Below are 71,020 nucleotides of genomic sequence, written 5' to 3'. Positions count from 1 at the left end.
TCGGATGGTGACTACAGCCATGAATTAGAAGATGCTTGCTCCTTAGAAGGAAAGCTATGACAAGCCTAGACAGTGTATTAAAAAGCAGAGACATCACTTTGCTGACAGAGGTCCATATGGTCAGAAGCTTCCCTGGTGGCTCAGACGCTAAAAAATCTGCCTGTAATGTGCGAGACCCAGGTTCAATCTCTGGGTTGGGAAGATCCCTTGGAGAAGGAAATGGCAACCCACTCCAGTACTCTTGCCTGGAGAATCCCCTGGACAGTGGAGCCTGGAGGGTTACAGTCCATGGGATCACAAAGAGCTGGACATGGCTGAGCAACTAACACACACACATGGTTTTCCAGTACTCGTGTACAGATGTGAGAGTTGGGCCACAAAGAAGGCTGAGCCCCAAAGAATTGATTCTTTCAAATTGTGCTGGAGAAGACTCTTGAGAGTCCCTTGTACTTCAAGGAGATCACACCAGTCAATCCGAAAGGAATTCAACCCGGAATATTCATTGGGAGGACTGATGCTGAAGCTGAAGCTCCCATACTTGGGCCACCTGATGCGAAGTGCTGACTCATTGGAAAAGACCCTGATGCTGGGAAAGATTGAAGGCGGGAGAAGAGGGTGGCAGAGGATGAGGTGGTTAGATAGCATCACCAACTCAATGAACATGAGTCTGATAAAACTCCAGAAGATAGTGAGGGACTGAGAAAGCTGGCATGCTGCAGTCCATGGAATTGCAAAGAATCAGACATGACTTAGGGACTGAACAACAATAACAACAGCAAATGATTAGTCAGTTGTACCTACACCCAAAGAGGTACAATTGCAAACCAGCACCCAGTCCAGCCTGATCGACCAGACATTGATCCCGAAATAGTTGTCCATCAGCAGTGAGATCTGGGGCCCCCGATGCCCACACTCCTAGCGAAAGCCGGGCAGGTTGCCACCCTGTCCAGGAGACGTTCAGGATGCCTAGCTCAGGACACTGTCTCAACGAAAGGTTCAGGACACCTGGTTTAACATCCTTCTACTCACCAGGCATGGTATCTTATCTTGGATACTATGACACACAGGGAAGTCACCCAAAGGAAGAAATCACCCTTTACTGATGGATCAAATTGACCATTTGGAATTTCCCCTGAGCCTCCTTGGCGACCCCACCTTGCCTGCTGCCAGACGCATTCACCATGAACCAAGCCCTGTTAAGACGTGGCTGGTATCACATGGCACTCTTCAGACCAGCAGGTGACCTCACCTAGGAGCCTGTAGGTCTGAGACTCACCTCCTCTCCCCTAGCTGAGTCAGAATCTCTGGGTAACAGGCTCCCCAGGTGATTCCTAAGCCGGTTTGAGCATAGACTGTGGAATTTACAGAATGTGGTAACAAAATGAGGGGTGAGGGTTCATGCCCAGATCCAGTGGTTCAGTTGACTCTAGAAACTGGATTTCTTGGTCTGGTGGACTTCTGGAAGGAAAAATGGGCACAGGTGAGGTACAGGGCCTCCCCATGAGCTCTACCTCTGCCGCCCAGTGTCCTCCTGTAGGAGCTAAGGAGTAGTAGGTTGTATAAGAGCCTTCGCCCTGGCTCTCCTCTCCTCTGCCTGTCCGCCCATCTCCCGAGGGAAGCACCGGCCTTGGGGTGCTCTCTGAACAGGAACGTCTTACTCTGAAGCTCGGCACGACTTGTGGCTTACGCTCTGACCAACAGCCGCGTGTCAGTTTGTTTCAAAATGGCACCCCACTCCAGTCCTCTTGCCTGGAAACTCCCATGGATGGAGGAGGCTGGTGGGCTACAGTCCATGGGGTCGCTAAGAGTCAGACACGACTGAGCGACTTCACTTTCACTTTTCACTTTCATGCATTGGAGAAGGAAATGGCAACCCGCTCCAGTGTTCTTGCCTGGAGAATCCCAGGGATGGGGGAGCCTGGTGGGCTGTCGTCTATGGGGTCGTACAGAGTCGGACACGACTGCAGTGATTTGGCGGCAGCAGCAGCAGCAGAGAACACTGGTGACCTTGTCCTACAGCTTGTCTTCTTAGCTGAAATGTGAGCCCAGAGCTCCTGTCCTCAGACCTGAGGGGCAACCCTAGCTCTGTAGATACTCCCACAGTGATAGATCATCCTTCCTTTTCACTGTCCAGCGCAGCTGCCACTGGCCATGTGGGACTATCGAGCAGTTGAATTTACAGAATGATTTAATATTATTTAAAGGGACGGGGGAGCCTGGTGGGCTGCCGTCTATGGGGTCGCACAGAGTCAGACACGACTGAAGCGACTTAGCAGCAGCAGCAGCAGCAACATGAGAATTAATTAAAGTGAAAATAGCCACATGAGGCCGGTGACTGTGAGTCAGTGAGTCAGCGTGACTCTGGCCCATCCATTCCCTAAACTGCCTTGAGGAAAAGGCTTTTTTCTCTCTGCTTTGAGTACCACTGACACGGAGATGAGAGAATGGCTGTGCTTTGTGGCTTGCAGGACCTTAGCTCCCCAACCAGGGGTCAAACCTGGGCCCCCTGCATTGGAAGCTTGGAGTCTTAACCATTGGACAGCCAGGGACGTCCCTGGAGATGACAGTTTGGGGAGTGTTATTATTATTTTGCTTATGCTTGTAATTACTGGAGCAAGGAATATTTCCTTTATTCAACCAATTTTTTACATTCATCATTTTTTGGACTGTCTTAAGACCAAAAGACTATCTTACTTTTTTAAGAGCTTAACTTCAATGTATGTTTGCTTTATATCACAGCTGCCTGCTTTGGTTCTCCAAAAAGTTAACTTTAGTTCAACTCTATGGAAGAAATAAGGCCTCACAGGATATGTTCCTAAAGAGAAAAGTCACTTTTTAAAAATGGAAATATAATTGCTTTACAATGTTGTGTTAGTTTCCGCCGTACGACAATGAGAATCAGCCACAAGTAGACATATGTCCCCTCCCTCCTGGCCCTCACTCTCACCAAGACCCGCATCCCACCCCTCTAGGTCATCGCAGGGCACCGAGCTGAGCTCCTTGTGCTCGGCAGCAGCTCCCCACCAGCTGTTTCACTCATGCTGGTGCGTATATGTCCATGCTGCTCTCTCCGTTCGTCCCACCCTCCCTTCCCCCACTGTGTCCGCAGGTCTGTTCTCTATGTCTGCATCTCTATTCCTGCCTTGCAGATAGTTTCATCAGCACCATTTTTCTAGATTACATATATATGTTTTAAAATATGATATTTGTTTTCCTCTTTCTGACTTACTTCACACTCTGTATGATAGGCTCTAGGTTCATCTGCCTCACTACAGCTGGCCCAATTTCATTCTCTTTATGGCTGAATAATATTTAAGTGTATAAGTAAGTGAAAGTCTCTCAGTCGTGTCCGACTCTTTGCGACCCCATGGGCTATACAGTCCATGGAATTCTTTATGCCAGAATACTGCGGTGGGTAGCCTTTCCCTTCTCCAGGGGATCTTCCCATCCCAGGGATCAAACCCAGGTCTCCCGCATTGCCGGCAGATTCTTTACCAGCTGAGCCACAAGGGAAACCCAAGAATACTGGAGGGGGTAGCCTATCCCTTCTCCAGGGTCTTCTTCCCAACCCAGGAATTGAACCAGTGTCTCCTGGATTGCAGGCGGATTCTTTACCAACTGAGCTATCAGGGAAGCCCCATTTAAGTGTATACAAAATTATTATTCCTTGGTAAGATATACCATAAAAGTAGTGCATGAAATTTGAGAGTCTAAGAAACCAGGTGACTAAGTTGTGTACTCACTTCCTCTCCTGCAGAGACTAAGAAAGCCCTGTGCATCACCTTCACCCTGGTGGCCCTGCTGGCAGGAGCAATCCTTGCTGCCGTCCTCCTCTGGAAGTACAGTAAGTGCTGGCCAGAGCTGAGTTGCATTGTGCTGGTCCTTCAGCAGCCCTGCTGCCTGGACCAGGGGGCCCACCCCTGGCCCCTCATGAAGTTTCCCATCTCTTTCCTCCTGTTTGACTACTAGATGCTTGAATAACCTTTCTTGGAAGCTGCCAGTCTCGTTGGCATACTTCCTCCTCATCTGTGGGTTGTCAAGACCCCATGTCCTTTGTGTGGTATTGACACATGCGGGAGAAGCACGTTGAGTTCACCCTGTGCTTTAGGACCCTGAGTGGGGCCTGGCACTTGTGAACACCCGCACTTCGGGGGCACACCTGTCTCCTGTGTTTCTCCTGTGTACATGGTGGTGGCTGGAGGCCTTCCCTCCCCAGGGGACTCCTGTACCCACAGCCAGGCCTCCTCCACCAGCCTGGGGCGGGGATCATGGGTCACAGGACTCACCTGTGTGGCGGGGGTGCGGGGAACTGCTGACGTCCCAGGTTAGGGACCCGCCTCTGACCGGAAGTAATAAACCTGGGGGATTCACCATTGCTTTGGCCAGCCCCGCTTCCTTTGACATAATGCTGTTGGCAAGGACCCATCTCCTCCTTTTAAAATAGAGGGGGACGGCTTGCTGTCTCTTGTCCCGAGGGCTGGGGGTTTCCTTGGTTTCTCAGCCTGATGAGCGTCTCCCTCTGTTTCCCTGCAAGTGGAGGACGAGTGTTCAGGGTTGGAGTGTGGCTCCTCCGGGACCTGTGTCAGCCCCTCTCTCTGGTGCGATGGCATCCTGCACTGCCCCAGTGGCGAGGATGAGAACCACTGCGGTAAGTGGCAGGGCTGCTTGTGAGAGGGGGCCACTTGGCTTGGGCATCAGGTGGCCCCCACAGAGGCCACAGCAAGGCAGGCACACAGTGCCAGGCTTGTATCCCACACGTCAATCACGCCATCACCGACTCCATTGCTGGAGGCTGAACCTTGCATGCAAACCCAGTTTTCAGGTGACGAAACAGGCTCAGAGGGGGCGAGCTCCCACTGGGAGTCACACAGCCAGGGAATGGGAGACCACAGCCTAGGGCCAGGCCACATTCATGCCCCAGCTGCCACAGGACATGACTAAAACAGCAAACTGTTTAAAATATCAAGTTGGGAGTGGGCTCCGTGTTTTCTAAGCAAGCTGCCTTTCGGGTGGCCTGTGTCCGTTGTCATAGGGTGGACACTGCTGCTGCTTTTATTTTCAATGAATTTTTCAGTAGCTGTGGGCTTCCCAGGTGGTGCTAGTGGTAAAGAATTCACCTCCCAGTGCAGGAGATGCAAGAGGCATGCATTCGGTCCGTGGTTCGGGAAGATCCCCTGGAGAAGGGAAAGGCAACCCACTCCAGTATTCTTGCCTGGAGAATGCCATGGACAGAGGAGCCTAGTGGATTATAGTCCATGGGGGTTGCACAGAGTCAGACACGACTGAGCAACTGAACACAAAGTAGGTGTAGCAGGGAAATGATGCCTGAGGATGAAGGTTGCGCTGATATCTGCTGAAGGCCCTACCCAAAGCCTGAAGCCTGCTGCATGCTCTGGGAGCTGTTAACTTTGAGTGCAAGTGATGCAGACAGAGGCTGTGCTCCACCCCAGAGCTGTCCATCCTTCTGTGGCCATCCTGGGGAGATGGTTCCCTTTTACACCCCAAGTCCAGATCAGGGCACCTGTGTGAGACACTGCTGTCCTGCCCGTGGATTCCTCTGCACTGGGAGTTCCTGGAGTTCTCGCTTACAGGAGAGGATTTGCACTTGGCAGACTCATTCACTCTGCAATGTCCATATAGTGCTTTGCCTTTATGGGTGATAGTATATTTGTCACCATTTTCTTAAGTAAAGTGGAGAGTTTCTGAGGTTGAGCAGACATGGTTACTCTATTGGATGGAATGGTGTCTGATGTTTTAATACCTGTGTCCACTCACGTGTCAATAACTCTAGTAAGACCAGCTCATGATGTTGCCTGGAGAGACTTTCTCTTCTTAATGTTGAAGTTGTATTTATTTAAATACTGTTAACAGTTAATGTCTTCAAATAGATCAAAATTCAGGAAGTAGCTAAGGGTATGCAGTGAAAAATCTCACCTACCACTTCACTTACACTCTCACGTGATGTACTCACACACAGTCTCATGCTCACAGATACTAATACATACACTCATACACTGTGAGATTAGAGGACAGGTGCTGGTCTCTGACCCCAGTTCCCAGCACAGGGCTCCTGACACCATGGTGATTTTCAAGTGGTGAGACCACCTGGTGCATCTTTTGTTCTGGTATTTGCTCCTTGACTCCAGCTCCCAACACTGAGCTCCTAAGGCCCTTGTCATTTCCTGGGTGATAGAAGGGTCTTTTGTTCTATGAGGTGATTCTGGGTGGCTCCTGAATGGCTCCTGGGGGCGCTGGTCACCACAAAGACTGAGCCACGGGTAGAAGCTTGGACCTGTCAACCCCTCACGCCCCTGTCTTGAAACTACTTTCTCATCAGAAAACCACTGATCCTTTTACTGTCTCCATGGTTTTGCCTTTTCCCAAGTGTCGTGAGTTGGAATCCTACAGGATGTATGCAGCCTTTTCAGACTGGCTTCTTTCATCACCGACTGACGTGCACTTAAGCTTCCTCCATGTCTCTTCACAGCCTGGTGGCTCATGTCTCTTTAGGGCTGAATCATATTCCACTGTCTGGATGCGCTTACAGTTGGTTTATCCACTCACATGGTGGATGGAATCGCTCACCATGGAAGCATCAGGAAATGAGCTGGTTGCTCCATGGCGGCCTGAGCCTGGATGTCAGGCTCTAAGCAACAACTAACCTGCTTTCCGTCTCCGTAGATTTCTTCCTCCGGATGTTTCATACAAATGGGGTCCTACGGTGTGTGGACTGTTGCCTGGCCTCTTTCAGTCAGGAGAATATCAATCACTTGTGAACGTTCACGCCTGTTGAGTCGAGTCAGTGTTTCATCCCCTTTCGTGGACAAATAACGTTCCATTGTGCGCAAGGACTTCATTCTGTGTGTTCCTCCATTGAGGAACGTTTGGATGTTACCCCCTTTAATGTGAATAATGCTCTCACGAACATGTGTGCACGATGTTCATTTTTGTCTGAATACATGTTTTCAGCTCTGTTGGGTGAAGGGCACATTTTGGGAGGAAAGGCTAGATTCTGGGCATATCCTGTGTGTAGCTGGGGAGAGGGAGCCAAGCCCTCCAGAGCCTCTGTGTCCAGGGAGGGTGGGGCTCATGTGAGGACAGGATGAAGGTCATGGTCTCGGACTCACTGGAGCCTCCCTTCCTGCAGTTCGCCTCTATGGACCGAACTTCATCCTTCAGGTGTACTCAGCACAGAGGAAGTCCTGGCACCCTGTGTGCCAGGACGACTGGAGTGAGAGCTACGGGAGGGCGGCCTGCCAGGACATGGGCTACCGGTGAGTTCCTAGCCCCTTGTCCTCCCCGGTGATGGTGACAGGCACAGAAGCATAGAATCAGTGCTTCTCTCTGCCCCTCCCCGGAAGTGCCAGCCCATGGACACCACACACCTCTGTCTTCTTCCCAAAGCTGCCCCAGGGAACCAGCAGGGAAGGGTGTGCCCCACACCCCCAGCCCCACCTGGGCCTCTGTCTGCTCCTGGTTCCTCAGGGCTGTCCAGCGGAGACTCCAGTGCAAGGTGGAAGCCTTGAGTCAGCTCGCCTCCTGGGTGGGGGTTGGAGGTGGGGGGCCAGAGGGGAGGACTGCGGGGGAGGTCGGAGGGAACAGATCTGTGAGAGCTTCACTGCAGGAGTGCAGGAGGCACTGGGGGCTATTGAACAGAGAGAGCTGATCACTGGATTTATCGGTAAGAGAATACATCCCTCACGTAGCCACTAGAGAAGGTTCCAGCCAGGGGCTCATTGGAGTGCGTCTGCCAGCCTGGCCTTTCAGGGAGAGGCTGGGCCATTTTACTGCCACTGTCTCTTCCTTGGGTGTGTCCCCATGTGACTTCTCTGCAAGTCTAGCCTGTTCACCCTATGCCAGTTTTCAAAATGAATTATCACTGCATAAAAAAGTTGCCATCTTAGCTACAGAACTACTTCCAAATGCCAATCTCCCCCCTAATAGCACTATGAATGGCTTAGGGATGTCTCATCATGGTTCAGGGTCTACATTTTACTACTGGAGCATTTCGACGTGTGGTTACATTATATGTTTGGTTACATTCTACGTCCTCACACATCTATATTCTTACTGCTTTATTATCCTGATCCAGATTAGATTTGAAACATGACTGATAGAGGACTTTCCCCTGACACTTCAGGGTTATTGGATGGTTATAACGTGGCGTCACTTAATTAGCGGAGAAGGCAATGGCACCCCACTCCAGTACTCTTGCCTGGAAAATCCCATGGACAGAGGAGCCTGGTAGGCTGCAGTCCATGGGGTCGCTAAGAGTCAGACACAACTGAGCAACTTCACTTTCACTTTTCACTTTCATGCATTGGAGAAGGAAATGGCAACCCACTCCAGTGTTCTTGCCTGGAGAATCCCAGGGACGGGGGAGCCTGGTGGGCTGCCGTCTATGGGGTCGCACAGAGTTGGACACGACTGAAGCAACTTAGCAGCAGCAGCAGCACTTAATTAGAAGTTGTGTTTTTGTTTTCCAAAATGCTCTTAACCTGCATGTAGTATAAGAGAAGTACTATGATATAGCTATAGCATAGGGTTTGCAAATGCTCGCAGCAAAACTATTATTTTAAGTAAGACTTTCTGGTTTTTTTTTTAGGAATAGTTTTTATTCTAGCCATGGAATAGCAGATGACAGCGGAGCCACAAGCTTTATGAAGCTGAACATAAGTGCCAAAGATATCGATCTCTATAAAAAACTCTACCACAGGTATTTAATTTGCTGATTTCCTTTTCTTAAAAATTTGTTTTATTGAAGTATGGGTGATTTCCAATGTTGTGTTCATCTCCACCAAACAGCAAAGTGACTTAGTTATACAAATATATGCATTCTTTTTCACATTCTTTTCCATGTGGTTTATCACAAGATATTGAACACAGTTCCCCGTGGTAGGCAGTAGGACGTTGTTGTTTATAGCCATCCTATACATAAAGGTTGCATCTGCTAATCCTAAAATTCCAGTCCATCTGCTTTTCCCTCCCTTTGGCAACCACAAGTCTGTGTCTACGTCTGTGAGTCTGTCTGTTTCCTAGGTAAATTCATTTGTTTCATATTTTAGATTCCACATACAAATGATATCATATGGCATTTGTCTTTCTCTGTCTGGCTTACCTCACCTAGGATGATCATTTCTAGGTCCATCCATGCTCCTGCAAAAGGAATTATTTCATTTTTTCTTGCGGTTGAGTAGTATTCCATTGTATGTATGTACCTCATCTTCTTTATACACTCGTCGATCAGTGGGTATTTAGGCTGCTTTCATGTCTTGACACTGTAAATAATGCTGCAGTGAACACTGTGGGGGGCATGTATCTTTTTGAATTATAGTTTCGTCTGGGTATATGCCCAGGAGCGGGATTGCAGGATAACATGGCACTTTTATTTTTAGTCTTTTGAGGAATTTCAAAATTAATCAAACTAATCACATGGACCACAGCCTTGTCTAACTCAACAAAATTATGAGGCATGCCATGTAGGGCCACCCAAGATGCATGGGTCATGGTGGAGAGGTCTGACAGAATGCGGTCCACTGGAGAAGGGAATGGCAAACCACTTCAGTATTCTTGCCTTGAGAACCCCATGAACAGTATGAAAAGGCAAAAAGATAGGATACTGAAAGAGGAACTCCCCAGGTCAGTAGGTGCCCAATATGCTACTGGAGGAGAGTGGAGAAATAACTCCAGGAAGAATGAAGAGACAGAGTCAAAGCAAAAACAACGCCCAGTTGAGGATGTGACTGGTGATGGAAGTAAAGTCTGATGCTGTAAAGAACACTATTGCATAGGAACCTGGAATGTTAGCTACATGAATCACGGTCAGTTGGGAGTGGTCAAACAGGAGATGGCGAGAGTGAACATCGACATTTTAGGCATCAGTGAACTAAAATGGACTAGAATGGGTGAATTTAACTCAGATGACCACTACTGTGGGCAAGAATCCCTTAGAAGAAATGGAGTAGCCCTCATAGTCAACAAAAGAGTCCAAAATGCAGTACCTGGATGCAGTCTCGAAAAGGACAGAATGGTCTCTGTTCGTTTCCGAGGCAAACCATTCAATATCATAGTAATCCAAGTCTATAGCTCAACCAGTAAAACTGAAGTTGAATGGTTCTATAAAGGTCTGTCTAGTCAAGGCTATGGTTTTTCCTGTGGTCATGTATGGATGTGAGAGTTGGACTGTGAAGAAGGTTGAGCACCGAAGAATTGATGCTTTTGAACTGTGGTGTTGGAGAAGACTCTTGAGAGTCCCTTGGACAAAAGGAGATCCAACCAGTCCATTCTGAAGGAGATCCGCCCTGGGATTTCTTTGGAAGGAATGATGCTAAAGCTGAAACTCCAGTACTTTGGCCACCTCGTGCGAAGAGTTGACTCATTGGAAAAAACTGATGCTGGGAGGGATTGGGGGCAGGAGGAGAAGGGGCCGACAGAGGATGAGATGGCTGGATGGCATCACTGACTCGATGGACGTGAGTCTCAGTGAACTCCGGGAGTTGGTGACGGATAGGGAGGCCTGGCGTGCTGCGATTCATGGGGTCGCAAAGAGTCGGACACGACTGAGCGACTGATCTGATCTGATCTGATGAAGACCTACAAATCTTTCTAGAACTAACACCCAAAAAAGATGTCCATTTCATTATAGGGGACTGGAATGCAAAAGCAGGAAGTCAAGAGATACCTGGAATAACTGGCAAATTTGGCCTTGGAGTATGGAATGAAGCAGGACAAAGGCTAATAGAGTTTTGCCAAGAGAACACACTGTCATAGCAAACACCCTCTTCCAACAACACAAGAGAAGACTCTACACGTGGACATCACCAGATGGTCAACACCGAAATCAGATTGATCAAATTATTTGCAGTCAAAGATGGAGAAACTCTACACAGTCAGCAAAAACAAGACTGGGAGCTGACTGTAGGTCAGATCATGAACTCCTTACTGCCAAATTCAGACTTAAATTGAAGAAAGTAGGGAAAACCACTAGACTATTCCAGTATGACCTGAATCAAATCCTTTACGATTATACAGTGGAAGTGACAAATAGATTTAAGGGATTAGATCTGATAGACAGAGTGCCTGAAGAACTATGGACAGAGGTTTATGACATTGTACAGGAGGCAGTGATTAAGACCATCCCCAAGAAAAAGAAATGCAAAAAGGAAAAATGGCTGTCTGGAGAGGCCTCACAAATAGCTTGAAAAAGAAGAGACGCTAAAGGCAAAGGAGAAAAGGAAAGATATACCCATTTGAATGCAGAGTTCCAAAAAATAGAAAGGAGAGATAAGAAAGCCTTCCTCAGTGATTAGTGCAAAGAAATAGAGGAAAACAATAGAATGGGAAAGACTAGAGATCTCTTCAAGAAAATTAGGGATACCAAGGGAATATTTCATGCAAAGGTGGGCACAATAAAGAACAGAAATGGTATGGACCGAACAGAAGCAGAGGATATTAAGAAGAGGTGGCAAGAATACACAGAAGAACTATACAGAAAAGATCTTCATGACCCAGATGACCACAATGGTGTGATCACCCAGGCAGACATCCTGGAATGTGAAGTCAAGTGGGCCTTAGGAAACATCACTACAAACAAAGCTAGTGGAGGTGATGGAATTCCAGTTGAGCTATTCCAAATCCTAAAAGATGATGCTGTGAAAGTGCTGCACTCAATATGCCAGCAAGTTTAGAAAACTCAGCAGTGGCCACAGGACTGGAAGAGGTCAGTTTTCATTCCAATCCCAAAGAAAGGCAATATCAAAGAATGTTCAAACTATCACACAATTGCACTCATCTCACAGGCTAGCAAAGTAATGCTCAAAATTCTCCAAGCCAGGTTTTAACAATACGTGAAACGTGAACTTGCAGATGTTCAAGCTGAAAAGGCAGAGGAACCAGAAATCAAATTGCCAACATCTGTTGGATCATCGAGAAAGCAAGAGAGTTCCAGAAAACCATCTACTTCTGCTTTATTGACTACACCAAAATCTTTGACTGTGTGGATCACAGCAAACTGTGGAAAATTCTTAAAGAGATGGGAATGCCAGATCACCTTACCTGCCTCCTGAGAAATCTGTATGCAGGTCAAGAAGCAACAGTTAGAACTGGACATGGAACAACAGACTAGTTCCAAATAGGGAAAGGAGTGCGTCAAGGCTGTATATTGTCACCCTGCTTATTTAACTTATATGCAGACTCCATCATGCAAAATGTCATGCTGGATGAAGCACAAGCTGGAATCAGGATTCCTAGGAGAAATATCAATAAACTCAGATATGCAGATGACACCATCCTTATGGCAGAAAGTGAAGAAGAACTAAAGAGCCTCTTGATGAAAGTGAAAGAGGAGAGTGAAAATTTGGCTTAAAACTCAATATTCAGAAAACTAAGATCATGGCATCTGGTCTTATCATTTCATGGCAAATAGATGGGGAAACAGTGAGAAACTTTATTTCTTTGGGCTCCAAAATCACTGCAGATGGTGAGTGCAGCCATGAAATTAAAAGATGCTTACTCCTTGGAAGAAAATCTATGAGCAACCTAGACAGCATATTAAAAAGCAGAGACATTACTTTACCAACAAAGGTCCGTCTAGTCAAAGCTATGGTTTTTCCAGTAGTCATGTATGGATGTGTGAGTTGGACTATAAAGAAAACTGAGCACTGAAGAATTGATGTTTTTGAACTGTGGTGTTGGAGAAGACTCTTGAGAGTCCCTTGGACTGCAAGGAGATTCAACCAGTCCATTCTAAAGGAAATCAGTCCTGAATATTCATTGGAAGGATTGATGTTGAAGCTGAAACTCCAATACTTTGGCCACCTGATGGGAAGAACTGACTCATTGGAAGAGACCCTGATACTGGGAAAGATTGAAGGTGGGAGGAGAAGGGGACAACAGAGGATGAGATGATTGGATGGCATCACCGACTTGATGGACATTAATTTGAGCAAGCTCCAGGAGTTGGTGATGGACAGGGAAGCCTGGCCTGCTGCAGGCCATGGGGTCACAAAGAGTCAAACACGACTGAGTGACTGAACTAAATTGAACTGAGGAATCACCCGACCGTTCTCCATAGTGGCTGCACCAACTTACATTCCCCCTGACAGTGTAGGAAGGTTCCCTTTTCTCCACAACCCGTCCAGCATTTGTTATTTGGAGGCTTTTTAATGATGGCCCTTCTGACCAGTGTGAGGGGATACCTCATTGTTGTTTTGATTTGCATTTCTCTAATAATTAGTGATGTTGAACATCTTTTCATGGGTGTGTTGGGCATGGTTGTTTCTTTTTTCCTTTCAAAAACTGCAAATGAGTAGGAGATGTCTGGGAGAATCACCATTAGAGTCTGATTTCTCTCTTGCTGGTGAGAGTTTGTCTGAGTTCCTCACAGGGAGGAGATTGGACTCTAAGTAGGGCCCATCACTCTGAGAAGCTCTGGGTTCATTCTAGGGAGGCGTTCGTGCTAAGTCTCTTCAGTCGTGTTTAACTCTTTGGAGCCCACAATGCTCCTCTGTCTATGGGGTTCTCTAGGCAAGAATACTGGAGTGGGTTGCCATTCCTCCCCCATGGAATCTTCTCGACCCAGGGATCAAACCCACGTCTCCTGCATTGCTGGTAGGTTCTTTACCATCAGCGCCACCTTGGGAAGCAGCTGTGGTCTGCTGGCCACCTGTGTGTGCCCTCTGCCCTCCGGGGTATTGGGTAACATCACAAAATGAAGATTCCTCTTTCCCGATTTTCTTCTCTCTGCAGACACTAGAGACGCATCTTAGCATATATCAGGGTGTGTGTCTAGGAGTCCAGAAGAATGTCTCGTGGTCCCCACTGGGGTGACCAAGTCATCCTGGTTTTCACAGGACCCTGCTGGTTTCACACTGGAAACTCTGATTCCCAGAGGTCCTCTCAGCCCAGGCAGTGGGGAAGGTTGGTCCCCCAGCCCCAGCCGTGGAGTCAGAGGATGCTGTGTGAGGGGTGGGCCTGGGAGCTAGCGGCTACTCCAGTACGCCAGTGTTTCCTGTACCTGGAGGCCAACTTGCAGTGCTGGGAAGGTCGCAGTGTGTCCAGTGGGTGGACATGAACCTGAGTTGGTCCCACGGTTGATGGTTTGACTAGTTAGGAGGGCGGGGGAGAGGGCTAGGCTTAGGCTACTCAGTTTGTGTTGCATATGTTTAAAATGTTTGCAGTCTTCCTAGAATCATTCATGCTGGTGTTATTTAGTCACTGAGTCATGTCTGACTCTTTGGCGACCACATGGACTGTAGCCCTCCAGCCTCCTCTGTCCATGGAATTTTCCAGGCAAGAATACTGGAGAGGATTTCCATGCCCTCCTCCAGAGGGATCTTCTCGACCCAAGGACCAAACCGGGGTCTCCCGCATTGCAGGCAGATTCTTTACCACCGAGCCACCAGGGAGTATAGAATACTGTTATCCAAATGGAATGTTCTTTCATGTAAAAGACACACAGCATACAGTTTCCTCAGCTCCCAGTTCCCCATCACTCATGCAAACCATGCCGTCCCCTCCCTGCTGGCCAGGTGCCAGGTGCTGTGTTTAGGGAAAGAAGGACAAGTCAAGCTTCCCCCTCCTTTTCTGTGAGTGGGAGACTGAAGCAGGTTTGTGTTACTGGTGGCCCGGGGGGCTGACTTCTGTCCGGGGCACCTGAGCCTGGCCGTCCCCCAGAATGTGACAGGCTGAGCCTAGGAGGAAGGGTTCCCATGGCCAAGTGTGGCCATCAAAACAGCGGGCCGTGGTTTGCCCCTCCTGAGAAGCTAAACACAGCTGCCTGGGCTCTTTGTGAATACGTCTCTTTGTCTTGCTGGTTACTTGGAACCAGGGCTGAGCAAGGGAGGGAAGGCTGCCACCTGTGATAACTCGTAAGATGTCTTCAGACTTTGGAGGAAAGAAGAGGCCATTGCCTGGAACAGGGTACCCTGTATGCTCGTCAGGGGGTGGGAGGACTTCTTTCCTGTTTGCTTTCAGATGTAGCACTTTGATACTTGAACCTTGGGCTCCTGGTAGGGCTCGTTGAGTGACTGCTTCGTGCCCTGATGCTGTGTTGTTCTTCAGTCACTTAGTCGTGTCTGACTCTTTGTGACCCCATGGACTGCAGCATGCCAGCCTTCCCCGTCTTTCACCATCTCTCCGAGTTTGCTCAAACTCATGTCCATTGAGTTGGTGATGCCATCCAACCATCTCCTTCTCTGTTGCCCCCTTCTCCTCCTGCCTTCAATCCTTCCCAGCATCAGGGTCTGATGGCTGCACAGTGTGCCTCCACACAGGGAGAATGACCTGATGATACTTAGAAAACACCTGCTCTTAATGGGAGCATGTCTTCTCTTGGCATCTAGTGTTACCCGGCCAGAGACCACCAAGGCACACCTTGTCTTGGAACCATGGGTGTCTCAGTGGGAGTGTGTTAGAAGGGACTTATAATTGGATGTGGGCTTGTATTGAGTCATTTGGGGAAGGTTCCAGGAAGCTAGGCTTGGCCATGGGTTGGATGCTGTCCAGAAATGAGGGTGATTCTATAGTTGGTACCTCAATGCTTTTTTGTCAGAAGGTGGGTTGGCATGAAGCCAGGCTACTGCTGGGATTGGCAAAGAAGCACAGTCACTCATGCCAGCCAGCAGAGGGGGCTGTTGGTCACTGTGCGGTTTGGACCAGGTTCATGGGATGAATTACAAGCTGGAATCAAGAATGCGGGGAGAAATATCAACAACCTCAGATATGCAGATGATATGACTCTAATGGCAGAAAGTGAAGAGGAACTAAAGGGCCTCTTGATGAGGGTGAAAGAGGAGAGTGAAAAAGCTGGCTTAAAAGTCAACATTTAAAAAACAAAGGTCGTGGCATCTGGTCCTATCACTTTATGGCAAATAGATGGGGAAAAACTTGAAACAATGATAGATTTTATTTTCTTGGGTTCCAAAATCACTATAGATGGTGACTGCAGCCTTGAAATTCAAAGACGCTTGCTCCTTTGAAGGAAAGCTATGACCAATCTAGATAGCATTTTAAAAAGCAGAGGCATCATTTTGCGGACAAAGGTCCATATAGTCAAAGTTATGGTTTTTCCAGTAGTCATGTACAGACATGAGAGCTAGACCATAAAGAAGGCTGGGTGCCAACAAATTGATGCTTTTGAATTGTGGCACTGGAGAAAACTCTTGAGAGTCCCTTGGACAGCAAGATCAAACCAGTCAATCCTAAAGGAAATCAACCCTGCGTATTCACTGGAAGGACTGATGCTGAAGCTGCAATACTTTGGCCAGCTGATGCAAAAAGCCAACTCATTGGAAAAGACTCATCAGAGAAGAGATTGAGGGCAGGTGGAGAAGGAGTGACAGAGGATGAGATGGCTGGATGGCGTCATCAACATAATGGACATGAGTCTGGGCAAACTCCAGGAGATAGTGAGGGACAGGGAAGCCTGGCGTGCTGTAGTCCATGGAGTCGCAGAGTGGGATGTGACTGAGCGACTGAACAACGACATGGGATTGTGTGACGGGTGTGCCTGTGTCCTGCTCTGTAACACTGATCTGGCCCCACATGAACTGATTATGTTCAAAAGAACCTCGCCAGCTTCAAGCACCTGGACGTCAGCACTGCTTTTCTTCTCGACGTGTCAGGAGAACATTCAGGACATAGTGTTTTTCAGGTCTACTATATCTTTCTACTTTTCTATTCATTCTATTAATTTTTGAGAGTTTGATATTGAAATTCCAACGAAAAATCTTTATCTACTTAAAAATAATTGTAGTGTATAGTGGAATGATATGTAACTGTGTTCCGTATTTTCCAAATCTGCTGTAAATGTGTTATCATACTTCCATAATTTAAAAAATAAAAAAGGAAAGAAAAAAAAAAAGGAACATTGCCAGCTTCAAATACCTGGGCATCAATGCTACTTCTCTTTTCAACATGTTGGAGAAAATTCAGTGTACGATGGAATGCACTGGTTAGTTCTTTTTCATCTGTAACCTGGAATGTTTGCCTCCCAAGGAGTAACTCTTCTTCTGTTCCCAGGCAAATAGTTGTGTAGTTTTCTGTGCAGTTCATATAAAGCAGTTACAAGAAGCTGGAAATTTACAAAAGTCTTCCTTACAAAATTAAAGGATGATTTTAAACTCCAAGAAAAAAAAATAACAGCTGATATGATGTGTGCTTTGACTTGACATGATTGAATGACTAACATATACACACACGCAATGTGTGATTATCTTCACAGCCACCTTTGGTACTATTATTAGCCCATTCTGTTGATGGGGAAATCAAGGCACAGAGAGCTTAAGTGCCTTGCCCAAGGTCACACAGCTTGGATTTTAACCCTCCAGTTTGACTTGGTGTCCACTCTTTACTACTGTCCCCTATGTATGTAGGTTTACTTTCTCTATTCATGTCTTCAATTGCAAACTCTTCTATATCTAAAGAAGCAGGGAGTGAGAACATTGGAAGAAAATATTTATTTCTAAGTATTTTGAGAATCAAGTGTCTTGATTGTTATAGTGACCAGAATTTCCCCCCTTCTTTTGCAGTGATGTCTGTTCTTCAAAAACAGTGGTTTCTTTACGCTGTATAGGTAAGTGATTCTTGGTTTTCTGTTTTGTGTTTCTAAAATGGGATACATTTTGGTATCCCATTTGATACCAAATTCAAATGGTATCAAATTTGATACCTTACTGAAATGTATCCTAGTGTGTCTTTGGGGGACTTGGAGATAGAAGGTGAAGTAACGGGTCAGGACACGCCCAGTACCCTGCCCAAGGGTTCCCGTTCTTGAATCTGGATACACTTTAGATACCTACTGCTTTGGTCCAAGAACCAGCTGTCCCCTGAGGATAGAAAAGCTCCAGAGACAGACAATGTGGCCCTCTCTGTGGTGTCCACATTGTGGGGCTGGAGACCCATGGGTGTCCCCATTCCAGCGTTTGGACTACTTATGGTTTCCAACCTTTTCGGGCTTCCCTGGTGGCTCAGACAGTAAAGAATCTGCCTGCACTGCAGAAGACCTGAGTTCAATCCCTCTGTCAGGAAGATCCCTTGGAGAAGGAAATGGCAACCCACTCCAGTATTCTTGCCTGGAAAATTCCATGGACAGAGGAACCTGATGGGCTACAATCCATGGAGTCACAAAGAGTTAGACATGACATAACACTGTCACATTTTCCAAACCTTTTATGGGTGTGGAGAATACTGTCCCTGAGCTCCCTTCTCTGGTATGGCCCCATCCTCTTCCCGTATGGGTCTCGGGCCTGAAGCTTGGATTCCCAGTTTGAACAGGGGAAGCTAGCAGTCGCTCCGGGGTGAACACCATTCCCCAGTGGTCCTGGCAGTAACTTCCCACACAGGTTGGTTCAAGCTTCTTTAGATACCAGGAGAGCATGGTGCCTGCCCTGCCCTCCTGCCCACGCCGTCCACCTTGTGATGGTTTGAGAGCAGTGCATAGGAGAAAAGCCCTCCTTAGCTTTGTTCAGGAATCTTAGGGTCTCTGAGCATTCAAGGGGGTTCCAGGGCCTTTGTTATCTGCCCTGCTACATGGGTATTTGGGAGATACTGATGGAATCACACAAGTGCCAAGCAACAGGTGGCATCCAGGCTATCAGAAGTGGTGCTTCCTGGGGGTGGCAGCGGGGGTGGGGTGGTTGCTGGAGGAGTGTCCTCTGGCCCCGCACCCCAGCCGAAAGAGACCAGGCGGCGTTTTCCAAAGTCAGAGCCCAAAGAAACAGGAACAAGAGGAGATCACGGTCACCCTGCAGCCAGGCCGGAACCTTGGGATGGGAACTGTCTGGGCACACAGTGTGGCAGGTGTCCGGGAGAAGCGGGAAGGAGGGTGGCAAAGGGTGTAGTGGAATTGGGTGGGGGCGACCCTGCTTTGCTCACTGGCCAGCTGCACTGTGCTTGTCGCTCTCAGAATGCGGGGTCTCCGTGAAGACGAGCCGCCAGAGCCGGATCGTGGGGGGATCGAATGCTTACTCGGGCGAATGGCCCTGGCAGGTTAGCCTGCATGTGCAGGGCATCCACGTCTGTGGGGGCTCCATCATCACCCCGGAGTGGATCGTGACAGCCGCGCACTGTGTAGAGGAGTAAGTCTCGAGGAGGTGGGGGGGGGGCCTGAGAAAGGGGGCGTGGCCTGAGGGAAGGGGCGGAACCAGAGGAGTAGGGGGCGGAGCCTGGGCTTCTGAGATGGCTCTGCCAGAGCCCTTGAGCAAAGTCCCTGACTCCTGCAGGCTCCGGTTTCCTTGGGGACAACTGGGGCTTCTAAGGGCGCCTCGCTGGCGTCACAGGGAGGGTCAGATGACTTGTGAAGCACGTGAAACTGTGGCCAACACATCCCATAGCGTGTGTTCATCGCTTTGAGTCAGCACAGGGATGCAGTGTAAGGCTGGGGTTATGCTATGATCAGAAGGAATTCCAGTCCACAGTCTTCTCAGCTCGGTCCTATCCTTCCTGAGGCTGCTGCCCTCTCGACAGATTTGGGCTCCCTGGGTACTCGTCCCCAGAGAGACACTCAGAGAAACTTGGAGACACTCAAACCTCAGGCTGTCCTGCCGGAAGGTTCTCTGTGATCCATTAAGCAGCCTGGGCCCCAGAGATGCCCATACAGATGGGTGTGGAGAGGTGAGGGTGGCCATCATTTATAGTGTTAGCTTTTGTAGACAATACTGTTCTTCCTCCTTTTTTCTTAAGCAAGGAATTTTTTTGGTCACATGGATATTTTGAAAAACCCTTACTCATGGGAGCTATTTGTCATGTTTAGAGTGAGGCTGGGCCTGACTTGGCTGTTCCCTGGCTGATTAGCCTGAGACAGTTCACCCCAGGTGTCTGACAGTAGTGTCTGCACCTGTAAGTCAGGTGTGCTGTTTCGAGGGTTGTTGTGAAGGTTGAAGGAAGGAGTGTGTATAACTCAGGAGTGTCCCTTCCTTCTATCCACCAGATTCCATGGGCTCTAAGACTTGGGATTTTCTTAGAAGGGAAGCACCCAAAAGAAGGTAGTGCCTGGGTGGTTATTAGACTCAGAGTCTACTCCCTGGTACACATTTATTAAGCACCTACTGTGTGCCAGGAGATGTCTAGTATATAAAGATAAGTAAGACCCAGTCATGCTGGAAATAAGGTTTCAAACCTCAGGGAGATGTTTAGATTCAAAAATAAGTTGGGCTTCCCAGGTGGCGCTAGTGGTAAAGAACCTGCCTGCTAATGCAGGAAACTTAAGAGACATGGGTTTGATCCCTGGGTCAGGAAGATCCCCTGGAGGAGGGCAGGGCAACCCACTCCAGTATGCTTGCCCGGACAATTCCATGGACAGAGGAGCATTGCAGGCTATAGTCTATAGGGTCACAAAGAGTCAGACATGACTGAAGCGACTTAGCACACACGCGTATGTGTTCTTGGAATTGCGAGGGTTTGCAGGCTGGTGCAGAAATACGGGAGGAAAATGATTCACTGATGAAGCCAAGGAGAGGGGTGTGGGAGGGTGAGGCTGCGTAAGATGGGGAGAGAGAAGAGCCTGAGACCACCTGGCCATTCTGGTGTGGCTTCTGACAAGTCATGTCACCTCGGGGGCTGATGACTTCTGAGAACTGTGGAATGCGTGTTGTGTGTTTGCCGTTCTTACATGCTGAGCGGTGTTCCTCTCTGTCTTCCAGACCTCTTAACAATCCCAAGATCTGGGTGGCCTTTGCGGGAATCTTGAAACAATCTTACATGTTCTATGGAAGTGGATACCGAGTAGCAAAAGTGATTTCCCACCCAAATTATGATTCCAAGACCAAGAACAATGACATTGCTCTAATGAAGCTGCAGACGCCTCTGACTTTCAACGGTGCGTACCTGTGTTCCAGCAGCCCAGGGTGTGTGAACAGTTTGGACCAAATCTTAAGAGGTTGACTGGAAATAAAACGTGCTGTGAAGACTGGATGGAGGAAATGTGCATTGAGCTACAGTGTGCAGGGCTGGGGGAGGGGATGACTGCTAGAAGAGGGTTTCCAGAGGCTGAGCCACCCCAAAATGTGCCTGTGGCCACTGAGCGATGCGGTCACCACCGCGTTTTTCCTCCACCACACGGTGACAACTTAGCACACATGCACATCTACAAAAGTCATTTCATAATCAGGGTCTGGTCAGTGACAGTTGACACTGTGCCTTTAATTATAATACACTGATCAGTTACCTTCATCATGATCAGTTTAGTCTGTAGTTGATACAGCCCTGCCGTGCCCAGTGTCAACTATTTGCATCACAGGACTGTTGACTGTTGACCTTCAGCTGTTGACTGTTGACCTTCAGTTTTCCCAAACCCTAACTTCCAGAGATGAACTTCTTGTCTCTTAGAAAAACGGTCGTGGCAGGGAGAGGAAGAGGATGCTGGGCACATTGGAATCTAGAAGGCTCCTTGGGCCACAGGGTGGTGGTCCCAGGCCCAGTGCATGCACACGGGAAGGTCCAGGTGGAGACCATCACCCGAGGCCTTCAGTTAGACCAGACCCGCTCATGGTGTTTTCTTTTCATGAAACAGACAAAGTGAAGCCAGTGTGTCTACCCAATCCAGGCATGATGCTGGAGCCAACTCAGTCCTGCTGGATTTCCGGGTGGGGGGCCACCTACGAGAAAGGTGAGTCTCCCCGCCCAGGGTCTGCAGGTCCCATGAATCAGAGCATGGGTTCAGAAGTGGGAGATCTAGGTTTTGATCCTGGTTCTACCACTGAATGATTGGATGATTTTTGGGTGATTCACCCAGGCTATTTGCCTCAGGTTCTCTACATGTTAGATGGGAAAATCCTACCTGCCCTACCTACCACAGTGCCCTGATTAAGGTCAAATGCAAAGACTTCCCTAGTGGTCCAATGGTTAAAACTTCATTTTCCAGTGCAAGGGGTGTGGGTTCAATCCCTCATCAGGTAGCTAAGATCCCACATGCCTCGTGGTCAAAAAACCAAACATAAAGCAGAAACAATACTGTAACAAATTCAATAAAGGCTTTTTAAAAACTGGTCCACATCAAAAAATTAATTAAACAAATCAAGTGGAACAGTGAGTGGAAACTGCGTTTTGGAGTGTAGAGGGCACCTAAACGTGAGAGGCACATGGCCCACCGTGTTCAAGTCACAGAGTCATTAACGGGCTGCCTGGAAGTCTGCCAGCCTTTGATGCTGAGGATAATGGTCTCAGTGAGGATGGGCCTGTGTGACTGGCAGTGACTGGCTGCAAGTCATCAAAGCCTAGTCCTCCTGCCCTGACCACACAGAGGGGAAGAGGCTCTAGACTCTCCTGACGCAGGCTGGCCCTGCTGCCTTCAGTTATAATTTGGTTTCATCTCTGATAACCTTTTTCAAATGAAGAGATCCAGGCTGTTTCCTTTATATGGAGCATTGGATGTGCTTCAGTTCAGTTCAGTCACTCAGTCCTGTCTGACTCTTTGCAACCCCATGGACTGCAGCACACCAGGCTTCCCTGTCCATCACCAATTGCCAGGGCTTGCTCAAACTCACGTCCCTTGAGTTGGTGATGCCATCCAACGTCTCATCCTCTGTCGTCCCCTTCTCCTCCTGCCCTCAATCTTTCCCAGCATCAGGGTCTTTTCTAAGGAGTCAGTTCTTCACATCAGGTGGCCAAAGTATTGGAGCTTCAGCTTCAGCATCAGTCCTTCCAATGAATATTCAGGACTGATTTCCTTTAGAATTAACTGGTTTGATTGACTCTCAAGAGTCTTCTCCAATACCACTGTTCAAAAGCATCAGTTCTTCCATGCTCAGCTTTCTTTATAGTCCAATTATCACATCCATACATAACTACTGGAAAAACCATATCTTTAACTAGACGGACCTTTGTTGGCAAAGTAACGTCTCTGCTTTTTAATACGCTATCTAGGGTGGTCATAGCATTTCTCCCAAAGAGCAAGTGTCTTTTAATTTCATGGCTGCATTCACCATCTGCAGTGATTTTGGAGCCCCCCAAAATAGTCTCTCACTGTTTCCATTGTTTGTCCATCTATTTGCCTTGAAGTGATGGGACTGGATGCCATGATCTTAGTTTTCTGAATGTTGAGTTTTAAGCCAACCTTTTCACTTTCCTTTTTCACTTTGATCAAGAGGCTCTTTAGTTCTTCTTCACTTTCTGCCATAAGGGTGGTGTCATCTGCATATCTGAGGTTTTTGATATTTCTCCCGGCAATCTTGATTCCAGCTTGTGCTTCTTCCAGCCCAGCGTTTCTCATGATGTACTCTGCATATAAGTTAAATAAGCAGGGTGACAGTAGACAGCCTTGATGTACTCCTTTTCCTATTTGGAACCAGTCTGTTGTTCCATGTCCAGTTCTAACTGTTTCTTCTTGACTTGCATACAGATTTCTCAGGAGGCAGATAGGGTGGTTTGGTATTCCCATCTCTTTAAGAATTTTCCACAGTTTATTGTGATCCACACAGTCAAAGTCTTTGGCGTAGTCAATAAAGCAGAATTAAATGTTTTTCTGGAACTCCGTTGCTTTTTCAATGATCCAAAGAAGGTTGGCAATTTGATCTCTGGTTCCTTTGCCTTTTCTAAATCCAACTCGAACATCTGCAAGTTCATGGTTCATGCACTGTTTAAGCTTGGCTTGGAGAATTTTGAGCATTACTTTGCTAGCATGTGCGATGAGTGCAATTGTGTGAGAGTTTGAGCATTCTTTGGCATTGCCTTTCTTTGGAATTGGAATGAAAACTGACCTTTTCCAGTCCTGTGGCCACTGCTGAGTGTGTGGATGTGCTTAGTGGTACGTTTATATTAATGTATTGTTTACATCCTTCCAGAAGTATTTAGGGAACACCTACAAGGAATTCTTTAAAGCAGGGGTCTCAAACCTCAGGCCATGGGCTGGTGCTAGTCAGTGCTCTGTTAGGAATCAGGCCACACAGGAGGAGGTGAGCAGCGGGTGAGCAAGCAAAGCTTCATCGTATTTATAGCTGCTCCCCATTGCTTTCATTACCACATTATCACAATGTTCTAATAATAGAAACAAAGTGCACAATAAATAATGCACTTGAATCATCCTGAAACCATCCCCCCCCCCCACCTCCCTGGTCCATGGAAAAACTACCTTCTACGAAACTGGCCCCTGGTGCCAGGAAGGTTGGGGACCACTGGTTTAAAGCGAGGTGAATAGTACACGGGTGGATCGACTTAGAGAAAGAAGGGAGATGGCAGCTGGGCTGAGTATCTTGGCATTCGGACGAGAGAAGCTCCTGGGTTGATCCTTCCAGTTGTGAGCAAGTTTCTTCAGCAGCCAAGACCAAAGGAAAAGTCAGCCATGATCTGTGGGGTACCTTCCAAGGGCTGGGAGAGCAACAGTGAGCAAACTAAAACAAAACCTCTGCCTGCAGGAGCTTCGCATTCTCCTATGGGCGCTGGGGTGCCGATTGTGCTCAGATAGGAAATGAGAAACTAGGTGCTTTCAAACAATGGAGGCTTGTCACGGTGAGGGGTGGTCAGGGAGGGCTTCCCGGAAGAGGGGACATTTGAGCTGAAATCAGCATGACAAGGCTGTCTTAGGAACAGAAGGGCCAGTGTGGCCAGGGCGTGATGAACCAGGGGCGAGGGGGCAGTGGAGTCAGGTTGCATAGGGTATTGTAGGCTATGACGCTAGCACTGGCCGCTAATCCAAGTGGGCCAGGGAGCTGCTAGGGAGTGACATGGTTGGACGGCTAAGTAGGGACTCACAGAAAAGGTGACAGCATGGTGAGAGGACCACTGCCACATCCTGCGAGACAAGAAGGTGGCCAGACCAGGGAGGTGGGTGTGGGGGTAGGGGCAGAGCCACCAAATCTGTTGATGGATGGAGTGTCACGGGACAGTGAGCAGTCTCAGGGGGCCTGCTTCGTGCTTGTGATCTGAGCCCCATGGTGGGGCATGGGGCCACTTCCCGAGTTGAGGTGGCTCAAGTGGCGTGGCTTAAGGTGGAGGAGGAGCACTCTAGGAGAGGCTCTGCTTCAGCCCCCAAGCCCACAGAGCCTAGAAAACCTCTGTGTAGCAGGTGGGTGATGGAGACAGCACAGACCTGCAAGTGATTGGAGGTCTGCGCATGCAGGGAGCGAGGGCAGGCAGTCAGGAGTGGAGCAGCGCGTGGGCTTGAGAAAGGTTAGGGTGCTTGAGATGGAAACACAGGAGCTCCTGGTGTCAGCCTGGGAACTGTCCAGAGGAGAGAGAGCGATGGAGGAGGAGAAGTGATCCCAGGGACCACGTGGCTGGGCCATGAGCAGGTGACTCTGGGACACAGTTGGAGCTTGGTCCTCAGCCCAGAGGCAGGTAGTCCTCCCCAAACACAATCTAGAGCCGCTTTAAACACACGCCCCAGCAGTTGAAAGGTACCTGGGTTCCCCAGGAGCCGGCTTGGGAGGAGTGGCGTGACTGTATGTCCACGTGTCCAGGAGGGAGACCAGGCTTCCTGTGAGAGCTATGCTGTCTTTTGTTGCAGGGAAGACCTCGGATGACCTGAACGCGGCCAAGGTGCACCTCATTGAGCCCCGGACGTGCAACAGCAAGTACATGTACGACAACCTCATCACACCCGCCATGATCTGCGCAGGCTACCTGCGGGGCACCGTCGACTCCTGCCAGGTGATGCCCAGCTGGGCCTTGCCCGGCTCCCACCCGGCCCATGCAGTACATCCCTCCCCTACCTGGGACCCAGGGTTGGAGGAGACCCAGAGACTCTCCCGTCACCCCGCTGAGCCCTCATCCCACCTTCTTGCCCTCTGGCCTGTGTGGCTTGTGGATTGACTTCTGTTCTATAACCTGCTGTGTCCCTCAGGGTGACAGTGGAGGTCCTCTGGTCACACTGAAGAGCAGTGTCTGGTGGCTGATCGGAGACACGAGCTGGGGGTCAGGCTGTGCCAAGGCGTACCGACCGGGAGTGTACGGGAACGTGACAGTGTTCACAGACTGGATCTATCAACAAATGAGGGTAACCTTTCCATCCTCCTGATCGGCTCCCCACGTCACTGTGTCAGAGCCCAGGGGTCTAGGAGGTGTGGTCCTGTGACAGGTGGCGCCCTTCCCCATACGCGTTTGGATGAAAACTTCTGGGGCCCAGCTTTGCAGGGTCCAGGGTTACCTGTGATGGGCTTGCTTCTGGCTCTAATAGCTCCATTCACCTACTCGGATGTCATTGCATCAGACTTCTGGGGATGGGCAGAAAGCAGAGCGAGGCTGCCAGGCGTGATTCGGGCCTATCCTTCTCTGGGCTGTCACGGGCACCCAGGGGAGCAGCTGGGGCCTCTGGTACAAAGAGAGAGCATGAGAAGGGAAAGATCCCAGGGGTTCCCGGCGCCCCTGCTGCCTCTGGCTTCTGGCCGGGTTCATGATACTCAGTGGGGCCCAGTCTTGGGTTCTGTCCAGAGATCCTGGGTGAGGACCAGATGTCTGTCCATCGCAGGGGCCTTGGGACTGGGCAGTGCTCACAGATTTTGGCTCCTTCCAGGGCCAGGTTCTAGGTGAAAGTGCTGTCTCCCTCAAGTCTCCAAAGGTGCCCAGGTGCCAGGAGATGGGGCAGAAGCCAAGGGCAGTGCCTGGTGAGGCATGGCCTGCGTCTCTCCTGAGCCAAAACCTAAGACCTAACACCTTCAAGTGACTCGGGGCCCAGCCAGTCCCCGCCCCGCAAAGGGCCGAGTTCTGGAAATTCATGACCCCCACTGTCCCACTGAGGACTTGCATGATGCAGGGAAGCTGGGAGGGGGTCCTGGGGAGACTGGCGGGGGAGGTGCGGCAGGCCATGGGGTGAGTGTCCCTCCAGGATGAGAGAGTGAAGAGGCACCGTGTGTCTAGGCAATGCTGGTGGTTCAGCAGCGGGAAGTGGGGGCGCTGGATGACAACAGAGGCGGTGGGGTAGAAAGCAGGACTAAGTAGACCCTGGATGACTTTCAGTGGCTAAGGTCATGCTTGGTTGGCCCAGAGATGCCTGTGTCCCAGCGGTGCTGAGTGATGGGAGCCCCCCAGCATCCCGGCCCCTCCTGTCCCTGGGCCTTTGCACATACCATTCTCCTCCATTGTCAGTCTAACCCAACCTTCATGCTGTAGAAAAAAATATCCCTTTGTCTTATTTTTAAAATCACTTATTTATTTAATTCTTGGCTGTGCTGGGTCTTTATCGCTGCACAGACATTCTCTCATTGTGGTGAGCGGGGGTTACTCTCTCGTGGTGTGAGCAGGCTTCTCATCGCAGTGGCTTCTCTTATAGGGGGGTTTCCCAGGCGACGCTAGTGGTTATGAACCTGCCTGCCAGTGCAGGGAGACGTAAGAGACTTGAATTCGATCCCTGAGTTGGGAAGATCCCCTGGAGGAGGGCACAGCAACCCACTCCAGTATTCTTGCCTGGAGAATCCCATGGATAGAGGAGCCTGGCGGGCTTCGGTCCATGAGGTCACAAAGAATCCGGCATAACTGAAGCAATGTAGCATGCACTCTTGTTGTGGAGCACAGGCTCTAGATCCCAGGCTCAGTGGTTGTGGTACATGGGCTTAATTGCTCCGAAGCATGGGGTATCTTCCTGGATCAGGGATAGAACCCGTGTCTCCTGTGTTGGCAGGTGGACTCTTTACACTGAGCCACCAGGGAAGTCCTCCCTGTCAATTAGGGGAAAAATAATTTTCTGCCTTTGTTTGTCTTGAGAAAATAATATCGTTTCTTTTTCCTTTTTGAACAGGCAAACAGCTAATCTGTGCGGCCTGGGTCCTTGACAACATTGCACAAGAAAAAGAAGGGGCTGATTGTTAATCCCCATGCATTATGTATTTTTTGAAGTGATTCCAGGTCCTTTTGTTTTTATGTGATCATGATCCTGTATGTCTTGGCCCTTTCCACAGTTCTGTGCAGACCCCGTGGCTCCCCTACCCCCCGGGGCCACCCTTCCAGACTTCTCGTCTGACCGGGGAGGCCGGCCGGCCGTGGACAGCAGAGCCAGCGCAGAGCAAGGGGACGGGGTCTGCCCCGCGGGGACCTCCCCTCTGAGCCCCACTCCAGGGACCCCTCTTGGATGCACAGGGGGCTGGCGACTTCTCAGCTGCTGGACGGCTTGAGAAAGGAAGGGGAAAAGCCTGGCAGAACCTGCAGGGGCCAGCCTCTGGGGCCGCTGCTGGTGGGGCCCCTTGGGGTAGCCCCAGGGCCTGTCTCTCCACGAGGGAATTTGATGAACATTCTTGAGTGCCTTCTTAGCAGCCCAGAGTGCTGGCTGGAAATAAAGGGACCAGCTCTTCATGGGTGATGACTTGATAGACACTTGAAAGGGGACCCAAACCTTTTTCTTTCAGGGGGTGTGTAGACAGAGCCCTGGGAACATATGTGATCACCCCCAGCATTGCTGGGGGGCCCCCACCTAGGGAGACCCGCCTTATTCTCCAGTCTCTCCCTGGCCTCCCTTGAAGATGGTGCAATGCCCCGGGCCCCCACTGAGGTCCTCACCCCGAGTAGGGTGCCTTCTGACCCTCTTAAAGCCTGCTAATCATTCACCTGGAAATCGAGCTCACCCAGGGAAATCAGGGATACTAATTAAAGAAACACTGTTTCCTGTAAAGCGTCTACCTGTTACTACCTCAGTGCCCATGAAACCGGGCCGTAGTCCTATTCTTAGCTTTTTGAAATTACTGCTGCCTTTGCTTGTGTGAGCAGTAGCCGACTTGAGTTGCTTTCACAAAGCGACTGCTCCCAATTTAATGTTCTGTAAATGTTGTCCTGAAGCACAGCATCTGGGCTTGTGAGAAAGGAGAGAGGGGTGTGCGTGGGCCTCCCCCTGGCCCCTTCCAACCACTCCTCAAGCTCCCCTGCAGGGGAGAGTCAGGCTTTAGTGACCAAGTGTGAAGTGTAACACGGGTGCTGTGAGGTCCTGCCTCCTCTCCAACACACTGGTTCCGCAGAACGACTTGAGTGATTCTGCACTAGGACTTGACCTTGGAGTGGAAGTCAGGACGATCCGCTAGCAGGATGCTCGGGCGGCAGCATCCCCAGGGGCCATCCTGACCTGCCTGCTCCCGAGTCAGATTTTAAAGAGCGTCATCATGGTGAGCAAGCATTCCTTCTTTAGTGCTTCTTTTAATTTATGTGACCCCTGTTTGTTCTCTGTTTTGTATCTTTTTTAAATTGTAAAATTCAATTGTGAAAAACTGTACAAATAAATTATGCATTTTTTTTTCCAAACATGGCAAGCAGAACCAGTCTGCATTTCTGCATTGGGCCTTGATGTCAGGGCAGCCGCTGAATGGTGGGTTGGCAGGGGGTGAGGTCAGGTGGGGTGGGGCAGATGTGGTCTCCTGGCTGCCCTGCTGGCCCCCACAGCTTGTCCTGTAGGACAGCAAAGTGAAAGTGTGAAAGTGTTAATTGCTCAGTCATGTCCAACTCTTTGTGACCCCATGGACTGTAGCCTGCCAAGCTCCTCTGTCCATGGGATTCTCCAGGCAAGAATATTGGGGTGGGTAGCCATTCCCTTCTCCAGGGGATCTTCCCAACCCATGGATTGAATCCAGGTCTCCTGCATTCCTGGCAGATTCTTTACCGTCTGAGCCACCAGGGAAGGCAGCAGTCCCCAACTTTTTGGCACCAAGGACCAGTTTCACAGAAGACAATTTTCTCATGAACTGGGATGGTTCAGGTGGAGCGATGGGAAGCAGCCGATGAAGTTTCCCATCGCCACTCACCTCTTGCTGTGCAGCCTGGACCAGTACTGATCCTAGGGGCTGGGGACCCCTGCTATAGGAGGTAACCAAGCTCCTTAAGGAGCATCACCTGTACCTCCCATTTCTCCCAGATCTGGACCCTGAGACCCAACTCCCTTCTAGAACTCTCTGCCCAGTGACTCCAGAGTCCTCAGATTCTTCCTTCTCAAACTTGAGTCTAGCATCTCCTTCCCTAAAATTCCTGTGAGCTCACGGCAGCAGAGCTGCTTCCTTAACATGTGTCTCAGCCCCTGGAGTTGTGACCACAGGTAGGAGAGAGAGAGAGGGTAAATGTTTTCCTCCCTGGAAGAGAAATCCACTCATGTTCTTCAAATAGCTCAAATCTGGCAGGTCCCAATGTGTAACAGGTGATTGGAGAGAATTGTCAGTTATGTCAGTTTGTGTTAAAATTACGGTAAAAGTTTAATAAAAAAGTAAAGAAAACACGTTTTGTTAGATAAGATTTTTTTTGTTTTGTTTTTGATGTGGGCCATCTTTAAAATCTTTTATGCTACAATTCCAATACTTTTGCCACGTGATGCTGAGCTGACTCATTGGAAAAGACCCTGATGCTGGGAAAGATTGAAGGTGGGAGGAAAACGGGACGACAGAGGATGAGATGGTTGGATGGCATCACCAACTCCATGGACGTGAGTCGAATCACTCTGGGAGATGGTGAAGGACAGGGAAGCCTGGTGTGCTGCAGTCCATGGGGTCGCAAAGAGTCAGACGTGACTTAGCGACGGAACAACAACAACGAAAGGGGACAAGTAGGGGCAGGTGCCTGCCAGCCACCAGTCTTTGTCACCTGATAGCCATAGAACTTTGTTTTCTGTGGGTTTGCTTAAAGACACCTTACTGGTAGATACTGTCAATTCATTAACATTGAACTCATGGCCAGCAACTCCATAAGTCACTCCTAAAGGACACTTCTCTAGCACACATGTTTTGTCTGGAGGGCACAGCCAGTCTTCCTGCACTTAGGAGATTAGACAGCACTTCCCATTCTGCTTGGGGCCATTTCAACACTGACATCACCATCTGAAAATACAAAAATGCTAAACAACAGGCGCTAAATAAACTGAAAAGGATACTTGTTTACAGTCTGAGCTGAAGCAGGAAGGCAGGGTAGCCATTTTCACACTCAATCAGCCGTTCAGTGTTTTTGCTCCTCTGCTGGAGTCCACGAAAGAGCTGCTAGTGTTCATTTGGGGTAACAGATCAACTTTAATGAGTAGGTGGATCTACCGGTAAGGAACCTGTGAATAATGAAGATGGACTGTATCCTAAAAGTGTCCACGTGGCAGGGTAGCTGACATCTTTTTCAGTTGTATTTCTCATTTTGCAGTCCTCCTCCCATGAGTGGCTTTAATTTTGAATGAAGCTGATTTCACTTAAAAGATCCAGCCAGGGAGGGGACTTTCCTGGTGGTCCAGTAGCTAAGACTCTACATTCCCAATGCAGGAGGACTGGGTTTAATCCCAGGGTGGAACAGATCCCACGTGCCACAACGAAGATCAAAGATCCTGCGTGCGGCAACTAAAACCTAGCGTAGCCAAATGAATAAATATAAACAAACAACAAAGAAAGATCCAGCCTGAATGCTGAAACTAGGGAAATGGATATTTCTGTATTAAACCTTTACAAGAGACAAACATTAATTTGCTTAATATAAATTAACCCAAAATACTAAAGTGGACACACGAGTATTAAAGCCACAAAGGATCACTTTGTGGCTTCTTGCAGCTGGGGAAGTAGGTGAGTTTCCAGGGTAGAGAATGAATTAACTTTGATTCGATTCTCACTGAGCTGTTATGGGAGAGGGCACAGTCCTGCCTTAAACGCAGGTACCTGGTCTGTTCTCAGCACCTCCCTGGTTCTCCTGGGGTTGCCCTGATTTGGCTCGAAATTCAGAGACTTTATTCTTTTGACCAAGGCTTCACCCTGGACCTGAGTTTGTGAAGAGCCACACACACACAAATATACTCCTGGTTGGAGTCCTATCCCACAGCCGCAGTCCTTTTCTGCTCTGGACGTAGAGAGGGTGATGTATGATATGGTACAGGCCAGAGCTCTTCTCCCAGTGTGCCCAGTGTTTTAAGAAAAATGTGCAATTTATGCTACTTCCAAAGTAGTTCAGTTCAGTTTGGTCGCTCAGTCATGTCTGACTCTTTGCAACCCCATGGACTGCAGCACGCCAGGCTTCCCTGTCCATCACCAACTCCTGGAGCTTGCTCAAACCCATGTCCATTGAGTCTGTGATGCCATCCAACCATCTCGTCCTCTGTCGTCCCCTTCTCCTACCTTCAATCTTTCCCAGCATCAGGGTCTTTTTCAATGAGTCAGTTCTTCACATCAGATGGCCAGAGTATTGGAGCTTCAGCTTCAGCATCAGTCCTTCCAATGAATATTCAGGACTGATTTCCTTTAGGATGGACTGGTTTGATCTCCTTGTTTTCCATGGGAATTTGAAGAATCTTCTCCAATACCACAGTTCAAAAGCATCAGTTCTTTGTTTTAAAAAGTCACTAATGTACCAGCTGTGCCTGCTTTCTCTGTCTCTGCAACCCCATGGACTGCAACCCACCAGGCTCCTCTGTCCATGGGATTCTCCAGGCAAGAATACTGGAGTGGGCTGTCATTTCCTTCTCTGGGGGATCTTCCCCGCCCAGATATCGAACCCACATCTACTCCATTGCAGGCAGATTCTTTACCACTAGGCCACCTGCGAAAGCCCATAATGTACCAGCTATTTCATTTTAAATGAATCAACCCCATAAATATTGGTGTTTGAGTCATCGTTTTGCTATGATTAATGAACCTGAACTCGTAATCCCCTGAAAATCCACTGATCACTTGGATCCACCGAACCTTGGAAAGCCAATGTCAGTGCCCCATTAGCTGCTTTTAAGGGCTTCCTGGTTGACCAGTTGGATTGGATTCCTTTCCTCCCACACAGTAACTGATGGTGGGGATTTTCCTGGTTGGCTGCTTTTGTCTTTGCTCTAAGAAGGAAACTAATAAAGGTAGGTGCTTCACAGCATCTTAGAAGATAGTCAAGCAACCAGCAAGTCATTTGGACATGTGCCTGGCATCTCCTACGCCCACTCCCTCCCACAGCATTTACTAAGCACCAGCAGACCCTGTATTCTGGAAAACCGAGGCTTCCTAGTTCTGTCACTTGAATGTTATCTAGTTCCTCTCCTAGCTCTGCTCCAAACTCAGGCCCATACTCTGGGGTCAACTGAGCCCCAGACTTGCCTGGAGAGAGGGTCCCTGAGTACGCGTGATTGCTCTTCTAGTTTAGTCTGCCCAGGTTGATGGACCTTCAAGCCGGCGCTGTGGAGCTGGCTGCAGAATCTGGAGAGGCAGGCTCTGCTCCTGGTGTTGCCCTTCACAGAGGAGATGGGGGACTGGGGTGGGGCGGTGGGGGCTGGAGGATGGGGGGCAGTTCAGCCCCTTGCCTGAGCCCCGCTGCCCTCTGAGTGATGGACTCACACAGAGTGGACTCCAGGCCTGCCTCTGCTTGACTCCTCAACAGATAGGAGGGGAGCCAGTGTACTTCTGCCCTGTCGATGGCCAGTCAGGACAGATCTGAGGGATTCCTGGACAGATCTTTCTGATGAAAGTGAGCACCTTGTGAGTCCCCAGTGGGCTTGTCCCCCAAGGAAACTTCTGTTCTCTGAAATATTATCGGCTTTCTTCCCCCATCTATCTAGGAATCTCTAGGAAAACTATAACAGCAAAGAAGAATCCTTGGCAACAGTGACACCTCTCTTTCTGGTCGAGGCAGATTCTATGGGACGCCTGATACTGGAGCAGTTACTTAGCCAGCCACGAGGGGGCAGCAGCTCCAAGTCTCAGAGCATCCCTTCTCGTACACTTGTTCAGTCGCTCAGTCCATGTCTTTGCAACCCCATGGACTGCAGCACGCCAGGCCTCCCTGTCCCCCACCGTCTCTTGGATCCTGCTCAAACTCATGTCCATTGAGTCGTGATGCCATCCAACCATCTCATCCTCTGTTGTCCCCTTCTCCTCCTGCCTTCAATCTTTCCCAGCATCAGGGTCTTTTCTACTGAGTTAGCTCTTCGAATCAGGTGGCCAAAGTATTGGCGCTTCAGCTTCAGCATCAGCCCTTCCAATGAATATCCAGGACTGATATCCTTTAGGATTGACTGGTTCAATCTCCTTGCTGTCCAAGGGACTCTTCAAGAGTCTTCCCCAACACCACAGCTCAAAAGCATCAGTTTTTCAACTCTCTGCCTTCTCTATGGTCCAGCTCTCACATCCATACATGACTACTGGAAAAACCATAGCTTTGACTATACAGGAGCAAGCATCCTTTAATTTCATGACTGCAGTCACCATCTGGAGTGATTTCGGAGCCCAAGAAAATAATACATAAATAATCTTGTACAGAAATTCTTGCATCGTCCCAACCTTTGAGGATGGTGGAATCCTGAGTGTCAGAAGGAGCCAAGGGTGGGGGTGGGGCAAGGGCTGGATGGGAGGGGACAGTGCAGCTAGTCCACCTCTTCCAACAAGCTGTTGTCCAGCTTGGCCTGGGAGTGAATGGACAGCTCATGAAGCAGCCACTCCCTTTCTGGCTGGGTGTCTGCATGTCCCCATGGCTGCCTAGTCCAAGGAGGCCAGTCGGGACCCTGCTCTGCTCCTTTTGGACAACACGTGGTTAATATTCTGCCTTCTCACCTCCCAGACCAGAACAGCATCTGCTGTAAAATCCTCCTAGGTGGGCAGTGACCTCTTTCGACTTAGGCTTTCACCTTTCAGCTCCACACTAGTTGGCCAGCAATTAAGCAGACTGGATGCTTGATCAGCATACATTATAAACCACAAATGCCGATTGCTTCACCTTCTGCCCCATTTCTTTAACTTTATTCCCCATTTCCCTTCTAGCCTCTTAGAAATAACCCACCACGTTCTTTTGTTCAACCATTCCTTCTGACCTGACCCAGTACAGAGGGCAGCCTTAGTGTCCACTGATTGCCCCACAGATTCCCACCTGCTATCATTTTCAAACGTCTCCCAAATAAAGAAGGTGTCAGAGAGGGTTTCCTGATGGCACAGTAGATAAGAATCCACCTGCCAAGGCAGGAGACACAGGTTTGATCCCTGATCTGGGAAGATCCCATATGCCTAGGAGCAATGAAGCCCATGCACCGCAACTAACTGAAGCCCACGTGCCTTAGAGCCCGTGCCCCACAAGACAAGCCACCACAATGAGAAGCCACAGCTATAAGAGGCCCGCATAGCACGACTACGGCGTAGCCCTCACTCGCCACAATCAGAGAAAGCCCGAGTGCAGCAATGAAGACCCAGTGCGAGCAAAATAACAATAAAATAAATAAACATTAGAAAAGAAAGTGTCAGAGAAATGTCTGGTAGAAAGAAGTGTATTACAAATTGAAGAAATAGGCTTCTGTATGCATTCACAAGTGTGGCACTCATGTTGCTAAAACATGGGGTGTGAAAGGCTATTACAGCAATTGGAATGACCCTTCTACAGTACTGTGTGGGGATCATTAACTGACAGAGGCGAGGAGAGAGTTCAGGGATGGGGCAGGGTGGGCATGAAGCATCGAAGGAAATCACCTGATGCTTGAAGCCAGTGTGCTTATCCACTAAGAGACAGCAGAGACTACGGCCACAGGCTGACCACTGACGCATCTGTGAAACGGGCAGCTGAGGGCGTGCGGCCGTCAGGGGAGCTGTCGGCGGTCCGCTCCCTGGAGACCCTGGGCTGCACGGAGGGCGGGTTCAGCCCGGGAACTTGGCGAGCCGCTGCCGAGCGCGGGACAGCCGCTCCAGCCGCTCCTTCAGGAACTTCCTCTTGTCTCTGGTGTCGGTGCGCTCCTTCAGTAGCCAGTCGTACTGGTCCTTGTCCTGGAGCAGCTGCAGCATGCTCTTCTTGAGCTGCTCGCCATACGTCCGGAGCACGAAGAACTGGATAATCAAGGGGATGTGGCCGGAGATGCGGGTGCTGACCTCCTGCGAGGAAGGAAGGCGCAGTTCACACGAGGGTGAGGGGCCGCGCCCTGACTTCAGCACGGCACCCCGGCAGGGACCCAGACCCCGAGGGTGCACAGTCCCCGCTTGGGTTTCAAACCCACCCGCATCCTCTGTGATCTGGGCAGCACCAGGCTAGGGACCAACCCCGACTCTGGGCTCCCGCCAGCCTCTCCTGACCACTAAATGGTTACTTCTGATGCAAGAGGGCAAAACGTGCCCTAGGAAGGTAAATGCACGGAGTACAAAAAGTACAGAGGACAGGCTTGTGGACAGTCTGTGGGTGGGAGGAATTGAGAGTAGCATTTAAACATATGCATTACCATGTGTAAAATATATAGCTAATGAAAAGTTGCTATATAACACATGGAGCTCAACTCCATACTCTGTGATGACCTAGTGGGTAGGATGGGGGTGAGGGAATGGGAGGGAGGTTCAAGAGGGAGGGGACATATGTGTATTTACAGATGATTCTTCTTGTTGTATGGCAGAAATCAACACGACATTGTAAGCAATTATCCTCCAATTAAAAATAAATTTAAACAAACCTGCATTTTAAAATTATTTACAACTCTCCCTAAAAGATTCTATAACCTCTTTTTTTTTTGTTTTAAATCAAGGCTGAAATTATTTAGCATAAAAGGGGGTGGGCTATCAAAAGCCACAGAAGGGAGCCCTCTGAGTTCTAAGCATGCTGGAAGTCACTTTCAACTTTACTTTCTCCCTCTTCCTGAGGGAGTCCTTCCTGAGACAATACCCACTTCCCACCTCACCCATGTCCTCTGCTTCCTTTTGGTCTATTAAAAAAATTATCCAAAGAATAAATTTAATCAGATTAATGAAAAAAGGCAGACACCCAAATGAACTTTTCAGCCAACCCGATATTAATTTGCTTTACTTGACTATTTTCCTTTGTTTCTGCTGGACTAGGCAAAGAAAGAGATTCTCCCTCTAGACCCTCAAGAAGGCACCCAGCCCTGCTAACATCTTGACTTTATCCAGTGAGGATCATACTTGATACGAAAAGTAGGGCGTTCTCATTAAAGTCAGGACAGGGCAAGGCTGTCTGCTGGTCTACTGTGGTTTCAAGTTGCACTGAAAGGACCAGATGGGGCAAGAAAAGTTTGAGGTATAAAAACTGGAAAGATCAGGGAGAGTGTAAAACCACCACTGTCTGCAGAGGGATGAGTGTTGGGAAAACTCAGGAGAAACAGATGTAAAACCACCACAGACAGTTTAAGAGAATCAGCATGGTTAACAAATGTAAGAGAACATACAGAAATTGACCAATGAGATGTCATGGAAGAAAAGTCTCATTGATAGGAGGTACAAAGATGAGAAAAGAAGTAGGAATAAACTCCAGACATGTGCACCACCTACACAAAGAGAACTTTAAACACTTTTGAGACTCCCCAAAAGGATATATAAGAAGGAACATCAGGGGTCTCCTGATGTTCTTGGATAGGAAATTTAAAGGCACAAAGGTGCCAATTCCGTCACTGCAGGTAGAAATTCTTCTGAGGAAGAAGGACTTTGGCCTGTGGTCTGCAGATTTGGCACCTGCCTGGCTTTCTGCATGGCTTGTCCTACCTACCTTGGACTTGATGAGCCAGCCTCCATAATTGTATAAGCCAGTTCCTTTTTTTATACTTATAGATATAAAACAAGCCCTAGCCTTTCCCTAGATATAATGGTCAGTTTCATGTGTCAGCTTGACTGGGTTGTAGACCCACTTATTCAATGGAACTCTCATCTAGGTATCTCTGTGGAGATATTTTGTAGATGTGGTTAATAGTTCCAATCAGTCAATTTTAAGTAAGAAGATCATGAGAAACGCTGGACTGGAAGAAACACAAGCTGGAATCAAGATTGCCGGGAGAAATATCAATAACCTCAGATATGGAGATGACACCACTCTCATGGCAGAAAGTGAAGAGGAACTCAAAAGCCTCTTGATGAAAGTGAAAGTGAAGAGTGAAAAAGTTGGCTTAAAGCTCAACATTCAGAAAACGAAGATCATGGCATCTGGGCCCATCACTTCATGGGAAATAGATGGGGAAACAGTGGAAACAGTGTCAGACTTTATTTTTGGGTTCTCCAAAATCACTGCAGATGGTGATTGCAGCCATGAAATTAAAAGATGCTTACTCCTTGGAAGGAAAGTTATGACCAACCTAGACAGCATATTCAAAAGCAGAGACATTACTTTGCCAACAAAGGTCCGTCTAGTCAAGGCTATGGTTTTTCCTGTGGTCATGTATGGATGTGAGAGTTGGACTGTGAAGGCTGAGTGCCAAAGAATTGATGCCTTTGAACTGTGGTGATGGAGAAGACTCTTGAGAGTCCCTTGGACTGCAAAGAGATCCAACCAGACCATTCTGAAGGAGATCAGCCCTGGGATTTCTTTGGAAGGAATGATGCTAAAGCTGAAACTCCAGTACTTTGGTCACCTCATTCGAAGAGTTGACTCATTGGAAAAGACTCTGATGCTGGGAGGGATTGGGGGCAGAAGGAAAAGGGGACGACAGAGGATGAGATGGCTGGATGGCATCACTGACCTGATGGACGTGAGTCTGAGTGAACTCCGGGAGTTGGTGATGGACAGGGAGGCCTGGTATGCTGCGATTCATGGGGTCGCAAAGAGTTGGACACAACTGAGTGACTGAACTGAACTGAACTGAAAGAAGATCATCCTCAAGAATGTGGGTGGGCCTCACCCAATCATGTGAAGGCTTTAATATGTGTGTATGTGTGTGTGTGTATTACTCACTCTCAAAGGTTCTGCCAGGCAGCACAGGGGGGTGAGCTTGGCTGCAGGAGAAGCCAAGGGGGCACAGGGCTGTCCTCGCTTTGCCCTTTACTGGCTTCACACACACCCATGCACATCCCAAGGTCTGCAGAGTCTGACCGTTTGAGCTTTGTTGCTCAGAGTGTATCCCCATCCAGCAGCATAGCATCCTCTGAGAGCCCCTCAGTAATGCAGAACTGTGCCCCATCTCAGACTTGCCCCGCTACCACCACATCTGCATCTCTGGAAGATCCTGGAGAGGTGTGAACATGGTTGGTGTGAGATGCTCTGCCTGAAGTGATGGAGACATCTGGTAAACCAGGAGGCTGCCATTTGTCTTCCTGTCCAGACTTTCACATCCCCCCGGGCTCTGAGTTATGCATCCTTCCCCAGATGAATTAGATGGACCCTCAAGTTATTTGAAACGTAAGGTGCATGTGCTACATTGCTCAGTCATGTCCAACTCTTGTGAAACCCTATGAACTACAGCCTGCCGGGCTCCCCTGTCTGTGGGATTCTCCAGGAAAGAATTCTAGAATAGGTTGCCATGCCCTCCTCCAGGATATCTTCCTGACCGAGGCATTGAACCCACGTCTCTTACATCTCCTGCCATGGCAGGTGGGTTCTTTACCACTAGTATCACCTGGGAAGCCCAAAATGTAGGGAAGCAATCAAAGAACAAGTCTCTGTGAACAGCAGCTTCTCCAGGGCCAGTGGTCACAGGCTTCTATGCTTCTCCTGCTGAATATTCACAAGAACCCTGGGAGGAGGTAACCACATTACTTCCTTTTAGAGAGGAAAGCTAAGGCTCAGAGAGGTTAAATAACTTGACTGGGGCCACACAGCCAGCCCAAACCAGATGCAGATGGCTCTAAGTAACAACTCTTTTCATGTCTGATTGAATTGCTTCTACAGAGGCTTACCAAGGGCTGAAAGATGGGGCTGGTGGTCCCCTTACAGAGATAAGACTGAAGAGACAGGCTCTTCATTCTCAGAGACAGAGAATGGATGAGAAGCACTGTCCTGAGACTAGCAGACTCACCTGGTGGTACGCGGTCAGGTGTTGAAAGATCTCATCTGTGGAGGGCTCTGAGACCTGGGATTGGAAGTAATGGTTTGATTTTTTGTTCTTTTCTTCTTCTGCCTCCTTCTCTCTGACCTGTTGCAATGCACGCCGGTACACCTGGTCCTGGCAGTAGACCAACTGCTCCATTTGGAAATGTAGTCGGATGGACTTCTCAGCTTCATTTTCTTGTTCTGATCGAATGTCTTCAATTTTGCACTATAGCAAAGGAGAAACACAACAGAATTTCCATCTAGAAACAAATCACTGGGTCAGAGGACAATAGCCCCACTGCAAAGGCCACCCCTAGCAGGTGCCATCTAGGAAAGGGCTGGTGGTTTTGGAGCAGCCTTCTGCCCCCACAATAGCTTCTCTGGGCAGGGAGTGGGACTTCCCATTCTGGCTGAGGGTCAGAGTTTCCCAGGAAGCCTGAGCCACACAGATGACCAGACCGTGCATCCCCAGGGCCTGGGAACCTGCATGGGCTCTGTTCTCAGGCCTGATTTCCAGCTTTTTTCCTTTTCCCTTTTACAGACTTTTCCATCTGAGGAGGAGAAATATTTTTCTACCAGAGAGCTCACAGGGATAAGATGGGAGCCAGATTCCATCAGTCAAATTGCACATATTCCATGTGCCTGGGGTTTAGAGGAACTGGCTGCCAGAAAGTCAAAGAGGGGACCCTTCACACAGAAAGTTACCTGGACCCCCTGGCTTCACTGAATGCAAGAGTGTGATGTCAAGTGTGGTCCTAAATCTTCTCTATGTTCCTTCTGACTAAGAGGGCACTCTTAGTCCTAGTCGTAGATGAGGAATCAGAGGCCCAGGCAGGTTAAGAAGCCGCAAGACCTCCAGTTTGCAAAAGGCAGAGCCAGTCTTCCCATCTCTGCTGGGTGCTGGGTCTAAGGTTGGTGTCCCCACCAGATTCATGCACTGAAAGCCTAATCCTCAACAGGATGGAATTTGGAGGTGGGAGGTCTTTGGGAGGTAATTAGGTCATGAGGGTGGGGCCCCCACAAATGGGTTAGTGACCCTCTGAGAAGAGATCCCAGGGAGCTCTCTCTCTACCTCTGCCCCCAGCCTCCTGTTTCGTGAAGACGCCAATGAGAAGGCCACCAGCACCTCCATCTGGGATTCCAGTCTCTTGGACTATGAGAAATATTAAGTGTGTGCAGTGGTATTAGCTATGCAGCCCAAGCCAGGACAAGGGGGAGTCCCTGTTCCTAGATTGGACGAGTCGTTCCTATTTGGTTTCCTCGATGAGTTTCCAGGTTCAGGACCATTCTCTTCAGCTGTAACAGGGTTCCACACTTACTGTGGCTCTCCTCTGTTCCTGTGACTAAATATTTTCCTTCTGAATTCTTTCTCTTTCACTCCCTCTTACTGCCTTTAACGAGACATCATCGCTCATATCTTAAATTCACTATTGATCTTGACTATTTGCTTCTCCAAATACACAATAAAGGTTGAACAGTCTTAATCTAAGAAATCTTTTTCTAATGTCAGGCCTACATTTTTTTTTTTTTAAAGTAACTTAATGGTCAGTTTTACCTTGGCAGTTCGGTGGAGGTTGAAAAATTCATTAAAGTGTCTTCCTGAAACATTTGTGAAGGTATTCCGGATTATATCTGGTGAAAGAAAGACAGAGAAGTCCAGTCTTGCTGGAAAGACCCATGACTTCATAAATTGCAAAAAATAAGAGGGTAAAACAGCAGAAACAGTTCCCTGCCTCCCTCTTCCCCAGCCCCAATCTTCTCTTTCTTTCTGAAGGAAGAAGGTGTGCTTTCTTACTCAAAAACATCCTGGAGGAATTTTAAAAATCTAAATGTCCACTGAAATATTTATCTGATGTTTACATTTTCTTCCTAAGTATAAATAGTTGCAAAGAATGCAATTTCTGTTATTATAAATACATTAATATTTATAGTAAAACACATCACTTTTTAAAATACATCAATGGAATCAAAATAGCTCTGTTATCCATTTAAAACAAATAGGTGAACAAACTCTCATTTCAATCAGAAAACTTACATTATTTCATTTTATTTTTGAAACTGATATTTCCACTTGACTTCCTCACAGAATGTTATCTTAGTGTGATGTACAGTATCTTTATGCTTGGAAATTTTTTTTGGCCACACTGTGAGGCATCTGGAATCTTAGTTCACTGACCAGGGAGTGAATGCTCACCCCTGTAATGGAAGTGCAGAGTCCTAACCACTGGACCAGTGCTAACCACTGGCTGCTATGCTTGGAAATCTTTTGGCTACATATCACATTTTTCTAAACAGAAATAGGTATATATAGACTTTTTAACATTTTTCTGAAGAATTTTCAGAAAGCCTTGAAGCATTACACAAGAATTTTCTTTAAGACTGACTGAAGAATGCACAATTGATCAACAAGACACAATTACAGATTTTGGTTTATAGTTATTAAGCTCGAAGGTAAAATTTAATTAGAAATACCAGGGAAACCACTTGGACTTCCCTGGTGGCTCAGTGGATAAGAGTCCACCTGCCAACGCAGGGGACGCAAGTTCAATCCCTGGTCCAGGAAGATCCCACAAGCTGAGGAGAAATTAAACCTGTATATCACAACCACTGGGGCCCATGAGCCGCACCTACTGAGCCCACGTGCTGCACCTACTGAAGCCCACAGGCCCTAGAGCCCACGCTCCTCAACAAGAGAAGCCACCGAAATGAGAAGCCCGCTCACAGCAACTGGAGAGTAGTCCCCGCTCGCCGCGACTGAGAAAGACTGCACAGCAAGGAAGACCCTGTGCAGCCAAAAATAAATAAAAGGGCAAAGTAAACAAAAAAGAAATACATGTCTTATCAACTGTGAAAAGGCTGTCCTCCCTTCACCCCTATGGATCCTCAAGATTACGACTTGATGCTAAAATGAGACAGTTGAAGCCTGAGTGAGGAGGGTGTCGGCCAAGGAGATGACAGAGAAGAGATTCAGTAAGCTCAGAGCAGTAAACAGGAAACCAGGGAGCGAAGACTCTCGAGGAGAAGGGGGCGGTGAGTACTGCAGGGGACCGTGCGTCTCCCCCACAGTGCCGACATGGCTTGCGATCGGCAGGTGACCACGGTGACACCGTCTCAGGCTCATGCCGCACTTTAGAGGCTCAGCCCACTCGCATCATGTACAGCTGTTTAGTCAACCTTACTTCTCAGAGATTTCGAATAAACAATAGTGTTTTGAGATTGTGAAGTATGCAAAGTGGTGGAGTAGAGGGAGGTGAGGTATGATAAGAAACATACATCTGGTTCTTGTCCCTGGTTCCTAACACAGCTCTTAAACCCCTTAGAATATCCTGGGTGATGGGAGCATCGCTTGTTCTAACAAGGTGGCCCTAGACAGCTTCAGGATGGGGCTGGTCACCAGAAAGACCAAGCCTTTGATTAGAAGCCTGGAACTTCCAACCCAGCTTCCCCCTTCTCCCCAACTTCTGGGGGCTAGGGGAGGGGCTGGAGATTGAATTAAAAATTGATTATGCTCCCATGGGATAATTGATTGTGTCTGTGTGTGTGTGTGTGTGTGTGTGTGTGTGTTGATAGCTCAGTTATGTCCGACTCTTTGTGACCCCACGGACTGTAGCCCTCAGGGCTCCTCTGTCCATGGAATTCTTCAGGCAGGAATACTGAAATGGGTTGCCATTCCTTTCTCAAGGGGATCTTCCTGATGCTGGGATCGAACCCAGGTCTCCCTCATTGCAAGCAGACTCTTTACCATCCGAGCCACCAGGGAAGCTGTATAATTGATTATACCTTCATAAAAACCCTTAATGACGGCTCAAAGATAGCCAGGCTGGTGAACATGACCACATGCCAAAAGGGTGGTCCCGCCCTCACCACACACACTCCAACAGACGCACTTGTAACCCGCCCACATCACACACTATGCATATCATTCATTTGCAACCTTTCATTGCAAACTTGCAATCTTTCATATCCTACACCAGTAAACTGGTGTGTGCGTGTGTGCTCACTCAGTCTTGTCCCATTCTTTGTGACCCCAGGACTATACTCTGCCAGGCTCTTCTGCCCATGGGATTCTCCAGGCAAGAATACTGGAGTGGGTTGCCATTCCCTTCTCCAGGTGAACTTCCCCACCCTGGGATGGAAGTCCCGTGTCTTTTGCGGCTCCTGCATTGGCAGGCGGATTCCTTACCACTGAGCCACCTGGGAAGCCCCACTAATAAACTGGTAAAGGTAAGCAAATCCTTTATAGCAAACCAGTAAAGTAGAGTATGCTCCTGAGTTCTGTGAGCTGTTCCAGCTGAGTATGGAACCCCAGGAGTGGGTGGTGGGAACTGTGACTTATAGCTGGTCACTTAGCAGTACAGGAGTCTCAGACACGGAGCTGCCATCCACAGAGGCTGGTCTTGTGAGCTGAGCTGTGGGTCTGTGTGAACTCCAGGCAGTTAAGTGTCAGAAGGGGAATGAATTGTTGGACACCCAGTTACAGTCTGGAGAAGACTAGTTGGGTTGCTTGTGTTGGAAAACACCCCAGCAGGAGGTACTGGCTTTGACCGTGTCCTAGAAAAATTGATAAAATGCCTAAAGTAAAACCAAGAACCCACCTGTCACTGTGCGCAGCATGTCCACAGCAGGCTCTTCCAGAACTCTGACCTGCTTTTTTATGATGGTCTCAAACGTCTTGTAATTCACAAACCCTGGCAACTCTCTGCCACGATACCGTTTTTCAAATTGCTTGATTTCTTTACGTATGGCTTCATAACCTACAGAAGGAAAGGATAGCTCTGAATTATTTTGCAAAAATAACCTTGCTTGTTTGGCTGAACACAGTAGCATTCTGACCTTCCTGAAAATACAGAGGAGCAAGAAAAAAAATCAAATCTGATTTTCAAATTGAAAAAGATTCAAGGATTGCAATAAAGAAACAGATTTTGAGATAACTGTCCTTAGTCATCTCAAGATGGCATGTGTAAAGCCAGGGAAGGACACTGAAAAATAGCAAATGCAGACACTTACTAAGACAGTTTTAAAAAATTTTGGCTGCACACCACAGCATGTGGGATCTTAGTTCCTTGACCAGGAACTGAACCAGGGCCCCCTGGTTCAGCTGGACTCCATCTTCAGCATTGGAAGGTGGAGTCTTAACCACTGGACCACTGGGGAAGTCCCAAGACATATTCTGGAAAAGGTAACTTGAGTAGGAAATTTGGTAAATCAAATTTGATTTTGTAAAGAAAATTGTATCATAGAATACTATGACCTGCAGACACTTTAAAAAATAGAAATGGAGACTTTCCTGGTGGTCCAGTGGTTAGGACTCTGTGGGCACAGTGCAGGGGGTGAGGGTTTGATCCCTGGTCGGGGAGCTAGCATCCCACATGCCACTCGAGGTGGACCCACTTAAAAAAAAATAAAGAAATGACCATAATGCCAGCTGGAGTCAGTGACTCAGCATATATTCCCAGGTTGCAGTAGGAGTAAAATGTATTTATAAACCAGAGGGATAATACAGTTGGATTATTAATGTGATATGTTATCACTGTTTACTACATAAAGCACTTAATTTTTTCTCTATATTCTTGGAATTCTTTTTACTCTAAACAAACTAGGGTGTGAAGAACCTCCTTCATGGGGTGGGGGGAGGATGATTCAGAAGGACTAAGGTTCCTTCTTTTTGAAGAACTAACCAGGGATGGTAGCCTGGTTACCCGCTTTTGGTTAGGAGATATTTTCTGAAAGGTATTTAAAAAAATTAAGATTTAATTGGCATACCATAAATTCACCATTATTAAAGTATATATTTATTATATTCACAAAGTGGTGCAAACATTACCACTATCTAATTCTCAAGCATTTCCACCACCCCAGGGAACCCTGTTTCCATCAGCACTCACTCCCCATTCCCTCTATCCAGCCCCTGAAACCACTAATCCACTTTCTATTTCTATGGACTTGCCTGTTTTGAACATTTCATGTAAATGGAACTGTACATCCTGTGGCCTTTTGTGTCTCACTTCTTCCACTTAGCATAAGGGCCACTCTAGTACGTGTGAAATGGGATTTAACTTGCATTTCTGATGGCTAACAATATTGTGCATCTTGTCTCGTGCTTATTAGCCATGTGTGTGCGGGTGCTCAGTTGTGTCTGACTCTTTGCCACCTCATGGACTGTAGCCCCTGAGGCTCCTCTGTCCATGGGATTTCCCAGGCAAGAATCCTGGAGTGGGTTGCCATTTCCTCTTCCACGGGATCTTCCCAACCCAGGGAGGAAACTCATGTATCCTGCATTGGCAGGCGTATTCTTTACCACTGACCACTGGGAAGACAATCTTATTAGCCATACCTGTATATTTTTTCTTTTTTTTGAGGAATGTCTATTCCAATCCTTTGTCCATCTTTAAATTGAATTATTTCTTTTTTTGTTGTTGAGCTGTAAGAGTGCTTCACATATTGTAAATACAAGTGAGTGAGTACTAAGTCACTTTAGTTGTGTCCAGCTCTTTGTGACTCTATACTGTAGCCCACCAGGCTCCTCTGTCCAGGGGATTTTCCAGGCAAGAATACTGAAGTGGGTTGCCATTTCCTTCTCCGGGGGATCTTCCAGAACCAGGGATCAAACTCACAACTCTAGGTCTCTTGCATTGCCAGGCAGGTTCTTTACCACTAGCACCACCTGGGAAGTGAAGTCCTATAAAGACTAGACCCTTATCATATACATGATTTTTAAATACTTTCTCCAGTTCTGTGGAATGTCTTTCCACTTTCTTGATCGTGTTCCTGGATAGTGTTCTTTGATATGCACACAAGTTTTAAATTTTGATGAAATCCAATATATCATCTTTTCCCTTGTGTTGCTTCTGCTTCAGGTGTCCTAGCTAAAGAGACCAATACCTAATCCCAAGGTCACAAAGTTTTAAACCTATGCTTTCTTCTAAGAGTTTTACAGGTTTGGCTTGTACACTTTGGTTTTTGATCCATTTTGAGTTTATTTTTGGATAGGAGGTGCATTAGGGGTCCAAATCAATTCTTACATTTGGACACCCAGTGATATGGAACTGATCATTTGTTGGGAGGAATTTATCGTTTTAAAAAATGAGCCATTTTTCTCACAGGCTGTCTGCCATAAGCACTTTTGCCATAAAAACCTGGCCAGGTAATGCCACGAGGGAGCTTCTGGAAGCCAAAGACTGTTGTTTTCTTTGAAACGGGTTAGCATGGTGCTCCCCTTCCTCGACATAAGAACATGCTGCACAGCAGGTGTACAAGTCTCCGCTCACAGACTTGGCTTCTGTAAGCAGCACAAGGGGATGACAGAGGATGAGGTGGCTGGGTGGCATCACAGACTCAACGGACATGAGTTTGCGCAAACTCTGGGAGATCGTGAAGGACAGAGGAGCCTGGTGCATCGCAGTCCATGGGGCCGCAGAGAGTCGGACACGACCAAGCCACTGAGCAACAGCAACAAGTGACACAAAGACTGTGGACGTGCGACAAGTGACCACCCCACGAATGAGTGTCCTGGACTTTGGTCCCCAAGGTTCACATCCTACCCTGCCCTCTGTGCCCTCTGCCAGGGAATAAAGGTCCAGCCTCTGAATTATGTAGAAACTCCCTTGATTTCTCTCCCCATGTTCATTATTCAAAGCCAAGGAGGACTGTCCGTCTGAACCTCTGCTCAGTTTAAATAAATCTTGAAACCACCACCATCGCCTACTGCCCCCCTCCACCATCAGATTGTTGGAATAAAAGCAGATTGAAAGTTCCCTCAGCTGCTGCAGTTTTCTCATCGGTCAATATATGATTTAGTTTAGGCTTCTTAAAATAGTAAAAAAAAAAAAAAAATTTCAAATCACATTTTCTACTTTTCTTAGACTCTGGAGGATTTGATGATGCAAGGTGGTACCCAAGATGCTGCTGTATTTTCTTTTTGCCACTGCAACTATAAGGGCTTCCCAGGGAGCACAGTGGTAAAGAATCCACCTGCCAACCTGGAGACATGGGTTTGATCCCTGGGTTGGGAGGTTGCCCTGGAGGAGGAAATGGCAACTCATTCCATTAGTCTTGCCTGGGAAATCCCACGGACAAAAGAGCCTAGCAGGCTACAGTCCGTGGGGTTGCAAAGCATCAGATGACTGAGCAACTAAACAGTGACTATAAGATCCATTACAGGACACGTCAGGTTTCAAGGCCTCAGTGGATTACCCACTGGATTATTTCAGGGGCAGCACCAGTGGGAACACAAAGGGCATGACATACATGGAAAGGTCACCTGCTCCCTGTTGAGGGAAAACTGAGTCTTCTAAGAGTCATGACTGGCATGGGCCATTGAACCTGCATCTTCTCTCAGGTGTCCTCTGAAGTCTGAACCTTATGCTTGCTGGCCTGAGTTCAGGGACTTGAAACAGCACATGCAGCTTTCACGCTGCCAAGTCCTTACTCTGACCGTCCTTGACCACCGTCATCACCCACCTCCCCCAGCCTTGGACTCAGCTCAACTTGACGTGTTTACCGTGGTGCCTCAGACTCACCTTCTTCGAAATTTTTCTCAACCACAGCACTCCATTTGCAGAACTCAGTTCGTACTTTGGTAAACAGTCGGGAGTCATACTGCTCCACGAATTCCTCCCCTTCTATTGTTGAGATGATCTCTTTATTAAATGTATCAATTTTCTTCCAAGAAGAAAAAAAAGAATCAGCAGAGATATTCTAAACAGAGCAAGGGAGTTTGGCAGTCATGTGCATGGGTGAGTCCCTCTTTGCTGTCTCTCAGGCCAGGTGGGAGGACAGGAGAGAAGAAGCTTAGGCAGCAGACAACCCCAAACTCCCCTCACAGCCTGGGGGGGGTCCCCAGTGAGGGAACGCACTTGAGGAAGAGCCAATAGCATGCATGGGGTGGTCCACCACTCCCTGCCCACCTTCTAACTCCGGGCCCGTTTTGGTGCTAAGTGGGCAGAACGCATTTGGATCAGCTTTAGGGAAGTGAAGACAGATGAGCGTGACACCCATAACCCCTGTGGACAGTGATGCACGACTCCCTGGCTTGGCGCCACTGGCAGTCCTCACCTCGATCAGAGAGAACATTTTCTCACTTTCTTCTTCTGGGATGTCCTTGCCATACTTCTGTAACTCCTCTGTTATTCTCTGGTGAGTCTCCTTTATTTGATTTTCCAACAGGGGCAGAGTTTTCTGAGAAAAACAACAGAAAGACATAAATATAAAGAGGGAATGAGCTGTGGTTGGCGATGGGGAAGGGCTAGGGTTAGGCCAGTGCTTGCAAGAAGCTCATTTTTAATTAAGCCGGGTGGGTAGTTTATCAGCATCCCACTCAACATGTGATCCTCTGACAGGCAATAGCCACACCCCCTGGGAGCATCCCAGGCCACATCCACAGCCCCTGAATCTGAGCCCACATCTTAACAAGATGTCCAGGCGATCCATGTGTGTCAACATGCTTTAGCTTTGCACTTGCAAGACTCTGTTCAGCTCTGCGTGCACTTACACAAATGTGCATGATGAGTTCACTAGTCAGTCTTTCTGCCAGGCAGGGGATAGTGGCCTTCCCTTCCTCCAGAAGGTCCCTGCAAGAGAAGACAACATTCATGTCCACCTGGGTCTAGCCAGAAAACACCGGTTGGCTCTCTGTCGCTGGGGAAAGCCAAAATAAGTGCAGTTACTTCCCACTGGATGGCATGTCCTGCAACTGGATCACACAGAATCATGACTGAATTTTTGTAATGTTTCGTATTTCGAAAATGGTATAGAATGATCCCTTCCAGCTGATATATTAAATGTGTCTTATGACAGCTGACTATAAATGGTCTTTATAAAAATTCACATATCACCTAGAGATATGTTTCCATAACATGCACATACCATTCTGTATACACAGTGAATATTGGTACTGGGCTTCACGAAAATATATTGACAGATATTTACACAGGTGCATGGATGAAGCCTGAACTGGGGGACCCACCCTTCTCCAAAATGACAACTTAAACCATGAGCTGCGTGGGGAAGGAGATCAAGCCCTCCTCTCACTCTTTCCAAATATGTGTTTGTAGAGTGAGCTACTACACAGTTTTCCACATGTTAAAGGACTTTTTAGGATGAAGGGCAGCCAGGGAACATGAGTTCACACACATCTTTGCAAGAGTACACTCATACCTAAGTTTCAGCTTCTGTACCTGTCGAATTTTTAATTGCGGGAAAATATACATAAAATTCACCACTTTAATAATTTGTAAGTGCACATGTGTGAGCTAAGTCACTTCAGTTATATCTGACTCTTTGTGACCCCATGGAAGGTAGCCCAACCGGGCTCCTCTGTCCATGGGATTCTCCAGGCAGGAATACTAGAGTGGGTTGCCATGCCCTCCTCCAGGGGATCCTCCTGACCCAGGGATCAAACCTGCATCTCCTGCATTGGCAAGTCAGTTCTTTACTCACAAGTGGGGAGTGCCACTTGGGAAGCCTGTAGGCACACATTCAGTGGTATTAAGTACAATTACATTGATGTGTGACATCACCACCATCTACCTCCAGAAACAGCTCATCTTCCCCACCTGAAACTCTGTCCCCATTAAGCATCTCCCCACCCCCTCCCCCAGGTCCAGTCTCTATGAATTTACCCCTTTAGGGACCTTGTATAAGAGGAATTATACAGTGCTTGTCTTTTCATGACTGGCTTATTTCACTGAGCGTAGTGCCCTCAAGGTACAGCCGTGTTATAGCAGGTGCTAGAATTTTCTTCCTTTCTAAGGCCAAATTCTATTCCACTGTGTGGATAGAATTTTTTTAATCCATTTTGGATAAACATTGTGTTTATCTATCAGTGGTCACTCAGCTTGCTTCCATGTTTTTTTTTTTTTTTAGCTATTGTGAATAATGCTCCTATGAACACAGGACTGCAAGGATCTCTTCTGAATTATGTGTCTCTGCAGGCTTCTGGGAACATCAAATATGATAATGTTTACAAAGGACATGCGTCTCCTCCCACATACACATGTGCACACACAAGGGATCTCAGTGAATGTGTCATTTTTTTTCCTCAACATCTTATAAGAATCTTTTTATTGGCATCTCCTTGGCACAGCCCTATAATGGTTGCTAGCACTGTGATCTCTTATTCTAGTTTGTCCATACAAATCCCATGATTTTCAACATGTACATTCCACAGTCTTCACAATTAAAAACAAATCTGGGCTGAACATGCTTTAGGGGACATCACTGAACACATCTCTGATTGCTTGCCTGTGTGGAATTCCTAGAAATGGAACTCAGCCTTAGGGACACCTGTGTGATCTCAGCACACGCCATTGGCAGCAGAGATACAAGCCCACATCCCTCCTTTCCCACCAACTCCACACCTTCTCATTATTTCAAAATAACCAATTTATCAGTATCATCCTTTTTTTAAAAATTTTCATTTTTGGCATCAGGGTTAGAAAGGCCTTTATCCTGGGATTATTAATTCTCCGCCTATATTTTCTTATGAGAAGTGGTACTTTCTTTGTACTTAATTTTAAACTTCCACTGATATTTATTTTGGTATCCTATGTTAAGTAAGGACAAATTTAATCTTTCCCAACTATTAAATAATTATTTCAGTGCCACTAATTGATAATGAAACTGACAAAGCCCAGGAATTTGAAGTGCCACGTTTATCACAGACCAAATGTATGTACTTGAGTCTACTTCTGGGTTTTCCACTTTGTTTCCATCCTGTTATACTTACATTTATATTCTGTTTCCAGAACTATAACAAGTTATTGCAAAAAGTCTCCGCCTTCTTCTGAAGTTTCAGATTTATTCTTTGCCTACTTTGTGAATCCCTCCTTTACTCTTCCAGGCAGATTCCCCATGGCCACAGTAAAGGAACAGACACACACGGATACGCTCAACAGCCAACCTTGGACAGCATGCGTTTCTCCTGTGAGGAAGGAGGTCCTTAATTTCGGTTCTCCCTGGGAAAGCTCCGTGCACATACCTGAAATGTGCGTGATCCTCGAAGAATATCCGCTCTCTCTGCAGGGCCTTGTCCAGGCTCATCCGATGCTTGATGTCCTGCTGGCCGCGGCACTTGACGATCATGTAGCCCTTCTTCAGGTGGAAAACCAGGTTTCTTACCACGTCCACGACCTTGTCTTCCGTGCCTTTGTCCACCAGATCGGGCTTTGTCAAGATTCCTGCAACCCAGAGACTCTGGTTACAGAATGTTCACATCTTCGCAGGGTGAGGAGTAAGGTCAGCTCCCCTCCTGGGGAGCGAGGTCCCCTGGCCCCGGGCTTGCTCCCACGCTGCTTGGGGCAGACAATGCAGCTTGCCTAGTGAAGGTGCGAGGCTCAGCCCCTCTGTGCTCCTTAAGTTCACTTCACCCAGACCTTGGCTCTCATGCCAGGGAGACAGCAGCGTGTAATGGCCTGTTACGTTCCTCCTGTTCACCAAAGGAGTTCACTCTCATGCAATGGGTCTCAAACTTCCCTGTGCATCGGAGCCATCTTAAGGCCCCGCTCCAGAGATTTTGATTCAGCAGATTCGGTGGGATCAAGGGACTTGCATTTCTAAAAATTCTTTAGTTAATATTGGTGCAGGTGGGGCCTGGCTCACACTTGGGAAAATAAGGGTCTGACCAGGATCAGCTAGGTCATTTGCAGGACCCACTGCAAAATGAAAATGCAGAACTCCTGTTTAAACAAGTATTGCAAGATGGCAGCATCAGAACACTGCCCTGCGCTTGGACCCATCTGTATGTGAGGCCCCGTGCGGTTGTCCAGCCCAGGATTAACTCTGAGGTTTACTGTGCCCACTTGTAGCCACAGCCCTGGCTGAGAGATTCTCATCCCAGGCAGGATGGGCAGCAGGCCAAGCAAAGAATGAGAACCTGCAGCTAAGGATGGTGGAGCAGAATGTGGAAGGGACTGATGGCATCACTGGTATACAGGTGAGCAGCCTCTGCCCAGGCTTCTTGTTAGGTGTGAAAATAAATTTCTGTTTGTTTCAGCCACTGTCCTCAGGCTCTCTGCTATTTACAGCCAAATGCATTTTTTCAAACATAACATTTTAACCATTTTTACATGCACATTTCAGGTGCATGAAACACTTTCATGTTGTTGGGCAACCTTGACCAATATTCATCTTCAAAACCTTTTCATCTTCCCCAGCTGAGACTCTGTAACTGCCAAACACTAACTCCTATTTCTCCCTTCCCCCACTTGACTTCCTGTCTATGAATCTGACCACACTAGGTCCCTCATATGAATGAGGCCATGCAGTATTTGTCCTTTGGCACTGGCTTATGTCATTGAGCACAGTGTCTTCAAGGTTCATCCTCATTGTGGCAGATGTCAGAATGTCCCTCCTTTTTAAGGTTGGATACTATCCCACTATCCCAAGATAATCATGATGGTATGATCACTCACCTAGAGCCAGACATCCTGGAATGTGAAGTCAAGTGGGCCTTAGAAAGCATCACTATGAACAAAGCTAGTGGAGGTGATGGAATTCCAGTTGAGCTAGTTCAAATCCTGAAAGATGATGCTGTGAAAGTGCTGCACTCAATATGCCAGCAAATTTGGAAAACTCAGCAGTGGCCACAGGACTAGAAGAGGTCAATTTTCATTCCAATCCCAAAGAAAGGCAATACCAAAGAATGCTCAAACTACCACACAGTTGCACTAATCTCACGCACTAGTAAAGTAATGCTCAAAATTCTCCAAGCCAGGCTTCAGAAATATGTGAACTGTGAACTTCCAGATGTTCCAGCTGGTTTTAGAAAAGGCAGAGGAACCAGAGATCAAATGGCCAACTTCCGGTGGATCATCGAAAAAGCAAGAGAGTTCCAGAAAAACCTCTATTTCTGCTTTATTGACTATGCCAAAGCCTTTGACTGTGTGGATCACAATAAACTGTGGAAAATTCTGAAAGAGATGGGAATACCAGACCATCTGACCTGTCTCTTGAGAAACCTATATGCAGGTCAGGAAGCAACAGTTAGAACTGGACATGGAACAACAGACTGGTTCTAAATAGGAAAAGGAGTATGTCAAGGCTGTATATTGTCACCCTGCTTATTTAACTTATATGCAGAGTACATCCTGAGAAATGCTGGGCTGGAAGAAGCACAAGCTGGAATCAAGATTGCCAGGAGAAATATCAATAACCTCAGATATGCAGATGACACCACCCTTATGGCAGAAAGTGAAGAGGAACTAAAAAGCCTCTTGATGAAAGTGAAGGTGGAGAGTGAAAAAGTTGGCTTAAAGCTCAACATTCAGAAAACTAAGATCATGGCATCTGGTCCCATCACTTCATGGGAAATAGATGGGGAAACAGTGGAAACAGTGTCAGACTTTTTTTTTTCTGGGCTCACTGCAGATGTTGACTTCAGCCACAAAATTAAAAGACGCTTACTCCTTGGAAGGAAAGTCATGACCAACCTAGATAACATATTCAAAAGCAGAGACATTACTTTGCCAACAAAGATCCGTCTAGTCAAGGCTATGGTTTTTCCAGTGGTCATGTATGGATGCGAGAGTTGGATTGTGAAGAAAGCTGAGCACCGAAGAATTGATGCTTTTCAACTATGGTGTTGGAGAAGACTCTTGAGAGTCCCTTGGACTGCAAGGAGATCCAATCAGTCCATTCTAAAGGAAATCAGCCCTCGGTGTTCTATGGAAGGAATGATGCTAAAGCTGAAACTCTAGTACTTTGGCCATCTCATGCAAAGAGTTGACTCATTCAAAAAGACTCTGATGCTGGGAGGGATTGGGGTAGGAGGAGAAGGGGACGACAGAGGATGAGATGGCTGGATGGCATCACTGACTCGATGGACATGAGTTTGAGTGAACTCCGGGAGTTGGTGATGGACAGAGAGGCCTGGCGTCCTGCGGTTCATGGGGTTGCAAAGAGTCGGACACGATTGAGTGACTGAACTCAACTGAACTATCCCACTGTGGGCTTCCTTGGTAGCTCAGCTGGTAAAGAATCTGCCTGCAATGCAGGAGACTCTGGTTTGATTCCTGGGTTGGGAAGATCACCTGGCAAAGGGATAGGTTACCCACTCCAGTATTATTGGGATTCCCTGGTGGCTCAGATGGTAAAGAATCCACCTGCAATATGGGATACCTGGGTTCGACCTGGGTTGGGAGGAGTCCCCTGGAGGAGGGCATGGCAACACACTCCAGTATTCTTGCCTGGAGAATCACCATGGACAGAGGAGCCTGGCGGGCTATAGCCCATGGGATCTCAAAGAGTCAGACATGACTGAGCGACTAAGCATAGCACAGAACTGTCCCACTGTATGGATACCTCACATCCTGTGTATCCCTTCATCTCTCTGGGACACATGGGTTATTCTACATAAAATGCATTGTCAACTGATATAACTGCTTTCTGATTTTGCCCCACCCCTGAACCCACTACGCCTCTTATAAGCAGATAGACAAGGATTATGGGTCAACCCATGGCCAACTAGAGTCAATTGTGGCCCAAGAGTCATCTGGCCTCAATGGTTCTTGAATGGTTCTCATCTGCTGGGTGTAGGCCCCCACTCATGTGTGCCAAGAAACACCCACTGGATTTAAGGGATGCTGCCCCACTGTCAAGCCACCTACGATTTTTACATTCTTCCCTGGTGGCTCAGACAATAAAGAATCTGCCTGCAATGCAGGAGATGGAGGACACACGAGTTCAGTCCCTGGGTCAGGAAGATCCTCTGGAGAAGGGAATGGCAATCCACTCCAGTAGTCTTGCCTCGGAAATCCCAAGGACATCGAAGCTAGGAGAGCTACAGTCCATGGGGCCACAAAAAGTCAGACATGACTGAGTGACTAACAATTTCATTCTTCTTACCTATGGTCCTATCTCCTTGGGGGTCCACCTCCTGAGCCATGCGCAGCGCCTCTGTGGTAGCGATGTCCACGTTAGCAGGGACCACCACCAAGTTGATGGTCTCCTGCCTAAGGATATACTTTCTGATGAGAGACTTGATCTGTAAGAAAATTAGAGGGTCTGAGAGTTGAGACAGGTCCTGACCTTGTACTTGCTTCTGGCCTTCCAAGTCCCAGAGGTATTTCTTCCAAGAAGCAAACACAGAAATGAGCTGACAACACAAGTCAGAAAAACTACATTTTCTGAGGGAACACTATGAGGTTTTAACTCGTGAGTCATCTCCCAAGACCTCAAATCTGAAGGTCACAATGAAAAATAAGATGTCAAAAGAATTGCTTGATATTCCCTAAATCTTTAATCCACAGGGTGAGATTCACTGATACAGGAATATCATTATATTTGCTCTTAATGCTCCTTCTTCCCACATAAAACCCCTTCCTAATGCATGCCGATTTAGATATGGCATAGAGTGTAACTATAACCAAAAATGAGTCACTGCATAAAACACAAATAAAATGCCTTCCCAACTTTGCCTCTTCCCATAGAAGCTTCCATCCAACTTGGTGGAGTAATTTTGACCAATGCATGCTCCAAATTCCCCACCTCCCCATACCCACTCCTCAAGCTTGATCCTAGACTCACTGATGCTCTAATGCAGTCCCTCCCCCCACAAGACCTGGGCCAGGATGGAGCCTGAAGTTTCACCTGATATTCAATGTCGGGTGGCTGGTTGCCCACAGCAACCCTGGTGATGCCAGGAAGGTCTATCAGGGTCAGATCTGGGACGTGAGGGGAGCTGACCTCCAGACTAATCAGCTCATGACTGATCCCCGTGCCTTCCCCAGCGATGGCAATCTGGGCTAGAGAAGAGGAGAAATAAAAACGGAATAGAGCTTGGGATGGAATATCTCATTACAGTGAATCTTCTGAAGGCAACGCCCAGCTGCTGTGATTCAACGGTAAGGCATATTTGGAGCAGATTCATTTCTCCGAAACAAAAAAGGACATCAAAGGATAATCCCGTATTTGCATTGCCAGTGGCCAGAATAGTCTGCAGAGAGAACTAGCGAGAACACCTCTGTAGGTGACATCTATCTGAACCAGTCTTAACCTGGCAGAGCAGGTAAGTTCTTCCTGGTGCCACACCTAAATTCCTCCCATTGATACACTAGGAACTTAATAAAGAGGTAAAATGAAAACAAATAAAAATAAATGGTGACTCCTAAAACATGACCTGGAAAGTTATGGGTGGTGGTACATGCTTGTTTCAGGCAAGCTGAGCATTAGCTGTTGATATTCCATTAAGAGATTAATTCTGTCCCTTCCTCCATAATAATAAAAATTTCAAGATAAGAATTTATTTCATCAAACTTTTAGCTAATACCACTTGACTACTTTATACATCCAGAATGTCTTTTTGGTATGCTTTATATTGGTCAAGAATGTAGAAGGAAATAATAGTAACAATGTTATATGTAGCACAATCTGCTAATTCTGCCCCCCACCCCACCAAATCCATTTCCCAGAGATGTGATCATATAAAATTGTCTGGCCCATGGGATAGATGTGAAGATGCTATGTGCAACTTCCAGAAATATGCTTAAGACAGGGATAGGTCCTTTGCCAATGACTAGCTGGCAGGAATGGGCACTTGACTAAATGATGAGGGGGCCTTGGGAGCAGAGGCCACACAGAGTGTAGGAATGAGACAGGAGTCTGGGTTCATAACCTTGGAACCCTTACATCAGCTTTGAGAGACATAAAACTGACATTGTTTAAACCACTGTGTTAGTAACTTGCTTGCACAAATGGCTTCTATACTCCTTCCCATCTCCATATGAATGCTGCTTTATTGAAAGAATGCCACTTCTCCCATCAAGAGAGTTTGCTTCTTGAAAGTGGGCCTGAGTGCATTAATTTCTTTGGGTAACAGGTTGTCACAAAATGTATTCCAGTAGACACTGAAAGGTGCTTACACATCAGAGCTTCGAACTCAGGTCTCTTGGTACTTGGAAGCCTTCTACCAACATGTTAAAGAACCCAACCCAGTCACCTGGGGGGGACAGGCCACTGTCAGACCATGGGAAGGTCTGGTCATTCCAGTCGAGGATTGGGTTGGTACCCGAGGTCATCCTAGACTGTTGGCCCCAGCCAAATCATCCTAGAGGAAAAGAACTGCCCAGCTGATCCTTTGAATCACAGGAAATAAACTGTTCCAAGCCATTAGGTTTTGAGATTGTTTTGTTACACACCAAGGACTAACTGATACACACTAATTCTGCATTTTCTGCAGGCAACCTAATCCCAACAAACACACAATGACATCTTCATGATAACATTAGTTAATTTTTACACAACAGCCAATAAATGGTAGTTAGTGCTTCCACTTTTATAGAGTCAAATCCATTCTTTCCTACTGCTGGATATCAGTTCATACCATTTTTGCATCTTCCCCAAATTACTAGAACTTAATTATGTGACACACTAGGAAGAAATTAAAGTCAATAAGGGAAAATTGCTTACTCATCTCACTCACACTCAGCAGCAACTAAGTGTATCACTACTTTGTCCCTATCTACATGGGAAATAGATGGGGAAACAGTGGAAACAGTGTCAGACTTTATTTTTCTGGGCTCCAAAATCACTGCAGATGGTGACTGCAGCCATGAAATTAAAAGATGCTTACTCCTTGGAAGGAAAGTTATGACTAAACTAGACAGCATATTCAAAAGCAGAGACATTACTTTGCCAACAAAGGTCCGTCTAGTCAAGGCTATGGTTTTTCCTGTGGTCATGTATGCATGTGAGAGTTGGACTGTGAAGAAGGCTGAATGCCGAAGAATTGATGCTTCTGAACTGTGGTGTTGGAGAAGACTCTTGAGAGTCCCTTGGACTGCAAGGAGATGCAACTGGTCCATTCTGAAGGAGATCAGCCCTGGGATTTCTTTGGAAGGAATGATGCTAAAGCTGAGACTCCAGTACTTTGGCCACCTCATGCGAAGAGTTGACTCATTCAAAAAGACTCTGATGCTGGGAGGGATTGGGGGCAGGAGGAGAAGGGGACGACAGAGGATGAGATGGCTGGATGGCATCACTGACTCGATGGACGTGAGTCTCAGTGAACTCCGGGAGTTGGTGATGGACAGGGAGGCCTGGCGTGCTGGGATTCATGGGGTCGCAAAGAGTCGGACACAACTGAGCGACTGATCTGATCTCTAACGTTAAGCATTGCTGCTGCTGCTAAGTCGCTTCAGTTGTGTCCAACTCCGTGCGACCCCAGAGACGGCAGCCCACCAGGCTCCCCCGTCCCTGGGATTCTCCAGGCAAGAACACTGGAGTGGGTTGCCATTTCCTTCTCCAATGCATGAAAGGGAGAAGTGAAAGTGAGGCCGCTCAGTCCTGTCTGACTCTTAGCAACCCCATGGACTGCAGCCTACCAGGCTCCACCGTCCATGGGATTTTCCAGGCAAGAGTACTGGAGTAGTGGGGTGCCATTGCCTTCTCCGACATTAAGCGTTAATTTTCTCTTTTCAGATGTTTCAAATTGATAAAGTAATCTCTGTGGTGTGCATTTTCTGAGACCTGCCATATATTATTCTAAACTGGGATTATTCAAGCACATGCATCCCACTCTTGGAAGAAAAAGACTTCCGGTTCTGAACAGGATTCAGTGATGGTCCAGTCAGCATTTTGGAAAGCTGGTTAACAGGTGAAGGTGTTCCTTGGCCCCACACCCTGACATCAGATCTGTGGAGTGGAAAGGCCTTTGAATAAAGGACAAATACTCCATATTTGAAGACAAGCTTCAAAATTCACATTATGCTCAGATACATACTTACATACTAAGTAATAAATTACTGAGGTCAGATTCTGTCCAAAGCACTGGTCTTAATGACAGTAAAAAAAAGAGAAAATACAAGAGAGCTGGGGGCCTGATGGAGGGAAGGGAAGGTTCCTGAGGGACCAGAACAGGCCTAGAAAGGGGAGAGTGGGAACAGTGACAGGCAGATCCCATCTATTTCACCTTGTTGACCAGATATCCAAATAGGCATGAAGAACAAATATGGGACACTTACCTTCACTGATTTCCTTTTCCACCTGTGAAGCATCTGAAATCTCAATCTCTTTGTCCAGGAAGCTGACTTTGCCTTTCCACTGGTCTTCATTCCCAAGTTTTTTCAGCCTCAGCACAAGAGGACATCTTGTAACAATACCTAGGAAACCACTACTCATCAGGTCTATACTCTGCTGCTAACAGTCCTATATGGTGGTCTTAGACCAGTGGTTCTTAAATTTGTATATAATCATCCGGGAGGCTCCTAAAACTGCAAACTCCCTGTTCTCACCCTTTGACTCTCTGAGGCATCCTATCTGGGGTGACTCATGAATGTGCATCTAGAATGTACATTTCAGATGGAGTTTGACTTGAAATCCCCTACTTTAGATCTCTTGCTTCACCCCAGTGTTTTCCATCAGCCCAAGTGGTACACTGCATTGGGAAACCCCAGACTTCAGCAAACATCCTCCACCATCCCCCAGAAGACACAAGGAGAAGACAGTCATCTGTGAGCGGAGGACACAGGCCTCAGGAGAAACCAACCCTGGTAATACCTTGATCTTGGGATTCTAGCCTCCCAAATTTTGAGAAGTAAACTTCTATTGTTTAAGCCCAAGTCTGAGGTCTTCTGTTACTGCAGCCTGAGCTAACCAATGCAGAAGCCAAGTGCTTACCACTGCCCCTGGGGAGGGCGACCCCAGACAGGGCCTCCAGCACGGAGCTCTTGCCCGAGCTCTGGTCCCCGATAACGGCAATGGCGGGCAGGGCCAGGTCCTGCTCCACGCCCAGGGCCCGCAGGGAGTCGATGAGGTCAATGCAGGGCCGTACCTTTTCCTCATATTGGCTGTACAGGTTGCTCTTGGACTCCTGGAAGAAGCAGAATGGGAGATCTCTATCATAACCTGCAGGTCACGTTCCATCAAAGATGGACAACTTCAATCATCCTAATGTATACAGGTGATTAAAGCTCCCCAATCTAGAGAATGAGGGTAAAACAGAAATAAATATTTGAAGAAATAAATGTCCTCAAACTTGGTGAAAACTATTAACCCAAAGATCCCCAAAGCTCAATGAGCCCAGAGCAAAGGAAACATAAAGTAACTATATCAAGGCACACTATAGTCAAATTGGTCAAAATCAGTGATAATGACAGAATGCCAGCCAGAAAATGACATGTTATGTACAGAAGAATAAACATGAGATTTATAGCATATTTCTCAGTAGAAACTATGCAAATGAGAAGACAGTGTAGCAGCTTTGTTAAAGTACTGAGAAAAATCATCAACCTAAAATTTTCTACTCAGAAAAAAAAATCTTTTAAAATAAGAAAGTGAGTAAGGACTTTTCAGGATGTACAAAAATGAATGAATTCATCACTAGCAGACCTGCATTACAGGAAATGTTTAGGATGCCCTTCAAGCCAAAGGAAAATGATATGGAATGGACATTTTAATCTACACCAAGGAATTTACACCAGAATGGTAACTACTATACTTTTTTATTACTTAAATATCTTTTTATTTATTTTAGATATTTGAAATACAACTTTATTCTGATTCTAAAGGAAAAGGAATGGAAATGACAGTAACAAATAAGATTCCACCTCTCAATATTGTCATGTGACTATAGCAGTCTTATATTTGAAACTCAAGGAGGAAACAACTGTGTTGCAAAACCCCTAAATATGCCGGTCCAAAAACAGAAAGTATTTTTTTTTTAAAGTGCCACATTCACTCCAAAGCCCATCCATCTCCTTCAGCATCCAAAGATTAAGCACACGTTCTGCTTAGCTATGTAATAAAGTGGCAAACACGCTGCAGCATTGACATCACAGGACAGTCGCCTATAAAACTAGCCTTCCAACGCTGGGCCCCAGCTTCGCTTTCTCACAGGTCATCATCTTCATCCGGGAGAGCAGTTGTCTGAGCAACCTCTAAATTGTGCTCATACCGTGCTGCCAAGGCTGGGTCCATGACCACCTCTGGCAGGGCAAGAGCAGGCATGGCAACAAACTCCAAGTTAGGGTCTCCAATCAGTTTTCTAGGAAGCCAGAGGAAGGGCTTTTCAAAGCTGTAGTTACTTTGGCAGAAATGTGATAGTACTGAAGATTCTTCTTTCAGTGGAAGACAACTGACTTTGCCTTAACCTTTCTGTTCTTAACATCCACTTTGTTGCCACAGATATCTTTAAAAGACATTGGCCATTTCCAAAAGGATAACAATGTAATGTGGGGGCTTAAAATATTGATAAAATAAAAACTCAATGCAAAAATGGCATGCAGGCTGGGAGGAGACAAATGGACACATATTATCATAAGGTTCTTATATTATATATGAAATAATATATTAGTACTTGAAGGTAAACTTGATAAATTAAAGACATGATATACTCCCTAAAACAGTTGTACTCAATAAACCAACAAAGGAGATAAAATGAAATCATAAAAAACTTAGTTAATTCAAAAGAAAGCAGAAAAAGAGGAAATGAAGAATAGGGCAAATGGAAAACAAATAGCAAAATGATCTTTCCAAGTCCAATTATATTAACAATCACAGTAAATCTAAAGAGTCTAAATACTCCTAGAATAGTCAAATGACTTTGAAAAACAAAAGAGTTGGAGGGTTAACATGACCTGATTTCCATAATTATTATTAAAGCTGTGGTAACCAATTTTCTTTAGGGTTGATTGGTTTGATCTCCTTGCAGTCCAAGGGACTCTCAAGAGTCTTCTCCAGCAACACACTTCAAAAACATCAATTCCTCACCTCCCTTTACCCTTCCCAAATTACTCTTGGCAATTCCTTCTCCTCTCCTCTATCCTGTCCACTTGTCCTTGTATCCACACTAAGTTCAAGCTCTCTCCTCTACTGCAATAGTCTTGAATAAAATCTTCCCCACTATTTTTAAACAAGTGTCCTGTGTGAATTTTCTCACTTAAGAAAGATTTGGAGCTTGAATCCCCAGGGAAAACCTTGTGGGGGCTATGCACATACCTGGCTGTACCTTCCTACTCATCAGTGGCTTATTTTAGCCCTCCTTACGGGTTGTTGACTTCCCTGGTGGCTCAGACGGTAAAGCATCTGTCTACAATGCGGGAGACCCGGGTTTGATCCCTGGGTTGGGATGATCCCCTGGAGAAGGAAATGTCAATCCACTCCAGGACTATTGCCTGGAAAATCCCATGGACAGAGGAGCCTGGTAGGCTATAGCCCATGGGGTCGCAAGGAGTCGTACATGACTGAGCGACTTCACTTTCTTTCACTATGGGTTCTTTTTGTTTTCATTTCTTTATATCACCCATTCCCAAGAGTTTATAAAACATGAACAGTAATTAGCCAAAATGCATGTGCCAACCACCTGGGTTAAGAAAACACATATTCCCAGTACTTGAGACACTTTGTCCACCCCTCCCCAGGCACCTTCCTCCTAAAACCCCTTTACCTCTAGAGGGTCCCTCTATTTCCAGGTTTATGAAAACGATGTCCTTGCTCTTCATTCGTTGTACCACCCACCCATCTTTCCCTAAAAAATACATGGCTTATGGTGGCCTGGATCTTTATATAAATGGAATGATACAGTATATTTCTTCTGTGACCTGATTCTAGGGGATTCACCACAGTCTATTTATTGTTATTTATTTATTTTTTGGGGGCCATGCCGTGTGGCTTCCAGGGGACCTTAGTTCCCCAACCACAGATTGAATCCAACCTATGGCAGTTAAAGTGTTAGCCCGAACCATAGAGCCACCAGCCACACCATTGTTTTTTAGACCCAGCCATCATGATACCTGGAAGTCTAGCTCATTACTTTTCACTTCTGTGTGGAATTCTACTGCATACCACAATCTATGTATGCATTCCACTACTCATGGACACTTGTGTTATTTCTGGTTTTGCTTATAAAAAATGCTGTACAAACATGGCAAAATGCATCTCAAACCTCAGCACAAAGAAAAATCACCTAGAAGTCTTGTAGAAACACAGATGGTAGGTCACACCCCTGAAATTTCTAGTTCACTAGGTCTGGGGAAGGGTGTGCGAGGGTGATAGTTTGCATTTCAAACTTCCCCAGAGATATTAATGTTGCTTCTCTGGGGATCATACTCTGAGAACCAAGGTCAATATCTAGAAGTGGAATTTCTGGGTCATAAGATACACCTTGTTCAACCTGGCCAGAAAGGCCAAGCTACACTCACCTGATACGAAGAGTCAACCCACTGGAAAAGATTCTGATGCTGGGAAAGACTGAAGGCTAAAGGAGAAGAGCTTGGCAGAGGATGAGATGGTTAGATAGCATGCACCGACTCAATGCACATAAATTTAACTCTGGGAGATGGAAGACAGAGGAGCCTGGCATGCTACAGTCCAGTAGTAGGACACAACTTAGCAACTGAATAACAACAACAACATTCAAACACGTGGGTGTGAGCATTATGAGTTCCTACTGCCCTATACCTTGCCAGTTACAGCCAGGCAAGAGCCAACAGTTATATCATGGTGCTGGAAAGATGGGTGAATTTCTTATTTTTCTGTGTCCTTTGGTGTAGTTTATAATATTGTTTAAAATATTGTTAACCACGGATGATTAAAATGGAGTCAATTGAAAAGAGGCTGAAGATCCATTGCTTTAAAACATATGACAGCAATAAACAGAGCTCTTTCTAAGTGCCCAGCCTCTACCTCCTCTCAGTTCAGTTCAGTTCAGTTGCTCAGTTGTGTCCGACTCTTTGCGACCCCATGATTTGCAGCATGCCAGGCCTCCCTGTTCATCACCAACTCCCGGAGTTCACTCAGACTCACGTCCATCGAGTCAGTGATGCCATCCAGACATCTCATCCTCTGTCGTCCTCTTCTCCTCCTGCCCCCCATCGCTCCCAGCATCAGAGTCTTTTCCAATGAGTCAACTCTTCACATGAGGTGGCCAAAGTACTGGAGTTTCAGCTTCACCAACAGCTGCACAAAGTAAATACTCCTCCTCTCAACAGCTGCACAAAGTAAATACTCTTATTATTTTCATTTTAGAAATGGAAAACCAAGCTTCTAAAGGGAGGAGTAACCATTCAAGATCTTACAGCTGCACGTTGTCAGCAGTGGAATCAAATTTAGGTCGAACTGATTCGAGAAGCCAAGTTTGGTTCCCACCAAAAATATGTCTCATTCCTGGGAGAAAAGACACCACATGGCTTCACTGTCGGAGATATCACAATGACACTTAGGAGGTTTGAGCTCGAGACCGAACTATGATGTGGGCATGTGATCTCACAGGGCTCCTTGGGCCCAGTGCCTGGGCCCAATTCTTACACCAGCCCATTGGCCTCTTGCCTGGATTTTCCAGACCAAAATTACACCCCAACCAGGTGGCTGAGATGGTAAAGAATCCTCCTGCAATACAGGAGACCCTGGTTTGACGCCTTGGTTGGGAAGATCCCCTAGAGAAAGGAATGGCTACCCACTCCAGTATTCTTGCCTGGAGAATCCCATGGACAGAGGAGTCTGGCAGGTTACAGTCCATGGGGTCACAGACAGACATGACTGAGTGACTAACACTTTCACTTTCAAGATCAGCTAAGGCAAAACACTAATGGCTTTTGGCTGTAAGAAAAGTGAAGTCTCTCAGTCATGTCCGATTCTTTGCGACCCCATAGACTGTAGCTTACCAGGCTCCTCTGTCCATGGGATTTTCCAGGCAACAGTACTAGAGTGGATTGCCATTTCCTTCTCCAGGGGATCTTCCCGACCCAGGGCTTGAACCCGGGTCTCCCGCATTGTAGACAGACGCTTTACTGTCTGAGCCACCAGGGAAGTCCTTTGGCTGCGAGAAGGGCCCAAGCAGAATGAATCACATCTTTGCATCCACATATAGCCCCTGGAGAGATGAGGAAGCGAGCATCCCTGGGCACCAATGGCATCGCTGTTATCAATGGGCAGCCCACAAGTGAACACAGTTCATGTCCACATGGACAGCGGTTTTCAGGCATCAACTTACAGTTTCATGTTCCCTCACCACATCATCACTTCCATTTAGACTGGATTCAGGTGAATTAGGTTCTTTGATATCCAAGTCAGAATGAACCATCTTCTTCCTTTATCAGTTCAGCATAAATCAAGCACATCAGGATTAACACAATTCAGGAGCTGGGTACATTCAATCATGGAACCAAACCCACCATAAGACACACTGGGACTGAGTGGGAGATCAGAAAGAAATGACAGGAGAACTCCAAGGAACCAAATGTCAGATGAAGATATGCTCCATCCCAGCTCAGTGGTCTTCAAAGACATGCTTCTGGATGCCAAAAGCTTTTTAAAAACTCTGTATTTCCAATCATGATTATAGGGTGAACATCAAAAATTTTTTTCACCATAAATTTAAATAGCAACAAAGAATGAAATTTCTAATGCATTTTAAAATTTACATTTAAAAATAAAATTACTGTAAGACTCTTTCCAATGTAGATGAGGGATTCTAAATATTTGATAATACCCAAACATTTTACATATATATATATATATATATATATATATATATATATATAGCATAGCTTGCATGATCTTAGTTCCCTGACCAGGGCTTGAACTCAGGTCCCCGCAATGAAAGTGTTGAGCCCTAACCACTGGACTATATGTTAAAAATTTGTAATTTTTTTTCTGGGACCATAAGCTTCTAAATATTAAGATTTATGTAATAATCTTGGATAAAAGTAAATGAAAATATATTTCTCCTAGGACTTGAAATAAATGTTATAAAAAGTATAAAGCACTTACCTCAATATACCTTCCTTTTACTTGACAATGTAGTGCTGACTAGTTGGTAGAAATGCAGAGCTCTGCTCCAACACCGCCTTGGAATCAGGCAAAACATACAAATTAGACCAAAACCCAATGAACACAATACATGTCAGTGCTCATCGCCATACATTCCATTGCTGAGAATGGTGAAGATGCAGAGGGGATGTGCTTTGAAGGAAGTTCACAGTTCCCTGAGTCCTTTTGTAAACCTTAAATATTTAAATTCTAAGGTTGAAGGATAAAGCAGAGAGACTTGCTGTCCGTGTACTGAATCAACACTTTTTTTTCCTGATGCTCTTCTTGTATATTCTCTAGGGACCCTCCCCCAAGGCCTATGCGGATTTTGGATCCACATTGAAAGGGCAAGTTGAAAGCGCAAGCTTGCTTAAAAAAAAAGGGTGGGGGAGGGATGGATTGTGTTCACTGTATAGCGGAAGGGGATTTTGAAAGGGGATCAACTTTAAAGAATACTTATGGAATCTGGCAATTTATTTCTTAACCACCACACATCCCCATGATTTCGTGTGCCCAGGGGCTCCTAGGCTGGAGCTGGGGCCCCAGGTTAAAGACCACAACCTCAGCTGACCTTACTGTGCCCAGTCATGTGGCATCATTGATCCCCAGGGCTAGCACTCAATGACCATGGGTGCTTTGAGAACAAAAAAGTCTCTCTCTTTGTTTCATAAAGTGACATTCCCTTGAAAACCAAGTCTTGTGAGTTTTGTCTGTACATCTTAAATATCTGTACCTATCTCAGATAGTCTTTGAAAATCAATTTGGATCTCTGGGGCAAGGCCATCTCCGTAATAAAAATCAGTGTTTTACTTACTCGTCACATTCAGCACCTGGCTGCGCTTGTCGAACTGAACAGCCCAAATAATTCAGTCCAGGTAATCCTTTAAGAACTTATATTTGCTTTTTCTCATGGAAGTGTTTCGCCTTCCAAAAACTCACTGACATTTAAATTGTTTATGATTGTAATAGGGAGTAACAAATCTGACACTGTATTAGATCTGTTTCTTTAACTTTTCCCTTTATATTCCACTATTAGGGGACGCACACTGACTGAAACTGCCCACGCTGGCCAGGCACCACGGTAACCATTTGCATCCGTTGTTTTATGACAGGAGGTCTTGGTAAGAAAAGGGAACTAATAAGTCACCACCAACAGAAAGAGTTTGGGAAAAGTCAGGAGACACCACATGTCCAGCCACCTCCCAGAATCCTTCTCGCTGGCATCCATCTTGGCTGAATAAGGTGTGCACCACCAGGGAGGACCCTGAGTCAGAATGATTGGCTAAAGACAACCTGGAAACTAACCCCATCACCATAAAATCCAAGACTGCGAGCCACTTGGCGGAGCTGTTCTCCTGGGTTCCCTTACCCTCCTGCTCTCCACCCGGGTGCCCTTTCCCAATAAAATCTCTTGCTTTGTCAGCACATGTGTGTGTCTCCTTGGACAATCCATTTCCGAGTGTTAGATAAGGGCTCAGTTTCGGGCCCTGGAAGGGGTCCCGCTTCCTGCAACACTATTGCTTTTGCCACAAGTTAATCATTAAAGGGATGTTCCCTACAGCTTAAACACAATGGCCCCCAAGGCAGGATGTAAAATTAAAACACTTTTTCAGCTCACAAGAAGCATTCTGACCCAGCCGCCTGTGAATGACCACAATAAAGAAGAAATCAACACATCCCCTCTTACTTCCCTAAGTCCAACAAAAACTTGATTTAAAATTTGACTTATTAATTCCGCGAATGCCACCCCCGGCTGCTCCGCGTGTTGCAGGTCTCAGCAATGCCTGGGCTTTCGGCCAGCCACCAGTACTGTCCTACCTCGCTCCACCCGGAAAACTAACTGCGCCGGCCCCACACCATCGCATCCCGCTGCACAGCTGCTGGAAGCAGCTCTCCATCCCCTGGGTGACCGGTCCTCCGCGCAGGGCACTTCTGCGCATGCCCTATCTCCGGCCAGCCCCGGCTTTCTAAAGGGAAGCTCCCTCAGGCAAAACCTGTCCGCGGAGACCCTCGGCTACAACATCCCTCTTTTCAGCGAGATTGGGGAAGATCCCTGGGTCGTTGCGCTTCCAAGGATACCGCCCAGCCCCCGGCGTAGAGTTGTTTGGCTTGCACTCCTTAGCTCCCTCGGAGACCCTCTTTACCTGCTCTGCTCCACCTTCCTATTTCTTCCGGCAGAAAAGTCGCCAGTGCTTGTTTTTTGACGCGTAACTCAAAAGCCTTAGCCGCGTGTCGGTGGGAAAGCAGAATCAAGTATGCTCTGAACCCAGCCAATACTGCATTATCATCATCATGTCATCATCACTATTGCGTGCTAAGTCGTTTCAGTCGTGTCCGACTCTTTGAGACCCCATGGACTGCAGCCCACCAGGTTCCTCTGTTCATGGCATTCTCCAGGCAAGAATACTGGGTTGCCATCACTATTAATCATTTTCATTCTTACTATTACTGCTGCTGCTGCTGCTAAGTCGCTTCTGTCGTGTCCGACTTTTCGAGACCCCATGGACTGCAGCCTACCAGGCTCCTCCGTCCGTGGGATTTTCCAGGCAGGAGTACTGGAGTGGGGTGCTATCGCCTTCTCCTAGTCTGCGCAATACCGGTACCCCAGAGCGCTCAACTCCCAGCCAACGCCCAAATGCCCCAACCCGCGGAGGGTGCCCAGACCCAGGAGCGCTACACTTACCCGTCCCCAGCGCAGAGACCGGCAGGCTCCCAGCGCTCACCCTCCTCGGCTTTATTCAGCGCTAACGCCGCCCCTAGCTCTCTGCCCCGCCTCCCCGTCCTTCATCTCCTACCAAGCCCCGGAGAAACGAAACTCAGAAAGTTTTCAGGGCTGCTGGATCGGAAGGGAAACCGAAACCGAACGGGTGGCGCACTTCCGCACCGGCGCCTCCCGAGGTCGCTGCTCCCCTCACCCTCAGCTGTATTCTCCCAAAGGCACTCTAGGTGCGCCCCGCACCAACAGCATCCCTAGGAGCTTGCGGGAAATGCAGATTCTCGGCCCGCACCCAGACCTGCTGCCTCAGAAACTCGGGCGCAGGACCCAGCTACCCGAGCTTTATCCGGCCCTTCTGAAGTTCCTGGCAGTTTGAGAACCTCTGCTCAAACAGCCCCGAGTCATCCAAAGCCGAAGGTAGCTTGGAACCTAGCTGGTCCCTTAACCTTTGGTTGTTTGAACAGATGCATTGATAACTGGGTATCAAACTCCTGCTGTAGGTTCATTGGGAACATTCCAGCCCCGGAGGGATTATCAAGCATGCTAGGGAGCTACCCCCTTAGCCCCCTCCTCACCCAGACCTACATCAGGCTCCTTTCTCAATTTTCCTTATCCTCTTCAAGCACCGGCCCCTCTCCCCACCTTTAAATCTCTTGACCACTCTGCTTGTCATGTGGGATCTTGGTTTCTTGACCAGGGATCAAACCTGTGCCCCCTGAATCGGAAGCAAAGGGTTCCCGGAACCACCAGGGAAGTCCCAAGCCCTCCCTGAAGTTTAGCTCATTTGATTTCTTCAGGATGGAAATGAGTAGAAAGGGGGGGACCAAGGTCAAATAGACCCAAAGATGAGCCCTCCCGGAGGGCTTTGGGAGTGAGGAGTAAAATTTCATTTTGGAAAGGGCTGGCACCCCACCTCCATTCTCCTTGGCTCAGCTAAGAAGCCTGGACAACAAGTGTCCTCCCCACAAAGACTCCTGTGGTTAGAGAGGGTCTCCTACCCGCTACACAAAGACCCAGAACTGCCCCTTTTCCAAGTCCTGGGGTCAGATGTCAACTTAAAAAAAAAAACAAAACTGCACACCTAAAAAAATTGAGAATTATATTTTACTTGGTGGACTTGCTGAGGACTTACCCTGGAAGACAGCCTCTCAGACTGCTCTTAGGGATGGCTCCAAACAGGTCAGAGAGGAGCCAGAATATATAGGAGTTTTTGCAAAAAAATCCAGGTAGTGAAAATATTAACAAAGTTACTGTTACTTAAAGAAAAACCAGACATCTCAAGTTCATGAATTCAGCACTTATTCTATGTATGGGAAGATGCAACAGTCTGGGCTCCTTGAAATTGTTCCTTTGATGTGCACCTTAGCCGTCTAGGGCCAGCATCCTGCTTTTCCTCATCCTGAATCCCTGAAGGACGTACAGTCACAGGTCAAAAAATGCAGTGGGTGCTAGCGTGATGGCTGCAATATCTTTTGTCTACTGATATGGCAGGTGACATTCTTCAGCCACATCGGGAAAACTTGGATAGAACCAATTTCAATGTCGTGGCACCCAAAAGAAGGGGAGGGGGCCACACAGAGCAGCTCCCTGGCGTGAAGTCTGGTATGTAGCCCTCTGCTGGGGTCTAATGGGAGAACACGGGCTTCCCCAGCAATTTTCAAGGAACCCTTGCATGGCTGCTTACCCATCCAGGCCTCAGTTACTTCCTAGTTACAAATGAGAAATGGAATATTTCCTGCCATATCAGTAAACAAGGATGTCACAATCACCAGCCATTGTAGCCACAGCTTACCGTGAACTGGTGAGCCCTAAAGAAACTCAGGAAGGAGAATACTTGCCATCTAGCAGCCATCATGGTACTCTCTTCCAAAAACACAAGAGAGGATGCTACACATGGACATCATCAGATGGTCAATACTTAAATCAGATTGATTATATTCATTGCAGCCAAAGATGGAGAAGCTCTATACAGTCAGCAAAAACAAGACCAGGAGCTGACTGTGGCTCAGATCATGAACTCCTTATTGC

General features: G+C 47.3%; 2 protein-coding genes across 5 annotated transcripts in view; one reads left to right on the top strand and one right to left on the bottom strand.

Moving 5' to 3' along the window:
- Window positions 1-28,037, top strand: part of TMPRSS2 (transmembrane serine protease 2) — a 35,029-nt gene extending 6,992 nt beyond the window's left edge. Inside the window, exons 3-13 of the mRNA XM_055570129.1 lie at window positions 3,758-3,844; window positions 4,535-4,648; window positions 7,148-7,274; window positions 8,606-8,716; window positions 17,529-17,572; window positions 18,905-19,076; window positions 20,640-20,815; window positions 21,509-21,604; window positions 25,439-25,581; window positions 25,775-25,927; window positions 27,825-28,037. Of these exons, the coding sequence (XP_055426104.1) occupies window positions 3,758-3,844; window positions 4,535-4,648; window positions 7,148-7,274; window positions 8,606-8,716; window positions 17,529-17,572; window positions 18,905-19,076; window positions 20,640-20,815; window positions 21,509-21,604; window positions 25,439-25,581; window positions 25,775-25,927; window positions 27,825-28,037 (1,436 nt within the window). The remainder of the gene's footprint in view (window positions 1-3,757; window positions 3,845-4,534; window positions 4,649-7,147; window positions 7,275-8,605; window positions 8,717-17,528; window positions 17,573-18,904; window positions 19,077-20,639; window positions 20,816-21,508; window positions 21,605-25,438; window positions 25,582-25,774; window positions 25,928-27,824) is intronic.
- Window positions 28,038-35,066: 7,029 nt separating this feature from the next.
- On the bottom strand, window positions 35,067-69,031 carry MX1 (MX dynamin like GTPase 1). 4 transcript variants are annotated; one of them, XM_055569724.1, is made up of 15 exons: window positions 68,960-69,031; window positions 66,238-66,314; window positions 65,459-65,555; window positions 60,148-60,340; window positions 59,493-59,630; window positions 56,122-56,276; window positions 55,378-55,516; window positions 51,515-51,713; window positions 49,028-49,106; window positions 48,592-48,714; window positions 48,057-48,198; window positions 44,133-44,291; window positions 41,093-41,169; window positions 39,524-39,763; window positions 35,067-35,675 (listed from the first exon to the last, which is right to left on the bottom strand). In XM_055569724.1, the coding sequence occupies exons 3-15, from the start codon at window positions 65,546-65,548 to the stop codon at window positions 35,445-35,447; spliced, it is 1,965 nt and encodes a 654-aa protein (XP_055425699.1). In that variant the 5' UTR covers window positions 65,549-65,555; window positions 66,238-66,314; window positions 68,960-69,031; the 3' UTR covers window positions 35,067-35,444. The 4 variants fall into 4 exon arrangements, with proteins under 4 accessions (XP_055425699.1, XP_055425700.1, XP_055425702.1 ...); XM_055569725.1 differs by lacking the exon at window positions 68,960-69,031 and adding an exon at window positions 64,273-64,457 and having other exon boundaries at window positions 66,238-66,293; XM_055569727.1 differs by lacking the exon at window positions 68,960-69,031 and adding an exon at window positions 64,273-64,425 and having other exon boundaries at window positions 66,238-66,263.
- Between the last annotated feature and the right edge of the window lie 1,989 nt (window positions 69,032-71,020).

Source organism: Bubalus kerabau, chromosome 2 (assembly GCF_029407905.1).
Source record: "Bubalus kerabau isolate K-KA32 ecotype Philippines breed swamp buffalo chromosome 2, PCC_UOA_SB_1v2, whole genome shotgun sequence".
Taxonomy (NCBI): Eukaryota; Metazoa; Chordata; class Mammalia; order Artiodactyla; family Bovidae; genus Bubalus; species Bubalus kerabau.
Note: the sequence above shows the minus strand (reverse complement) of the source record. Positions and strands in the feature narration are given on the sequence as shown.

Excerpts from the sequence above, each read along its gene's own strand:
- MX1 (XM_055569724.1), bottom strand. The coding sequence starts at position 65,548 with ATGGTTCATTCTGACTTGGATATCAAAGAACCTAATTCACCTGAATCC. Across the intron at positions 48,199-48,591 it reads AAATGTTCTCTCTGATCGAG|AAAATTGATACATTTAATAA; the intron begins GTGAGGACTGCC and ends TCTTCTTGGAAG. Across the intron at positions 39,764-41,092 it reads ACCTCCACCGAACTGCCAAG|TGCAAAATTGAAGACATTCG; the intron begins GTAAAACTGACC and ends CCTTTGCTATAG.